Genomic DNA, 72089 nt, shown 5'->3' with positions numbered 1-72089 from the left:
TCTGATGATACAACACAAGTAAAAATAATATATTTATTTACAACGTTAAAAAAAATTGTTCAACTATATAAACTGTATGAAGTTATGTACCGAAGCTTAAACAAAGTCAAACAATTAAACTGGTAGTTACTTACAGACTTACAGATTAATACTAAATTGCTAAAGTTAAATATCATATTGTAATATTGTCGTCTACATCAGGGTTTGAGCTGACCATGTTGTAGTCAGCTGAAAAGCAGGCGAGCAGAACAGTTACACAGACGGGCAGTTCTAGGAAAAAAATCTTTGTTCATGGAATCTGCATTTAGATTTAGGCACAGATAGAAAATGGGGAAAATTCTAGTGATTGTAGCTAGACGCAGTGACGGACAGAGGATTTTTCAGAACAGGTGGTCTAGTGAAAAAAAAAATGATGTCTCAGTGGAGCACAAGCCTATACTACATTCCTCTGGAAAAGGCACTTTAAAAATAGTAAAACTACACGCCCCTGGTTAGAGGAGTGTTTTTGTGAAAGTTTGGCAAGAGGAGACCATAGATTGGGGCTTAGATGAGTACCTCACGATGAAAATAATGAGAGCAGAGACAGGCTCACAACATCTCTTTTGTGGAAAAGAATTTGTAGGGAAGAGAAAATGGTAGCACCTACTAGATATCAAAGCAGGCTTTGAACTTTGTCAAGGCAGGATAGAGTGCTCCAAGTATCTCCTGCCCAGGTGTTGCAACAGTACTCCATCCTAGGACGTACTTGGCTCTTAATATTTTATAATGTCATTGACAGAGACAAAACTACAAACAATAACTGAAGTGTTTGAGACTGTTCATCATGTTATCAAATCAAAGCAAATTTATTGGCAACACAAGCCATGTAAAAACAGATATTTACTCTATATATTTGTATATGAATAGGTAGAGATCATTACAGGATCCTCTGTCAAATTATTCCACTGAATGAAAACTGGAGACACGGACAGAGAATGCATCTTTCTTCTGTTAAGATGGAAATGATGATGGTTTATCTTCTTTAAATGTTGATTGAGACAAAAATTTGACAGTTGGGTGATAAACATGAACTGTAGATTTAAATGTCTGTTGATTAATTTATATGCGAGAATCAGGTTTCCCTCCTTCATCCTCCACGTTCAAATAAAACAGATTAGATCTCTGAAGCTGCTATTTGTAGATAAGGCCGCTGTTGCCAAGGCCGCTGGAAAAATGGTGGGATCTTTCTATCGATCCAGTAGATATCTCACTGCTGATGCAATTCTCTATCTATATAAGAACCAGGTACGTTCAAGGATGGAATACTGTTGCCACATCTGGGCAGGAGCTGCTAGAAAGGACTTGTCCTGCCTTGATAGAGTTCAAAATAGACTTCGTAGCCTCGTAGGAGATGTCCTTTTCTCTTCCTTGCAACCTCTATCTCACAGAAGAGATGTTGCGAGTTTGTCTCTGATGTATCGTTATTTTCATGGAAAGTGTTCGACTGAGCTTCAATCTATGGTCCCCCCTCGCAAAACTTTCACAAGAAACACTCGTCTAGCTGTAAACACCATCAATAATTTCCCCCACTCTTTATCTGTGCCTAAACCTAAACGTAGATTCCATGAACAAAGCTTCTTTCTTAGAACTGCACGCCTGTGGAATTGTCTTCCGTTTTCCTGCTTTCCGGCTGACTACAATATGGTTGTCTTCAAGTCTAACGTAAATAAGTTCTTGATGAGCCGTTCCATATAAGTTATCAAATTTACCAAATTTTCATTACTAATTATTATTATTATATTGTCCAAGTTCTACTGTACACTCTTTAAACCTTATCCTTGAGTGGCCTCTTGGCCTTGATAATGTGTTGATACCTATGAAAAAAAAAGAAAAAAGAAAAAGTCCAATGTGAACAAGTTCTAATTGAATCGTCCCCCTAAGTAATCCAAGTTACAAAATTCCAACTGTTTACTATGCTAAAATCACAATGACTAATGTATACCTATTAACCCTTATCCTCGAATGGCCTCTGGGCCTTGATAAGTGGTGACACCCATGTAAAAAAAAAAAAAAGTGCGGAGAGTTTGGTCAACATCCACTATACAACATCAATTTGAATGTATGATAAACATATATTCTACTGTGGAATTTTTGAGATGAGGATACATAAGCTGGATTATTTGGACTGCTATTCTCATCTAGATGCTATTCCCACCGGGTTTTAGCCAATCTAATCTTTACCCTTCTTCAGGTGCTTTTTTTAATCTATACAAAATTTAAAATTTAAAAGCCAAACATGTCCTAAAATGGAGTACTATTTCCACATCCAGGAAGGAGGTAGTCAGAGTGTTGCATAGGGGTGTTATTTTCGATGTATCAAATCTGAGACGGTTTTGTTGTTCTTATTTGTGAGAGTCTTAGTGAGAGATTAGAGACAGTCTTAGGAGCGTCTTGTGTGTTGAGTCTTCATATGTCTTAAGATGTTCATGTTGTAAGAGATAGCATATTGGAGACATAAACAGGTATATATAAAGAGAGAGACAGTTCTGTATATATATAATAGACAGTGTACATGTTACTACAAGAGAACCAATTCAATGAGAGGAGATTTATGAATATCTTGATAGATAGACCGAGAGATAGTGCATTTGACATTTACGTTTTGATAATTGTACATATAATATAAACACGTTACCTTTCTCGTTGTAATGATGAACACAGAAGACGCAGATACACAAAGATGATGGTGTCCTTTATTTCATGACCAGTCCATGATTTCGCTTGAAAAATTCAAAGTTTCTTTACATGGTTATTTCTAAAACCCTCTCACTTCTAGAGGGTGTCTTGATTCTAACAGAGAATCGGTCTGAACCTCTCTGCTTCTCTCTGACTCTTCTCCCAGACTTTTTCGACTGCATCTAAAAACTCTACCTATATTGAGAACTCGTCACGTCATCGCATGATAAAACATGTGCTCATCAAGCACGTTAGATAACATGCGTCAGGTTGCCAAACTTGACATGACCCCGAGTTCAGTAACCTATTTTTCAAATAACATTTTTACAAAATATGTTTACAATTTCAATTGACGATTAAATTCATTAACAGAAACAAATTTCATTATTACATTCCTTTTCCATATACAGATATGTAAGCTAAACAATTGCAATTCCTTATTTCAATAACATTCTGTATTTATTTTAACTTATGATTGGAATTTTCAATTCCAAAGCTAGCTTCGCAAGTTCAAATCCTTGACTATCCTATTTCATATTTACAGTTAACTAATTCCCTATTTTTTTTACTTACAGCCCTTTTATCATGTAGCAAGAGCACCTCTTCCCCTACCTTTACAGAGTACAAGGCCAGCTTCGAAATCTAGTGGGTAATGTCCTGTTCTTCTCTCTACTAACTCTGTCTCATGGAAAAGATATTGTAAGTCTAGCTCTGCTCTATTATTATTTTTATGGCAGGTGCTCAACTGAGCTTTAATCTTTGCCTCCCCCGTAAACCATTCTCAAGAAACAATCTAATCTATGGTCTCCGCTTGCCAAACTTTCACAAAAATCACTCGACTAGCTAATACCACTATATATGATTTTCCCTATTCTCTATCTGTGCCTAAATGTAGACGCAGATTCCATGAACAGAGCTCCTTTCCCAGAACTGCCCGCCTTTGGAACATTGTTCCGCTGGCATGCTTCCCAGTTGAATACAACATGGTAGCCTTCAAATCTAATGTAAACAAGTTCCTGTTAGGTCGTCCTCATAAATAAACAAATTCCACCCAATTTACATCATTAAGGATTACTACACTACCACCTTACATTTATTAACCCCTATCCTCGAGTAGCCTTCGGGCCTTGATAAGCGGTGATCCCAAGTAAAAAAACCCCAAAAACACTCGTTTACATACAATCATTGTCAATCATTTGTCTTACTCTCTATCCATACCTAAAACTAGAAAATTTAATGAGTAATTTTTTTCCTAGAACTGGCAGTCTATGGAACACAATACTGCAGAGCTGCTTTCCAGTTGAATATAACGTGGTCATTTTCAAGTCTAATATAAACAAGTTCTTAGTAAGCTGCCCACTAAAATAATCAAATCTTCCCAATTTCCACCATTACTGATCATCAAAATGTTGTCCCACCTACTTCCTATACTCATTAACCCTTGACCTTGATAAGTGGTGATTCACTTATAAAAACAAATACAAACAAGCATTACTTATTGCACGCCCCTCGAAGCATATTGAATAGTGGATAAACATGTCAACAGAAGAATAGAAATAAAAACACAAACATATCATTGAACGTGAACTGATATTTCCGTCGATTCAAATGACCTTAATCATTAAGTGTATGATTGTAAATGAATAATGGAATCAAATGGTCTATATATTTTTTTTAGTTTGTTTTCCTTGCCATCACGTTAGTGGAACAAATATATTTTATTTTGGGTCCTGAAAATATTTGTTTCGGCTAAGACAACAGTTACGATGGACATTTTTCCCTTACGAGGGGCGTGTAATAAGTAATGCCTCTGACCCACTTCCCATAGCAGTAGAGCAATGAAACTTGGCACAGTTATTAGTCTTTCTCTAGATAGGAACCACCCAGAGTTATGCATTTCTCCCATCGTTTGATGCAGCGCTGGAGACCGTTTTTGTAGAACACCCCAGGTTGGTCCTCTAACCACAATGTGACTTCAGAAATCAAGGCTACATCATCTTGGGAATGCTTTCCTTTCAAAAACAACCTCAGGGCTGGGAAGAGGTGAAAGTCAGAGGGCGCAAGGTCAGGAAAGTAGGGAGGATGGGGCAGAATTTCATAACCACACGCCCGCGCTTCTGATTTGGCAACATGCGAGTTGTGGACCGGAGCGTTGTCCTGTAGGAGGAGGGTACCTTTGCTGATTTTGCCCTGCTTCTTGATTTTGATAGCTTCCTTTTATTTCCTCAAAAGTGAAGCATAATAGGCTCCTGTAATTGTGGTACCCTTTGCCAGGAAATCTGTCATCACTACTCAGTCCTGGCTCCAGAAGACTGTGAGTATGACCTTGCCAGTGGAGGGCTGCACCCTTGCCTTCTTTGGAGGTGATGAGTCCAAGTGCTTCCACTGCATTGACTGGACTTTGGTCTCTGGGTCATAGTGATCGACCCAGGTTTCATCCTGTGTAATCAGTCTTTTAAAAAACTTTGACTCATCTTCTTGGCACATCAAATTCATCCTCGAGCACTCGACGCGTTCTCACTTCTGGAATGGTGTGAGCAACCTGGGAATCCATCTGGCAGACACCTTATGCATATGCAAATGGTCATGAATGATAGTTTTCACAGACCCTGTAATAATCTTGACATCTTGGGCTATTTGGCGAATAGTAATGCGCCGATCTTCCAAAATGGCAGCCTAAACTTGACGGACAGATGTCTCATCAATGGCAGAAGGGGGGGCAACCAGGTCTGGGAGCTGTTTCCACAGACTTTCGGACATGTTTGAATTCACGATGCCAGCATTTTACAAGGTCATATGATGGGGCATTATCACCATAAGTTGTTTTCATTTAATCAAAAGTCTCCTGTCGTGTGCGTCCTTTCAAATATAAACACCGGGGATCACTTCTCGAAATTGAACAGGCTCCATTTCATACCTGACCCAGTTTAAACACCTGTAAAACAGAAACCACAATTAGTTCAGAGCTGTAATTTGCCACATAACCCGTAGAGATGTAAATCATTGCACATGCAAAATTTCAGCTAGATCAGACAACTGGAAGTGGGCCAGGGGCATTACTTATTGCACGCCCCTCGTACTTATCGAATATCCTTTACATTAATGGAAAGTAGTTATTTTCTAAGTTATTAAATTTGTTTAAATAAATATCTACAAATGATTTATATTTTTAAACATTAAAAAAAATGTTTTCGAATCCACTGCACATTTTTATTTATTCTTAACTTAATAGATTAACATAAATACTCATATATACGTTAAAGGGAAGATATAGCGCGCAATTATTCTGAGTTGTCTCCCTTGAATGCTTCAAACAATATAAATTAATAAAATCATGTAGTTCCAAGTGTGTGTAGTTGTTTGTACGCATGTGTGTGCGTTTCTTACGTCCATTCTAATTACACGTAATCATATTTTTTTTTACTATTACTCGATTAAATCCAAGTTTTTAAAAATTCATATTTCATAAAATGATTTGATTTTATATGAAATTAAAGTCACCAAAATTAATTTCTGTATCTTCAAAAACAAGACAGTCATTTTTTTTGTTTACTCCCAGGTGGGTATAGCTGGGATTATTTATTTTATTATAAAGATCAATGTGTAGTTATTTGTATATATGAATATATATCTTGTCCTGTCACATAGATGTTAGCAAGTAAAGAAAGAGCCATACGAAACCATTTCTATCGTTTAGGGAAAAGCAGAAAGCAAATAGCAAGTCAGACAAACCTCGAAGTCTCAAATGACTTGGGAAAGAAATCCCGCACACTATTTCCGTAATGAGATGTTTCCATTTTCCTTTATTTTTCTACACTGATTGATACATTCTTTTGGAAATTTACCCGTTTTGCATGCTTTTTCTTTCTTTTTAACTTTATCGATTGAGGCGTTATTTTATATGGATAAGAATATTAGTGCGAACACTAGCAAAGCATACTTTGCTATTTGTACTTTTTGACAGAAAGTGTAGTCTCGTGCTAAATCGCCATATGCTGAATATTACTGATGCTTATTTAGATGGATACTAATGGCGGCATCAAAAGTAAAAAAAATACAGAAAAGTCTGTATGATGTATGTACCAGTTACGGAACGAAGATGAAATATTAAAAACATCATGTTATGTGATCAAGTAGTTTCTTTGTTTTTATTCAAAGGATGGGGGGGGGAGCAGCGTCAATGAAGGAATCAAAGACAGAAAACCGATTTTCATTACAATTTTTTTTTTGTGGATAATGTCGGAAAGAAAGCCGAAACGTACAATTTAAAACAAACAATAATTTAATAACATAATGTGTATTTCATTATTACTTTTTTTATTTTAAAAGGATCATTTTGATGAAAACATTTTTATTAGAAAGATCATTTTAATGAAAACAATTTTTAGAAGCATCATTTTAATGAAAACATTTTTTAGAAGCATCATTTTAATGAAAACATTTTTTTTAGAAAGATCATTTTAATGAAAACATTTTTTAGAAGCATCATTTTAATGAAAACATTTTTTTTAGAAAGATCATTTTAATGAAAACAATTTTTAGAAGCATCATTTTAATGAAAACATTTTTTAGAAGCATCATTTTAATGAAAACATTTTTTTTAGAAAGATCATTTTAATGAAAACAATTTTTAGAAGCATCATTTTAATGAAAACATTTTTTTAGTAGGGTCATTTTAATGAAAAAAATGTTTTGTAGTATGATTATTTTAATGGAAACCTTTTTTAGAAGAATCATTTCAATGAAAACATATTTTAGAAGTATCATTTTAATGAAAACATTATTTTAGAACGATCATTTTAATGAAAACATTATTTTAGAAGAATCATCTATATAAATTAAAGGCAAAATGTGTGTGTGTGTGTGTGTGTGTGTGTGTGTGTGTGTGTGTGTGTGTGTGTGTGTGTGTGTGTGTGTGTGTGTGTGTGTGTGTGTGTGTGTGTGTGTGTGTGTCGCAAAACCTTTCGCAGAGGCGCCGGATTTTCACGAGATCGGTATCATTTTGACGTTCGCTCCTTCAGACGACAAATATCGAAAATTTGGCTAAAAACATTAATTCCTTCATTCTCAACGGGACACTTTTCTACAGGCAAGGGTAGCAAAAAATCGTTCCTTCATGATAATTTAGCCATACACGTATGCGCAAAAAAAGGTTCTTTCTTGAATTAGTTTAAAGTTTATAAACATCAAACCAATGGCACTGCTGCAGCCATAGCTCAATCGATTAAGCTGTACCTTCGTTATCTAAAAATTGCACGTTCGAGCCACAATGTAAGATTTATTTTAAAGTTTTAATATTCAAACAGTGTTATTTATGCTATTGTTTTAAATTCTTTTTTTTTCTATCACGTTCGCTGTTTTTTTTGTTTTTGTTTTTCCGAGGTTTTAAAGAAGTTTTAACATCGTTTTTTTAAATACAAAATTTAAACAGGGTTATTACTTCGTTTGTTCTTTATTTTCCATTTTGTTTTGATTTACCTCCCCATCCTCCCCCACACCTCCGTACACCCGGGCAACGCCGGGTACACCCACTAGTTTCATATAAGTTCAAAACAAAATTTGAAGAATATTAAAAAGGCTTCGGCCTTCACTAATCGGTAGAAAACGGCAACTTTTTTTTTCGAAAATGAAAAAAACAAACTACTTGATCAATTTTTATGATTTTTTGGCATATGCTAGCTTTATTCCGAAACAAATAAGTACATGATAAAAGTATTTATTTTTTCTTATTTATTGCCATAAGTGCTAATCCAAATATGCATCATATTATCTTATTCAATTAAACACAATAACACTTGTGTAAAATACATGATTAGTCTATAAATCATCATTGTTTTAGGGTTCCTTTAACGCTGACTATTGAACACAAGTTGTTATTTGAAACGTAAATAGGTGAAAGGAAATTGATGAATTTTTATTGTGTTATTCACTAGCAGTTAAGCCCGGCTTTGCTCGGGCCCATGTGCTGATAATAACTTTATGTGCATATATATATATATATATATATATATATATATATATATATATATATATATATATATTATTACAAGTTTCACTCATGTTCAGGTAACCTCTAAAATCTCTAGTCTTTAGACCAAAAATTGGCCGAGGAGTTTGCTAGAGTCGGCAAAAGTCAGCTCTTTTTACTTTGACCTTTTGGCAGCCAAATTGTTGCCCAAAAACGGATTAAAAAGTTTTCTGCATGTCTGAATACCCTTTATGTAAAATTTCAAATGTTTACACCCAAAGCTGGCTGAATAGTTTGCTAGAGACTGCAAAGGTCAAATCTCTTGAGCTTTGATCCCTTGGCAGCCAAATTCTCGGCCAAAATCCGATTAAAAATGTTGCCCTGTGTCTGAATACACTTTATGTAAAATTTCGAATGTTTAGACCAAAAATTGGCTGAGTAATTTGGTAGCGACTGCAGATGTAAATTTTTTAAAACTTTGACCCCAATTTTGACCCCTTAACATTTATTGTTTGGAGCTTAAATAAAATTACTACGTTTGATCTATGTCCAAGTAACCTACATCTACAATTTCAAGTTTTTCGACCCAAAATTGGCGAAGGAGTTTGGTAGAGTTTTCAAAGGTCAAATCGTTGAACGTTGACCTTTTGACAGCCATATTTCTGTCCAAAACTAATTAAAAAGATTTTTCGAAATGTCAACACCCCTTATGTCAAATCCCGAGACTGTAGACTGAAAATTGAGGGAGTAGTTTGGTAGGGAAATGTACACAGACAGACATACACACAGAATTCCATTTTTATAGATATATAGATTGTATGGACGAAGCATAAAAAAGAAGTTATGAACAAAACTCGTTCCAAATTTTTTTTTTTTTTTTTGTCTCCGGATACAATTACAAAGATATCGATTATGCATTAATCGTGTTTGCTTATTGTGAAAATTAATGGAACAGTGTTGGGGGAGGGGGGATAATCAAGAATTGATTGTTGCTGAAAACACAAATAAAACATAATGCTCGATGCTGAGAACCATTGCTCCCCTCCCGCCTGTCCATCTCTCACGCATTCTAAGCAACCGACCTTTAGGCTTTTATGATATTCTCAATATTGTCTATCATTCGTAGCTTTCAAAAGCCTTTGTTTCTATTTTCTCTCTCTTTTTTATTTTATGTCCATTTATTTGTTTTTATATATATATATATATATATATATATATATATATATATAAACATATATATAGATAGATATATGTAAACATTTATATGTATATATGTATATATGTATATATGTATATATATATACATGCACTACTAAATATATATATATATATATATATATATATATATATATATATATATATATACTAGCAAAGATACCCGCGCTTAGCGCATTAATTTGCTGTACACTCGGATACCCGCTTTGCGGGCACCTTTACAACCTTTGCAGTAAGTAGATGTTGTAAGAACCGCACCAAACAGTACTTTAACCTTTGACTTTGACCTTGAATAATGGTGTGCACTATCCCTGGGTCGGAGAGCAGCATCTTGTTAGGTGTGGTCATTACTGGTCCAGTAATGTGGGCTGTAGGAGAGTATATAGACATAGGCTATGACCTTGCTCTTTGATCTTTACCTTGGAAAATTATGTGCACCATCCCTAGGTGGGAGACCATTATCATAACAGGTTTGGTCATGATCGGTGTGAGTTGTAGAAGAGTATATATACATAGACTATGACCTTCAGCTTTGACCTTACGTTAAAAAATGATATGCACCACCCCTAGGTTGAAGACCATCATCATATCAGGTTTGGTCATGACTAGTCCACTGGTGTGGGTTATAGGAGAGTTGTACACACAGACATGCACACATACATACTCACACGGGCGTTACTACTTTAGATGTATATATGCATGCTATCGTGTGTGTGTGTGTGTGCAAGCATACAATGCATTAAGTTTCTTTCTTATTGATGCAGTTGTTTTTTTTACTACAAAAAAGTTTATTCATCTGCGAGGTTGTGAATAAACAAAGAAAACCACAAAGTGACAAATGGATACATGCAGGATTTCAATGAGGAACCGACTAATGCACATGTCATCTTGGACCATCTGACTAATGAGGCCAGAGAAAACCCAAATTGTACAAATAACATCTTCTATAAAAGATGTTTTTGAAGGTTTACAATGCAGTAATAAACAGTCGTTGTGGGCAGATAAATAAATAATAAAAAAAAAACAATTCAATAATATTTTTATTTACCTGATTGGTTTGTTTTTTTCTTTTTTCTTTTTTCAACTGTGGAAGGTCTTTATTCCATAGGTCATTTCGAGTGCATCACTCATCGTCAGTGGAGAAACGTATATCTGCTCTCTAGGCTGTCAATTGTAAAGTGGCCGTTGTGTTTAAATTTATTATAAAATTCAAACGCTTTTAAAGTTTAAATTAATTACGTTAACTGCTAAGGGGAGGTAATTCTATTTTTTTTTACTTATCTGTAGATTTTCTGATCAAGGGAAAGTAATTCTAAATTCCTGTTTAAATATGATTGAATCAAAGGAAAAACTATATCTATTTATTTATTAATTTGTTTAGATTATGTTAGGTGGTAATTCTATGTATTTTTTTCTGTACGAATTACCACTGAGACCGTATAAGGCAAGTAATTAGTCTGTTTGTGTCTTTATTAGAAATATGCTAGATTTTTCTGTTTTGCTCTTAATTTCTGATTTTAATTTTTCAATCAGTATTGATTCTTTTAATATGAGATTTCCCTGATTTCTACCATTTGCTAAAATTTTAACGGTTATGCTTTTATCAGGATTATGTTTTCCAAACACGTTTTGTAGAAGGACGATGTTTTCATGTTAATCTGCTCATTAATATGCAACGGTCTTATTGAACTTCCGATGTATGCTTTATTGCAGATTTTACGTTTAATTTGATATATTTAATATGTGCGTTCGCATAATCCTCTGTTTTTTTATGGAGCATAGCTTGTTCTTAGGTGTAGTTTTGGTTTTAGATAGATGCTGTCTTAATGTTGGGCCGGGGTGTGTGGTATATGTCTAGTTGTTCTTTGCGAATGGGCTTACGTATGGCTGTAGTTATCCTATTATGTTATGTTATGTTATCCTATATGTTAGAAAGCATGTTATTGTGTGTGTTTGTTTTCTCTTAAATGTCTTAATGTGTTGTATGGTTTTAGTGGGGTATCCATTTTGCCGGAGGATTTGTTGGAATTTTCCAATGGAGGTGATCATGTCCGTTTCATTCGTGTATCTGTTGCGAATGCGGTTTGTTTCATTTGTAGCATAACATTTTTGCTTGCGTAGGGAGTGTCGACGTATAATTCACGAAATGTCAAGGCAGGTGGATTTTTATAGAAATGTATTTATGAAATGTATATAACCTATGGAATAAATATCATCCACAGTTTTAAAAAAAGGAAAGAAAGAAAAAACAAACAAATAAAGTAAATAAAAAATATTATTGAATTATTTATTATTTGTTTATTTATTTGCTCACACCGACTGCACATTCCTGCATTGTAAGTCTTCAAAAACACCTTTTATCCATTAAACAATGCTTCAAGCTAACCACGACATACTTCTTAACATCTTCCATGTTTAAGGAGTTTTGAGGTTTATTTTTTAGGGTAACAGGTTCAAATCCTGTACGAGTTTCATTTTTCATTTGTCATATTCGTTTATTTATTCCTAGCCCCAAGGACGAAATAAATGGTTTCTCTTACAAAATTATTTGCACGAACAGATGATAAATTAAATACATGTCATACTGTCAGAAATAAATTTCCAATACTAAAACAATATGCCTTTTATTTTGTTAACAGCTTTAAATAATAGGGGAAAAATCGAAATAATCATCCTTTATCATTTATTGAATCAAACGGATCGTATTAAAATATATGTAGAATGTCCGTAGTATATATACTTATTTTTCATAGGCCATCATCAGTGAGCATACATATCAACAAAACAAAAACAAATAGCAACTTTTACAGGGAAAAACCTTGATGCATTCTGCCCTTTCAAATTTACAATGCATATTAGAGGACTTCTCTTCTTAGCATAAATAACACGCGAGCTATCTCATACAAAACATAACTTGCGTGTGACATGCGGTAAAAAGATATGACTTATATGGAGTTAAAAACGAGAATGAAGTGCCTTCTTGTAAATTCAAAAGATTTTCCCTGTAGAGGTTTCGATTCGTTTTCGTTTTGCTGATATATGAGCACTGATGCTGGCTAAACTAAGACGAAAAAGCACATGGTGAACTGAATATATATATATATATATATATATATATATATATATATATATATATATATATATATATATATATATATATATATATATTATAAAGAAGTGAACCATCGCGTAAATTCAATCAACTAAAAAAATGGAAAACGGGGTGAGGAAAAGAAAAAAATATATATAATGAGGCAAGTTATATGTACAATTCAATAAAATAAATAAGTCGATTAAAAACAAGATCGTTAAAATGCACCCGAAGCGCTTTTTTCTTTTCCTCACCCCGTTTTCCATTTTTTTAGTTGATTTAATTTACGCGATGGTTCACTTCTTTATAATAATTCTAAAATTTTGCCAATCGAATAAAGTTATATATATATATATATATATATATATATATATATATATATATATATATATATATATATATATATATATATATATATATTATTATTATTATTATTATTATTATTATTATTATTATTATTATTATTAAAAACAACAGAGATACCTTGCTTAATGATTCTTTTTTCGATCTTTCGTAATATTTTTTTAACTTCAAGATGGAAGGTATTTACAAATGTTCCATGGTTCACACGAGCGCTTTCGATTCTTTCTTGAATCATCATCAGGTGGAGATAAAATATTAAAAATAGAAGTGAAATATATAGTTACGAATGATAAAAAGAGTCAATGAAAAGTCGATTAAAATATACATTTACGAGTGATAAAAAACTCGATTAAAAATTAGGATGATAAAAGGCAATGTTAGTAAAACAAGTTGTATACTAACATACTAACATTGCCTTTTATCATCCTAATTTTTAATCGAGTTTTTTATCACTCGTAAATGTATATTTTAATCGACTTTTCATTGACTCTTTTTATCATTCGTAACTATATACTACACTTCTATTTTTAATATTTTATCTCCACCTGATGATGATTCAAGAAAGAATCGAAAGCGCTCGTGTGAACCATGGAACATTTGTAAATACTTTCCATCTTGAAGTTAAAAAATCTTACGAAAGATCGAAAAAATGAAAAACAGAATCATTAAGCAAGGTATCTGTTGTTTTTAATAATGTTTGCCTAAATGAAGGAATGCTGCCTATATACACTTATATATATATATATATATATATATATATATATATATATATATATATATATATATATTTTAAATTGTAATTCAATGAATTTCAAAAAACTCTCATTGAAATGAAATGAAGTGGTTGAGTTTCATATCAAAGAATTTTTATTATTCTAAGCAAGACAAAGAATGTTTTAGAAAGTTTATCTCCTTAACCTATAGGGTTTCGATGTCTACCATCTCATCAGAGGAGTGAAAATATTAGCAAATAGTTATAAAGGTATGCACCCTATTTGCTAAAGTCAGTGAGACATGTCTCACTGACTTTAGCAAATAGGGTGCATACCTTTATAACTATTTGCTAATATTTTCACTCCTCTGATGAGATGGTAGACATCGAAACCCTATAGGTTAAGGAGATAAACTTTCTAAAACATTCTTTGTCTTGCTTAGAATAATAAAAATTCTTTGATATGAAACTCAACCACTTCATTTCATTTCAATGAGAGTTTTTTTGAAATTCATTGAATTACAATTTAATTTATTTGCTCTATCTTGCATATCGAGCAATTCTTGTTTAGATGGGATAACTTATAGAATATTACTGCCAGTAATATTTTGTAAACCAACAATCTCATGTTTACATAACCACTGATTGTTAAATAAAAACTATTTCGAAGAGTATATATATATATATATATATATATATATTAGTATAGGCTGAAACAATAGCTTGATCTATAGAATAATAAAGTATGATGAATTCATAACGAATGTTGTGTCCTATATTCAAAACAGTTAACAAAATTTAAAACAAGTATTTAGAACTATAGTCATGCACTATTGAGTTATTAATAAAACTTTGTGTTTTTTTTAATATTTGAAATGGAAAGAAAAATATATCTTAGCCAATAATTGGCGCATTTTCAAAATCCAAAGTGAATCTCTTAAAGGATCTGTTGTTAGCTATAGCTGATTTGATGGAGCAATTCTGAGACTTTACTACAGCCTCTAGGGAAGAAATGAATCTAGAGCTCCTTGTCTTCATGATTCCTTTTTAGATATAGTTGAACATCAATATGATCCTAGCACAGTTCTTTCTTCATATTGCGTATCATTCTAAACTGCGTTACATGAGGTTGTAATCAAATGAGTTCGGGGCACAGATGTTCATAATGCTGTTGTCTTTGCCAAGTCATTGGTTAACACTCCAACGATTGACGGGGCCGTGATATCAAATGCACAGCCAGCCAGCCGTGCAAATAAAATAAAATTTAAAAAATAATGTAAAAAATAAAAGTTCTAGTGGTTCCCAAACCTTCTCTTTGTGAAAATGCAACGGATTCACTCAACGGTCCGATGTGTCGTCAATCAGAAGGAATTAACAGCAAGACGAGAAAGAGGAAGAAACCAAGCAAACAGAAACCACGCTCGCCATCGTAACAAAGGACGTAAGCTGTGGTTTTTATTTCAAAGTATTTAAAAGCAAGGTCAATAGTACATATTAGTATACAATTAAGACGATAACGAAAAAATATGAGAGTAAAAAAGCAATAGTCGACAAAAAGAAAAAAAAAAACGTGTGTACCTTCCAAAAGGTTGTAATCAAGCGAGTTTAAGGCAAAATGTTTGAGATTGGCGAAGTTCTCAGACAGCGACTTATTGGTTTTCCTACTGCAATATGTATGGCCTTCCTGTAATAACGTTGTTATTCTATCTAACGAACCCAAACGTTGCATGTAGAGACAGTCGCAAAAGAAATGAGAACTTCGTCACAGACTTTTCAGGTACAAGAAAACGTTATTTATTTTCTTTGTTTACTACGCTAGTAGCCGACACATATTTAACACCAGTAATATTTTCCATTAGTCAGTTATGACAAATATTTGTTCATATTCTTAAACTCCTGAAAGATTAACTTTCAATCAATTTAATTGATTTTAATATTTAATCCTGATCATTATTTTATTTTTGATTAATCATAAAAAAGAAGAATGAAATGTGTGAGGGCAAACCACTAACTGTATTGTTCAATTAAATAACCAGGCTATCTGTGTAAACTAAAGGTGTACTGGGGCCTATAATATACTAAGCCACTATACTATGTTTTAATTGGATGTTCGATACAAAGAGTGTGGACCCAAGTTTTACATTGGATTAACAATCAAAAAATAGAAAACATACTCATCGATCTGTGATTGGTTTGCAAATAAGAAATGGTTGCTTCAATTAGTTAGCATTCTCTGTCAAAATTATTGACGCTTTTGGCGGTTCAAATCAAATAGATATCGGCAGTGGATTGAAAACAAATGCAAGGACTATGAAAAAAATATTTCTCTCTAAATCATCATTTTCGCAAGAATAAAATACCAACAACGAAAGTTTTCAAACTAGAAATAGCAACAATCGACTTTTTAAACAAGGGCAAGATAACGTTGTGGGAGTGACGCTGGCTAAATGGTTAACGATACGGACTGAAAACTTAGGTGTACCAAGTTTGAATCCAATTCATTCCACGTAAACACTTTCATAAGAAGAAAACAGCATCTGATATCGTGTCTAACCAGCTCGAAAGAGGGTAAATAAAACAAAGTTTTTGTCTATATAAATTTCTCTTTTTTTTACCGTATTTCAATGTATATTTGTTATTGTTCATGACGACATTTTTCTTGAGAAATAATTAGGAATCCGTTACAAAGAAAAGCTGTTTTTTGTTCTTCACTTTTATGAAAAGTATAACTTTGTTCCTAGAAAAACGTTTTTTTTTAAATCCAGATTTATGAAACCAGCTTAATCTGAGATTTTACGTTACTTGCATAAATATGCTCGTTTTTTCGTTGGCAAAAGTGTTTGATTATGAACAAGCAAAAGTGTGCTTATTTCGATAAATAAGTTTTTGCTTTGACCGAGATATGCTCATCTGAATTTAAAATTTGAAAACCGCAAGAACTTTCTTGTCAACCTAATAGAAGTCAAACAGTTCCCTGCTGATTTTATCTTTTTCTTTCTTTCTGCTATATTGAACCAGTTACCAGAGTCCTAGAGCCACAATTTTGCATCCTTGCGCAGGTTTTATAAATACTTGAATGAAATGTGCTCTGATGAACTCGTAGCTCTTGTACCTCCCCGACGTACATACTGCTAACGAACTCGACAAGAAGCAAAATTCCACCCCTTTAATGCTGTGGTTCCTGGATGCTAGAAAGTCTTTTATTCTGATAGTTTATTCTCTCGGACTGCTAGACTTTACAATTCCCCCGACTGTTTCCTGCTTTTCTGGCTGTAATAACTTGCAGAAGTTTAAGTGTCGTGTGAACAGACATCTTGCTGCTCAACTCCCTACATAGTCCCCCTCCCTGTAGATATAATTTAAAATAGTAGTCACTTACGTGCAAGTGGCAGTACACCTTGTTTTGGGATGAAAAAGAGTTAAAAACAAAATAAATAAAGGAAAAGGGTGGGAAAAGAGACGTCAGGCAGTTGGAGAGAGGTTTATTCAAAAGGTAACGTGACTGAGGAAATGAGTTTATGTGTGTGTGTGTGTGTGTGTGTGAGAGAGAGAGAGAGAGAGAGAGAGAGAGAGAGAGAGAGAGAGAGAGAGAGAGAGGGAGGATTTCAAAACAGATGTTAAACACATTTTTTTATAATCCTTCTATTATTTCATCTCTACTCCTTGGACAATACTGGGTAGCTTTTATTCTACTTCGTAATAAACAAAAAAAGCAAAAAAAAAAAATAATAAAAAAAATAAATCTAATATATAAAAGGCTATATGTCTGTCTGTCTGTTTCCATATTTTCAAACTCTATCTCTTTCGAAACTAAAAGTCGCAGACCGGCGCTGGGTGCATCAAATGATTGGATTTTTTTAATGAACCGTTCTTATATGATTCTTTGGCCGGTTTAAATAGTTTTTAAGGGACCAAAAATAGGTCAAATTTGAAAATTCATCCTTATTTATTTTTTATTTTAAATTTTTAATCAGTTCATATCCGTTGGTACAGTGGTGACGTCACTAGCTTTGAATGCTACAGTTTTGCTTTTAGTTTCAATTCTAGCTGATAGCACCCCAATACATTGTTTTTTACTTTTGAAATCACGACTCTATAATAACACTAGACTACCCGTGACCCGTTGGGTCAGTATGTTATAGCTAGCCATGGAATAGTGAGTATACAGAATTAATGTATAAAAGTGCAAATGAGTATACAGAATTAATGTATAAACGCAAAAAATTTGAATGCACGCGCATGCAAAAACAAACCTGACGACCAGTGAAAACAACATGTAATTTCGCGCGCACGCAAGAAATTGAATGCACGCGCGCACAAAAACAAATATGACGACCAGTGGAAACGATACGGAATACATTGGATAATAAAGACCTTAATATCATTGCCCTTAGATTAAATGAATAATCCTTTATATAAGAGGGGTGTAATCCGTTGAAAAAAATTGAAAAATATAAAACGAAAAGAAAAAAAAATACAAGGAGGGAGTGTACATTGTCACCCTAGTTTTTTTTGTGTGTGTATGTTAACAACCTTGAAATATCAGGAACCAATAATTAACTGATTAAGTAATATTTAATGGTGAGACATTTTCGAAGCAAATCTTTTAAAAAAATGAGAAGTCCCCCCCATACACGTTTTAAATGGTTCTACGTATTTTTAAAATGTTTGGAACTTATGGCCCCACCTCACCCCATTCCCCTTTCTGCTTCCCTCCCGCCACCAAACTTGAGAAGTATGCCCACGATTACATGTCTCGCTATGTCACCAAAAAGTGGGGTCTCAATTTATGTTTAATTTATATAGGAAAGTGATCCCCCATGCTAGAAGTTCAATTTTAATTATTCAAAAAATCCTTTTTCTATATTATCTTAAAAGGCCGTTGAAACGTATTAGCCAAAAAAAGTAGATATTGATTTCTTTTTAGGAGGTAAACTACGCTGGGTTAGGTCATAAAAACACAAATATTTTTTTTAATATGTAAATTGATCAAGTAATTTTGTTTTTGTTTTTTTTACATCGGAAAAATATATTTGCTTTCTTTTTTTTCGTTTGAAAACAATTCTTGCAATGAAGAATACAAATAAAATAATCGTAAATGATTTTGGACACGAAAAACGTATTTTTTTTATAAATCAAGTTCTAGTTTTTATCACGCACAACTTTAGTAAAGAAAATATTTTTAAATATGTAGGTGCACCTGAACAATCGGCACCCCTTACAATTTTTCCTTTTCTTTTTTTTTTCAACTATTTCTGCGGATAAGCCACCAGATTATAAAAATATATTGAAAAAAATCAATATTTAAAGATTTGGATTAGGCTTCTGTTTAACTTACGATATTTTAGTAAATCGATCCCCCATTTTCAGAACTGGTTTACAGCCCCGATTTGACGTTGGCTTCTTCAGTCCGCGCCCATTGTTATTTTGTTTTCTTTTTTATTTTGAGAAAAGTTTGGTCGGCCCCCCCCCGTCATTACTTTTTTTTTATTTACGACTTTTTAAAAGGTGTTTTTTGGCATTACAAGACCTTATGCTATTTTTAAATAGTACTAGTTGTATGTTGGCTCTTAAAGGATAAGATGAAAAATATTCAAAATTAAAAGTGATTTGGAGATTATACTGTTTTTTATTTTTTAAGTGATGAGTGAAAAGTAAAGCTCAGAAAGCCTCCAGAGCACTACTGCAAGCACTAATTAAAATTAAGGCAGCCCTACTAAAAGCAATACTTCCCGCTTCTTTGAAAAGAAAATATTTTTTAAGTAAGGCCTGAAAAAATAAATCGTCAGAATCCACAGAGGCGCTACTAAAAGCAGTAAATATGGTTATAAATATAATTATAGTTATATATTGTATATTTATATTTAAACCATTTTTTTCAACTTAACGAGGTTTAATTACGCTTATTTGTTATGTAAACACGTTAAAATAGGTTAAAATAAAAATATTGTTGACCTTGTGTATGCTTTGAATAGCAACAGTGGCTTTTAATATCGGACTTAAGACAGGCGGCCATAAAATAGGTAAGAAGATGAATTTTTTGAAACCGGAAGTTAAAAACCAGATGGACTGTTTAAATATCCAAGCAAGCAAGTTGATCTGAGTTTTATAATTCTATAAATATACGAAATCTGTGCAAATTAAAATATTATATGTAAGCATATTTTACGCCCGAGCAAAGCCGGCTAGTTAATGATAAAAATGCTAAAGGACGAAAATCCAAAGTGAAAATAAAATTATTGTTTCATATCTGAGAATTAACTCCCGGTTAAGATCAAGACCAACGAAGATACACGTGAGAAAATACAAGTTTGTTAAACGTGTCTTCTCTATCAACAATAATTTTTTTTAGACAAACAGAACATGCATCTGATGCTGTTTCTGCTGTTGTTGATGAGGATAAATGTATGTGATTTGGGGAAAGGTGATGATGTTTCCAAAAGATAAATAACAGAATTTCGAATTTTACAAATATAAGTTTTGGACAGCTGAGGATTATACTGATGCGAACGCATGTAAAATGGAAGTTAAATCGAATATGAAGATGATGATGATGATGATGATGATGATGATGATGATGAATGTGGATTTAGGGAAAAGGAACAATCTTCCTATTTACTTGCCTCTCCACGAGGGCAGAGTTAGATACAAGTTTGGTTTTTCATGTGGGGAAAATCCAGTTCCCAAAAAAGGGGCACTCTGGATAAGAACAAAACCAAAAATGGTTTCAGTCATGAAGGATTTCTCCTCCACTAACAAGGGACATAAAACGTGAAGTGTAGCATCAGAACAGATACTACACTGTGATCTTGGCCCGAAGAGGAATAACCAAATTTCGAATTTTGAAAATATGTATTACTCCATTTCCACGCAGATGGTTTCATCCTATTTACTGCCATGTTGAAACGAGAGCAAAAAAAAAAAAAAAAAATGAAATAAAAATAAAAAGATAACCACACGAGTAAATAAAAAGATAATGGAGGCAAAAATTTGCTGATGAATCTTCTTAATTAATAGTTTTATTTTTTTAAAAAGAACAAAAATAAAATAAAGAATGCACTCATTAATTATTTGCCAACGAAAGAAACATTAAACATTTTGTTTGGGTTTAAAGCGTAGATTCTCGTTTCTTCCTCTTCCTTTTGTAGAAATTAAATAATGAATCTCTTAATGAGATATTTGCAGGATGAGTTCCGGCGGTTCAATAATATGACAGTGGTGAGTACGAAAACTCAGGCTTTGTTCGACTTTTGTCTTTAACCCTTTCGCTGTTGAATTTTTATTACGTCATAGCTGAATAACTTTGCTCCCCATCTCTCTCTCTCTCTTTCTGTCTTTCTCTATCTCTCTCTTTCTGACTCTGTCTGTCTGTCTGTCTGTCTGTCTGTCTGTCTGTCTGTCTGTCTCTCTCTCTCTCTCTCTCTCTCTCTCTCTCTCTCTCTCTCTCTCTCTCTCTCTGCCCGGTCGTAAAAACGCTTAAATATGATATTTTAATTCGTCCAGATTTCAACTTATTCCATAAAAGATGGAGATACATCAACCTGACACGCAAAGAAGACCAAGATTACCCCACATTTGCTTCAGTCATAAATAGACACTGTGGCGACTTCGGACTATCCTCGTTGATGGCCGACAACTTTAAAGTCTTGATTTTCATTCAAGGTTTAGTGTTAACCAAGGACGCTAAAACCAGACGCCAGGCACTAAAGAGATTGGAAAAGGAACCAAATATAACCCTTCAACAATTGGCTGAGTAATACCAAAGGATCATCTCAGAGAAGCAAAACTCAAAAATTATAGAAGAAGCAGGTGTAGTACACATCAGAAAGGTACAAAGTAACAAATTTTACTCTACAAACAATCAAGTGAAAGCCAATCATAACCCTCCAGTAAAATCCCCAAAGAAGCCGGAGTTTCCCCATTACCCATGCCAAGGATGTGGAGAACTCCGCTGGCAGAAGGATTGTCCATACCGGTCCTGGAAAAGTGACCGGTGCAGACGCAATGGACACAAAGCCTCACGTTGCAGAGCAAAAGGACTCCACAGGAGATACATAAAAACAATGACTCAAGCGGTGGACGAAAATATACGGAAGTACGTGGCAGTAAAAATCGGTAAAAAAATGTTAGACTTCAAATTAACAGCGATTCGGATTTGTCAATCATGAACCACCATATTTGGTGCAAAATCGGAAAACCGAAGATGATGAGAACCAGGAAAGTTGCTCATTTAATAACTAGAGAAAGAATAAGATTTGAAGGTGAGGTTACCAATAACATAGCGCTGAAGGGAAAAACACCAAATCTCAAGATTTTTGTATTAAAAAAGAACTTTTTGAGACGGACTGGATTAAAAATTTAAATTCTGGAACTCGTCCATTAGTGATTGTTATTAAAAAGTAGACAGCCTTACAGCTAAAATGGAAAAACTAAGAAAAGACCTGAATGATTCGTTCCCCAATGTTTTTTTTTCGGACAAACTAGGCCACTGTACAAAAATGGAGACGAAGTTCTAGTTACAAGAAAATGCTACCCCAGTTTTCAAAAAGAAACGCAGCTTACCATTTGCCTCTCTACAAAAGATTGACATAGGATTGGACAGACTCATCAAAGCAGGAATTTTGACCCCAGTCAACAACAGTGAATAGGCTGCCTCACCATGTATGTAAAGAAAAAAATCGTACAATCGTCTGGACCAGGTTGAATGCAGCACATAAGGATCATCATCACCCGCTACCCAGCCTCGAGGAAGTGTTTACGTAACTAAATGGAGGGAAAATATTTTCAAAAAACAGATCTGAGCAAAGCGTACCTACATATTCCCGTTGAGAGAGAAAGCTCCAAACTTTTGTGCATTACCACTCGATCAAAGTCGCACCAGCTATCGTTCAACAGATAATCGATACAATGTTAAGCGGCCTTGATTTTTCCATCGGATATTTGGACGATATTCTCATGAAAAGCAAATCTATAGAGCAACATCGAAAACACGTTTTTCAGGTGTTTGAAAAGATAAATTACAGCTTAAAAACACCAAATGTGAATTTTTCTTCGACCAAATAAAACAACTAGGGCAGATAATACATAGGCCTGGTAGACGGCTGGACCCAGAAAGATTCATAGCAATAAAAAATATGTACAAGACACACGACATAACAACACTTCAAATTTTTTAAAAGCTTAGCTCATTACTATCAAGCCTTCATTCCTAATATGCACACATTGTGCACACCTTTAAATGAACTACTTAGGAAGGACAATGATTGGAACTGGACCATGGAATTCAAGATGGCGTTCGAAAAGCTAAAAGAGGTGCTCACATTGGAATTATTCCTGACTCATTATAATCCAAATTTAGATATTATCGCAGCAAGTGATTTGAGTGCATAAAAAACGATAGCAGACGCATCGAGAATCCTACTACCTGTGGAAATTAATTATTCTTAGAAAGAATACTTAAATATCATTTTCGCAGTAACAAGCTTTCATAGATTTCTCCATGGACAACATTTCAAACTTCAAACGGATCACAAGCCGCTGATCTCTATCTTTGGCTTAAAGAATGGGTTGCTTACACATACGACAAACAGGCTCTAAAGATGGGGAATAATTCTACTAAATTACGAATTTGATATGGAGTTCCTTTCGCATAAGAAGTTAGGACATGCAGACAGGCTATCCCAGTTAATATCTAGAAATGGTGAACCACTCGAAGACTCGGTCATCGCTCACTATGATCAGAGAGAGATTATAGTTTGATCCTATGTAAGACAGTGAAAGAACTCCCGGTTACTCTGGATGATATAAGGAAAGAAGCCGAAAGCAACGATTTTATAAAGGAAACCAAGGAAAAGCTGCAGACTGATGAACAAATAGTAGAGCTTTTCTCATTATTATTCTATCAGGAGAGAGTAGCGCATACATTTTGGCATTATTATTAACTTCCATACAAATATGATTTTTTGCATAATATATAGTTTTCAATTCATGTGCTAACAAGCAAACTTTATAGCCTGCCTACGAATATCATTTTGCTTACTAATTTCCTCCATGGATAAGAAGCCATTCTTTGAAACTCCTTGGAATAAAGAAAAATTTTAAATTTTTGTATTCCTTGTGAAATAATAAATTGTTATAATTTCTAATTTACAAAGTTTATGCTAATTGCCTTATATATATATGGGTCAGCGAGCGGTCGCGGTCACGGTTACACATCTGCGCACGTACACACATATATACTTAAAAGAAACGGTCACAGGTACACATACATGCCCGCCCTGGCGTGCAAATATATGTGCATATGTGCGCCTGCATGCATAGGCAACTGCGTTGACCCTCTCCAAACAATTAACAACAAAATAAAAACTAAAAATAAATAAACCGAATCATAGGCCCCCCGCCTCCAAACATAAGCGAACACCCAACAGATCAAGACATACTTACCAAGAAATCACCTCACCAACGAGACGCTAAAAGCCTTAACACTAAGACGAATCTTAAAGTAACCCCCCTCCTCCCGCCCCCACATATTCTCCTTCGCCTCATGTATCCCTATGCTCTCAGCCACACCAGAAATGAACCTCCCAGACCCTCCCCCACAAGTTCCAAACCCCAAAACTAAAACATTATCGACATACCAAACGCCCCCCACCTTCCCTCCTTGTTCCCTTCCTCTCTTCATCTTCCACCCTCCTCGCAACCTCCCCCCTGACCTCATTCACTCCTCATATCTTTCACTCCAAAATAGCGAACATTTCTGTAAAAGTCTGAGGACGCTACAGACGGCCAAAAAAAAAAACGGCCGTGTAGCCGAAACAATAATGTAACTTAACAGAAAGATACGGTAATAAAAAATAAAACGTATATATATATATATATATATATATATATATATATATATATATGTTCACACACACACATACACACACACACACACACAACCCTATGCACCCAGTTGACCAAGTACCAATGGGCCCCTCACCTCCACTATAGTAAGAGTAAAAAAAGAAAAAAATCAGAAAAAACAAAGAAAGACAAGTAAAAACACAAGAAGAGAGAAAGAGAAACATAGAAAGACAAGTAAAAACACAAGAAGAGAGAGAGAAACATAAGACAGCAGTGACCACAGTCAACTCCAACGAACCAGTAATAAAAATTGAACATACGAATGAAAAGTAGAATCATTTACACATGTTTTCACCGCTCGGAAACATTTCAAATGAACTACGAAAATGCTCTTTTACATTTTAAATACATTTTAAACACACCTTGAGTATATTCTAAATATCTTATATTTTTAATACTTTCTGAAGAGGACGCTTCACAGAACGTCTGAAACGCGTTAAAAACGATTTTAATGATTTAAAAATATTATTACAATTATCTAAACATAATTTTCAATGAAAAACCAAAACAGGGAATAAAATAATGTTAAAAAATACATTGTTGGTGACCCCCCTCATTTAAATATACATCTTTCTCTCGTTGGAATTTCTTAACCCATTTATATATATAAACATCAAACTTTATTATTACTAATAACACATCCCCGTTTACTACGGTTTTTGGATAAAACAAACGGTGTATGTGAGTTATCTATCTCTCTCTCTCTCTCTCTCTCTCTCTCTCTCTATATATATATATATATATATATATATATATATATATATATATATATATATATATAGTTTTAAGGGGATTAGAACAACAGCCGAAGAGCAGAGTATACTTTAATGCATTAGTAAATTAATACAATTAAAATAAAATAAAACAGTGCTCGTTGTAATGTAGATATATAATTAGCTCGATAGGCATATATATCCTAGAGCTATTTTAATATTCAGTTAGATGATTGATAATCTATAATTAAAAATCAAAATTAAAAATTAAAAATCGGTTTCATAAGGAAGAACAAACTAATCAATAAATTGTCCGATCGTTTCGGAAACGATGTTTTTATTGAGATAGACAAGTCTTGGACAATAATTTTATCATTTAGTTTTTTGAAACTTATTGTCTATCTCAATAAAAACATCGTTTCCGAAACGATCGGACAATTTATTGATTTGTTTGTTCTTCCTTATGAAACCGATTTTTAATTTTGATTTTTGATTATAAATTATCAATCATCTTCCTCTCTCTCTCTTTCTCTCTCTCTCTCTCTCTCTCTCTCTCTCTCTCTCTCTCTATATATATATATATATATATATATATATATATATATATATATATATGAATAATGGGAGACTGTGTCTCTGACAGTGAAGGAAAAAATAAATACATAGGCTTGACTACCACAAACTTGTTGACGAGGTTAATCATGCATCTTTCTGACAACAATATATATATATATATATATATATATATATATATATATATATATATATATATATATATATATGGAGACTCCTTCAGTCTTTGACAGACTGTGGATACCCACAAACGGGGTGCCTGCGTGTGAATGTTTTGTGGCAGGAGGTGGAGGTGCGCAATATCGAACCACACCTCTCCTGAGTTGACATTGTTAAATAGCAGTGGCAAGTGAAGTGTATGTACAGGAAAACTGGAAACAAATGCCGAGATAAGCAGAGAGCACATACACCGACTAGAATTTCCAAATGGTCACCAATTTGGTACTAATGAGTCTCAACGTTGCTTAGGTTTGATGATCTGACGAGAACCGGTGTGTCAACGCGATTAAGCCATATATATGTGTGTGTGTGTGTGTGTGTGTGTGTGTGTGTGTGTGTGTGTGTGTGTGTGTGTGTGTGTGCATATTTCTCAGACATTTTTGCTAATTTATCTCTCCAAATTGTTTGCATTTTTATACCACCCTTCTCCCTCTCTCGTCTTTCGTTATGTACAACCTCACACACTGCAATATACTTTTAACCTTCCCTCCCCAAGTAACCATAATACTGCTGCAGAAGAGATTCCAGTTCTTAATGGCCATTTCCTAGTAATTTTAAGTTTCCATAATAAATCAAGTATAAAAGTATAAAAGACTATATGTCATCATAAATTCTTGGCCTGTGACAAAATTCTGGAATTAGCCATCACGGAAGAACAGGAATAAGAAAATAAATGTCTTTAATATTAAGATAATATATTTGTAGTACTTATTCAGTTTGGCAAATCAACGATGCAAGATTTAAGACACTGCTTCTTCCTCTTCTTGCTGGGCAAAGTGTGGTTGCATAGTTTGATAATGCGGGGATAGGCGAGGGCTTTGGGGGCACGTGGGAGTTATGAATTACTGTGCCTTCATGTATTTCTATTAACCGATCGGAGAGCTCGCAAAAGAGAGACACTCATGAAATTCACACAATCTGTCAAAATTAACCTCATGTACACAAATTGTACTAAAAACGATAACAAGGGGATGAGTGGCAGAACCAGCACCACCACTACCCATCTCCATTCTGCAACCAATATATCAGCTCAAACTCGTGAGGGTAGTTTTAGAATGGATGTTTTCGACAGTGAAGACCTTTTAGTTTTCGTTTCTCTCTCCTTTACTTAAAATGTTGTCAGAAGATCTATAGTATTATGTAGAGTCACTTTTCTAATAGTGTTGTGATCTTGAAGCGACGATAATAATTTAAAAAAAAACACACTGGTATACTTATAAGAGAGTATTTATAAAAGTGCAGAAATAGTACATAACAAAGAGTCTACGTCTGATACGGTGGCTATGACTGCTACAATATATAATCGTAACTGTTCACAGTGTCTACACGACTCTACCTATTTCCAAAATAAGGTAAGGCAAACATCAGACCATAAAAACATATTTAAAACAACAACAAACATATATTTTAAACAACAACAAACAAATATTTAAAAACAACAACAAACACATATTTTAAAACCACAACAAACACATATTTGAAACAACAACAAACACATATTTGAAACAACAACAAACACATGTTTGAAACAACAACAAACACATTTTAAAACAACAACAAACACATATTTTAAAACAAACACATATTTTAAAACAACAACAAACACATATTTTAAACAACAACACATATTTGAAACAACAACAAACACATATTTTAAAACAAGAACACATATTTTAAAACAACAACAAACACATATTTAAAACAACAATAAACACGTATTTAAAACAAGAACACATATTTAAAACAACAACAAACACATATTTTAAAACAACAACAAACACATATTTTAAAACAACAACGAACACATATTTGAAACAACAACAAACACATATTTTAAAACAACAATACAAACATATTTTAAAACAACAACAACAAACACATATTTGAAACAACAACAAACACATATTTAAAACAACAACAAACACATATTTTAAAACAACAATAAACAGATATTTTAAAACAACAACAACAAACACATATTTGCAACAACAACAAACACATATTTGCAACAACAACAAACACATATTTGAAACAACAACAAACACATATTTGAAACAACAACGAACACATATTTGAAACAACGACAAACACATATTTTAAAACAACAACAACCACATATTTTAAAACAACAACAAACACATATTCGAAACATCAACAAACACATATTTGAAACAACAACAAACACATATTTGAAACAACAACAAATGTTATATAATATCAATTCGCTTATTATACTTAAGATGATGAATGTTCTTTTGTTGTTCATGTTATAAAGGATATGAGTCTTAAGAGAGATGAGAGTCTTAGGAGAGTTCATGTTGTAAGTGTCCATATTGTAAGACATTAACACATTAGTGAAATATATATAAATAGAGAGAGAGTTTATAATTGAGAGAGATTGCATGTAAATACATTTTGAGAAGTTGTTTTCATATCTAGATAGATAGACCGATAATTAAGAGGTTTGCATTTATGCCGATGGATTGGCAGGTTGGCATTTATGCTTTGACAGTTCGTATGAACGGGAGTGTTTGTATAACATAAATAGACACATATACTTTCTAACACATATTTTTTAGATGATGAATTTCAAATAGTTTGTACACATAAATAGACAATACCTTTTTCATGTAATGATGGACACAGGAGACGGCAGTTATAAAAACATGATGAACATTTATTCTTCCACTGACCGGCTGGTGGCTTTGAGTTCAAGAATTCAAAGCTTCACATATTAAGTTTCAAAGTGACCGTCTTGCTTCTCGACGTTTGAATTCCCATGTCTGGACCCAGACTATCGTCTGTCTCTCAGACTCCCCTCTTCTGACTTCACTGACTAACTAACTAACTAACTTTCTCTTCCTATATTGAGAAATCCATGCATGTCCGGCCAACGTGACCAAAATTCACGTGACATCAACATGCACGACCTGCACGTTTCCGAACATTCTGATTTTCCAATAACCTATTTTTCTTTGTTGTTTTCCCAAAGGAATTCAACCTATATATCTAATTCATTTAACCCATATTTTATTACCCACATTCTTTTAACAATGAATAGTTTATTTATTATTTATTTCATCAGAATTAACAATTTACTGGACATTCCATTTAAACCTATTGTTCTTTAAAACTTATTTTCAGGGTTCGATTTCTGCTTTCTCTCATTTTTTTTTTTCGTTTTAACTAAATCTCTCTACTTTTATACTTACATGAAAAGGGGACAGCCCTTATCATGTAAGACAAACACATATTTTAAAACAACAAAAAAACACATATTTTAAAACAACAACAAACACATATTTGAAACAACAACAAACACATATTTTAAACAACAACAAGCACATATTTTCAAGCAACAACAAAAAAATATTTGAAACAACAACAAACACATATTTGAAACAACAACAAACACATATTTTAAAACAACAACAAACACATATTTGAAAACAACAATAAACACATATTTAAAACAACAACAAACACATATTTGAAACAAAAACAAACACATATTTTCAAACAACAACAAACACATATTTTAAAACAGCAAACACATATTTTAAAACAACAACAAACACATATTTAAAACAACAACAAACACATATTTTAAAACTACAACAAACACATATTTTATAACCACAACAAACACATATTTAAAACAACAACTAACACATATTTTAAACAACAACAAACACATATTTTATAACCACAACAAACACATATTTTATAACCACAACAAACACATATTTAAAACAACAACAAACACATATTTTAAAACAACAACAAACACATATTTTAAAACAACAACAGACACATATTTTACAACAACAACAAACACATATTTAAAACAACAACAAACACATATTTTAACACAAAATTGTTACTGCACATATGCAGTATGTCAATAACATAAATTCTGTTTTGAGAACTGCCTAAAAGTTACATTTTAAAACCTTTATACTATACCTCTGTTCATATAAAGTTAGGTATGTTTATATATCTGTACATATAAGATTCACTCCTTAACTAAGTAACCGATCATTGTGAATTCTTTAACACTGCTGCTAAGTGTAAGAGTTGGTAATATGTGCTATATTTAGTTTAATTTAGTTTTATTCGATGGCGCTAAGAGGGGAGTGGAAGTTGTTTGTGAAAATTTAGATAGCCATGATATTTGTGAAATGTTAACAATACTTATTAGGCAGCATTTTATAAATATTCCTCAAATTTCAGTTTCTTTGAAATACTTTCAAAGGATTTAGAGAGCATATGAGCACAGCCTCCTATTTTAAACTTAATCTATTATATTTGTATTGAATTTCATCAGTAATAATTAAATGTCAATTAAGCAAGATTCCCTGAATTTCAATTAGTTCTGAAGATTCCTATAGCTTAAGTCTAATAATGTTAGACAATTTTTACAATCGAAATGCTGTAATAGATTTTAATGAAAATTGTAATAAAGAATATACACACAAGGTTAAGTATCGTTATTTCTTGACACGAATTTTCATAAGGGAAATAAAAGTGGTGCAATTTTCTTCAGGCAAATAATTTTTTATTAAAACAGATATGTTTCTAAATATATAAATTTTTGTAATGAATGCTGAAATTTGTATTCAAATTGCACATTCCTCTGATTTTTGTACTGTTTTTATATAGAATGAGGTGTCTCCTATCGAAGGCACTCTCATCACAGATTTGAGGCAAGCCAATAAGAACCCAATACTAACAAATGAGTACAGTGTTTACTCGATAAGTTTTTAAATTAGTCATCTTGAATTTTCCCCTAGTGCTTAACTTAAACAATGCATATGGGAAGTTCACAATGCGTAACATTCTATCCTAGTCATGACAGCAAATAAGAAGGTTATTAAATATTCTTTCCTAGTGATTATCTCAGTGATTTTATCTGGTATTTGAACTCTCCATATGGTTACATCTGGTATATAGATCCTCCACATGATGTCATCTTGTACATGAAATCTCAACATGGTTTCATCTGGCACGTAGATCTTCGACATTATCTCATCTGGTACATATATCTCTTATATATTATCATCTGGTACATAAATACCTCACACGGTCCATCTAGTACATAGATTTTCCATATGATTCCATCTTGTATCTAAACCTTCTATGCAATACAATATAAAAGAAATTTAGGTTTATAGGAGGCAGAACAATACAGAGATGTAACGAATAGGCTCAAAAAGAAGCAGCTTAAGATACAATGGTGGAACAGGCTATGCAGTTTAACTGTTATTGATTCAATGCATGTGTATATATATGTACAATTATACATACATAAATATATATTTAATATAATATTTTATATATAATATGTTCCTTACTTGTTTCACTTGGTCAGGTAACATACTTGTGTCGGAACAGTTTGGGAATTTCTTCCCTTACTTGCGTCAGTTGGTCAGGTGGCATATCCATATTGCAACAGCTATATGGTACCTGACCAACTGATACATATTACATATAAAGTATTATAATATATATATATATATATATATATATATATATATATATATATATATATATATATATTTCTGTGGAAATATACTTTATTTCCTTATAATATATACCAATCCTTATTTAAGAAGCTCGATGTAATTATAGAGCAATATAGTGAATGAATGACAAAAGTCTATATTTCTAAGTTCATGATGCTGACCTTCTTATAATTTATTCCTTTAATTCAATTGATATTTACAATTCTTGGCAGCACAAAATCAATCAGTGAATGTATTATGCCCTTTACTCATCAGAACAAATAGCAACAATCAATCCGTTAAAAGGAAATAAAGTGCGTTTTGACATGATTAAAATCCGAAAATTGAAAGAGAAGCTGTAAATACCTTATAATATGATTCCATTACGCCATTTTGAATTTTGAAAAGACAAAATGGCGCGATGGAAACAAAATATAATTAAGTGATTTATTTTGTGCTATGAAACAGATACTGTCCGGAATTGTTAATGTCAACTGATTTAAAGGAATAAATTATAAGATGGTCAACATCATGAAGTTTGGAATATAGACTTTTGTCCTTCATTCACTATATATTTATATATATATTTTATCAATTTGGGCTGATTTTATCAATTTTTTTCACACCAATATTATATTACCCCTTGGATTTTAAATTCTGACTATTAGATTCCTTTTAAAGAATATTTTTCCCTTTCCGGATTACCATTGGAAGAGTCTTTAAACACGTGAGAATGCTATTCCCGTTTTGTTTGGGTTTTTTTCCACATTTCCTACTTTTTTCCACATTTCTTCACCTGTTTCTTAACGGACATGAACATTTTACAATTTATGACTATCATAAATTATAGTTTCACCTAATGCTGCAGCAAGCAAATGCTATCATAGCTACAATTATAATTTGCTGATTTCTTTCTGTCCTCTGATGAGAAGAATAGCAGGAGCAGCATTTCTTTTCTCTTATATATATATATATATATATATATATATATATATATATATATATATATATATATATATATATATATATATATAAAACACTCATTATCCCCTCCAAAATAGACCTCATACAGACATTGTCCCACCATTTGTTGAACACTTTGAACAAAATTCAAACTATTTAACTAATACAAATCAGCAAATTAATATTAATACCAGACCTCGAGCTTTTAATAAAGTGCATACATATATTGGCGCTACTTCAACATTAATTAAGAAAAGAATATCAACCCACGTTTCTTCTTTTAACAACCATGATTCTAATAATAACCAAGGAACTTCTCTAACTACTTTAATTAAAAAACTTAGCTCTAACAATACCCCCTTCTCAATCAAATGGACTATCATGAAAAAGTTAAGTCTTATACTCCAGGTTCTAAGTCATGTCGCCTCTGCACAACCGAAGCTATAACTATAATTACTTCCCCTCAAAGTAACAATATAATAAATTCTAAAAATGAACTGATCTCTTTCTGTAAACATAAGTCCAAATTTACTTATGGCAATTTTGAAATTACATAGTTATTACTTTTACCCTTTATATAGATATAATTTTTTTTTCGTTAACTTTATCGTTTTTCTACATACTTCTTAATACTTTATAATTTAATAATCCTTTATTTTAATGCTTTATCTCTTCTTTGCATGGCCGGTTATTTATCAGCATTTTCTGCTTTATTCTTTAAACTTTCCTATCTATCTAATATATAAATCTACCCACACTTTCATATCTTGTATGTATATTTACTTATACTTAACTATATCCATTTACTTACCTTTTTTTCTTGCTTTTTCCTAAATTTGCAGATGCCGGCCATCCTCTCCCCTTAAATAATTTTTATTTTATTTTATTATTTTTTTATTTTTATTTTATTTTATATTTTATTTTTTATTTATTCTTTATTTATTATTTATTTTCTATTTATTTATTAATTAATTAATTTATTTATTTTCTATTTAGTGCCGTCTAATAACTCTTGCTGACATTTTTTAAGTGATGACCTGTACATTTCAGTGGACCTATATTATTTTGCCCTATATATTTTTTCGCGCCTTTAACATTTCCTGTCTGGGTCATTTTGACTTTTGTTTCCCTTTATTTTATTTTATTTTATATTTTATATTTAACTTTATCCTCATTTTTTTTCCTCTTTATCTTCCCTGATCTTTTTATATTTATGTCTCGGAAGTAGAGTGAAAAGCATATCTTATTTTTCTTTTATTAATATCATTGGAATCTTTTCTTTTTTCCTTGTAAGCATTTTTGTGAATTCTTCCATGGAGTTCTGCCTTTGGATTATTATGGACCATCTTCTTCTAATTACGGTATTTCCTTGGATTTTACTTGTACAAATGGAAATTCTTTTAACTTTTTTGAAGTTTTACATTTGGATTTTACCGTCACTGGATTTTTTTATCTTCCACCAGACTATCCATTCATGTGTAATCACCTTTTTCTTCACCATATTCCCTCTGCTTCACTTTTTTTGTTTTCAAGTAAGATCTTTGACTTAGTTATTGTTTCATCAAATACTTCTGCATGTAAAATCCGATCCCGCATTTTGCTAATTCCTACCCTCTGATGAGAAGGAAAGTATTTCTTCGAAACTCAGCGGATTAAGGACTATCCATTTATCTGGTGTTTCCTTTTCAGATTATATATGTTTTTAACTCATTTCAAAGTTTTTTTTAACATATTTTATTAACTGTTTGCTCATATATATATATATATATATATATATATATATATATATATATATATATATATATATATATATATATATATATATATATATATAATTGTACATATATACATGCATGTATTGAATCCATAAAGGTAAAACTGCATACCTTGTTCCATTATTATATCTAAGTTGCTTCATTGTTCTGCCTCCTATAACCCTAAATTTCTTCTATATATACATCAACAAATGCTTCAAGCAAACTGCATTACCACCTCTTATGCAATGTCAACATAAGGAGCACATATCTTCCATGCAAGGCGCCCACAGGAAAACTGTTCAACTTCAAAAATCAAAGAATTATTGTCTGTGAATGAAAATTTCAACATTCATTTTATAAAATACACACAAAGAAAAATGTCATCTCCAAAATTAAACTGCATAATCATTTTTGATTTGATATCTAAAACCTATCATGACATACCTTTCATATTGTTGTCTCTGTGGTAATTTTTTCCCCAATTTCGTTTAGTCTTTTTGAAGCCTATATGAGCAATAAATAAACAGAAAGACAAATGGAGCTAATTTTTATCAATCTAAATAACGTTTTTTTTTGTTTTTTTTTTACATGGAGTTCACCACTTATTAAGGCCCAATGGCCACTCGGGGATAAGGGTTATTGTGTGTAAAGTAATCAATGGGATAGTATAGTAATAGTATTGGAGAATTGGTAAGGTGTCATTACTTAGGGGGGCGGTTCATCAGGAATTTGTTTGTGTTGGACTTGACGACATCCAGGTTGAAGTCGGGAGGGAAACAGGCAAGCGGAACAGAGTTCCACAGGCGTGCAGTTCTAAGAAAGAAGCTTTGTTCATGGACTCTATGTTTTGATTTAGGCCCAGATAAGGAGTGGGGAAAATTACTGACGGTGGTTTCAGCTAGTCGGGTGTTTTTTGAAAACGATTGGCAGGGGGGGACCAGGGGGACGTATTCGATGGAAGGTCTTTCATCTAATATATAAAATTAAGTCAGGTTTAAGAATTTAAACTTGGATAGCATTGCATCTGACACATTTGATCCTGCCTGTCTCCTTGTATTCTTTATTCCTTCTGAGAAGTTGTTTACAATATAAAAATGTCTTTTGGTTCATTTTGTTTACAAAAAACATTCTAGTTAAGAAAAGTATTACGATGACAATAATTATATATAAGGTGTCAAATTATGTAATTGGGATAAGTCTTATAGCTTAAAATACGACATATTAACTTTATTTTTAATCTAACTTTTAATGAGATGATTAATGGAATAATCAAACAATAAAAGCTGAAATTGTACTTCTTTTATAATTTAAAAAATGTATAATTAAAAATTGAAACTAAAAATGATATTATGAATCTTGGGTTACACCAGGTAAAAACAGCTAGTTAAATCGTAATACTTTTAATGCTCTTTTAAGTTGGTTGATAATTAATTTAAGACGGTCAAAATATCTTTTCGTTCAGTTTGTTTTAACAAAATATTATTTCGGTTAGAAATATTTTTACGATGGAAAATTTTTTTAAATAATGACTCGAATAATTAGTGATGGAACGATTCCAATATTTTTCCCAATTCTGATGCAATTACCAAATCCATATAAAATTCCTGATTCCGATACAATTACCAATTCCGATTCCATATAAATCTATTAATATGTAACTGTAAAGTTGTTTATTTTTGCCAATTACTGTAAAAACACATGTTAAATGTGTACATAGTTTCCTAAGCTGAACGAGTTATAAATTATAGTTTTACTGGTAGTTTGAAATTTATAAATAGTTATTATTTTAATATTACTACCAGCACTGTTTATTTTGTTTTAAACAAAATCTAATAAGAAAAGACAATTAAAAGAATCGTCACAGAATTTTCTAATTCTGGTACCGATTCTGATACACCAGAAATTTCCGATTTTTCTGATTCTAATTCCATTAATGGCCACAGCACTACAAATAATATAAATACATATTCGCTACTTAAAATGCGCTTTATATCTCTTACATTATTTGAGTTATTATGTAACCATGTTTCTTACCTATATGTGACTTACACATCATTTTTATTTTATCTATTTTTTAGGATAATTACCGAAATAATAAAACCATGAAATCATAAAAACTAAAATTGTACTTTTTTCATCTTTTCGGCCAGGGTTTCATTTGATGTATTGATCCACGTCTCAGTTTAAGTAATGATAGAAAAACGTTCTTTTGAGCAAGGAAACATGGTTAATCTTTTAAGTTTCTTAGTTTGTTTGTATGTTTTTTATTTTATTTTATTTTTTTTGCTATAAATATTTGAGATAAGGGCTCAGGACCTTTTTCATTAGGACCTGATGGCTGACCTTATTTGGCTTCTGTCTTGCTTGGATTGCCACTTTCAGAGATAGGAAGGTTTAAACTATTATTTATCTCAACTTGCCTGGTATATAAATGAGTTAAGGGGCCCTTTTTATCCTATGTGCTGGCCTTCCAGTATGTCTTTTTCTTTTTATTCATATTTTAATATGTGTTCTAAGTTGTCTACACTTTTTATTTTTATTTTCATTAAAAGCTGCTATCCATTAATAAAAGGGGCACTGTCGTCTGTAATTCAGGAGATGTACTAAATGACTTAAGGAGACAGCACAGCATTTTTAAAAAATATTTGGCCAGGGTATTTTTTTTATTGCATTTTCACCCCAAAGTGCCACTTTGATGTAGGGGGCTACTATCTAGGACATAATTTTCAGGGATACTATGTAGGGAATTTACATTATACTTAAACTTCTGCATGTCAGTACAGTCCGGGAAGCAGGAACACATTAGGAATTCCAAAGTGTAGCAGTCCTAGGGAAGAAATTATTAGAGTAGAAGGCGTATGGATTTCTACTGTGTAGGGGCGGGATTTTGTGGCTTGTGGGGTTTGTCAGGAGTATTTACGTTGAGGAGGAAGAAGGGTTTGTAATTTGGAGAACCTACCATGATAATACTTGTAAAACAGGCAGAGGGATGCAACATTTCATCGATGGAAGCTGATAGTGCAGGACCTATTCGGTTGGCGACTATTTTTTGAAACCTGTCTAAGCGGGAGAGACTGGTAGCAGATGCACCAGGCCATTTTAATGAGAATTATTCACATATCAGGGTCTCTGAAACAAAATTATACAGAGGGATCAAATAGGTTTAGTAGGTATTCAAGTTCTATTTTCCTGTATTACTTAAAAAAAAAAAAAAGTATACAACCAATAACCAATAAAGCGACATTCATCAATCCTAGTAAAACCTATTACTTTTTATACACTTTTATTCTGTTTCGGTCCGTCAACTAATAGAACCGTTTTTGTTTTAGTCAACAAATCTAATTTCTGAACGTTTTCTTGAGATTTAAAATTGCTGATGGACTAAAAAACAAATAATTAAAAAACATGGCATTTTTTGCAGATTAATTTTATTTTAACTTGAAAGCAAACAACTTTTCAAGACGGTTATTTCACAATTGTGAAGCTTTTTTTTTTTTTTTTTACAAAATTTGCAACCCTAAATTGTGAAATTAAAATTAATTATTCAATTTTCAAATGTAGGAAAAAAAATTTTTTTTATTAATTTTCTACTTCAGATTTCTTGTGTCTTGATTTTTAAAAAAATTTTTTTATTTTGCTAATTGTTGAAATATTTTTGAATTTACGGATAATTTCAATGAATTTCAAGCATCATTTGTTTAAGTAGCAGTGATAAAAAATTGTTTCCCCTTTCTTGCTCTCCGTCATCATCCTGCTAAGAAAAAAGATGTGCATAAAATAAGGCTGAAAAAAAAATGGTCGATTAAGTGTTACAATCAAAGATGATGGGCATGCATATTCGTCAGACCATTAGTTGTTTTTTAGACATGTACTTTTCATCGCAAAGCATACAGATTGAATGGACGCATCTTACTTTAAATGTGTCCATATATAACTATTAGAGGCTTTGTCCGTCATTCTATCTCTCAGGCTTAAGGTTGTAATAGCATTTATTACAGTGATAGTATTATCTTCAAACATTCAGGTAGGTTGATTTGGATGTTTTATGGCATGTTATTTGATGCTTAATCCAGTAATTTTGGTAAAATATTTCATATTCCAAGTTCTTTATATTTTCACATATTGTTTTGTATAATTTCTTTGTTTTATGGCATATCAACATTTTTGGGGTCATTTGATGCCAAATTTAGTAATTTTGATAAATGGTTTTATGCTTCAAGTTCTTTATATCTTCAAATATTTATTCATGAGGTTTGGTCTAAGTGTTTAATAGAGGAAAACTAGCGTTTTTGTTTTGGACTTGCAAAACATCATTGACTTTTTGAAAGAGAAAAGAAACAATAACATCCATGTTTGGTGCATTTTAGGTCCGGAGCCAGTATCTTCAGACAGCCTGATCTGGTAGCACCAGGTCAAACATACTGAATGAGCATATTTTATATGACTATACACAAATTATATAAAAAATGACGAAAAAATGCTTCGCCAGTGTTTGCACAAATATTCATATTTACGTGAAATAACGTCTCAATTTGTGAAGTATCCAAATGCCAGGGTCTCTGAAACAAGACTAGAAGAAAAAAGAAAATGTTTGAAATTGAAAAGTTAAAAAAAAAATATCTTATCAATTGGCATAAAGTGTCGGAATGTGTTGGAAAAAAAAAAACAATAAAGTGCTCGATCGATTGCAAACATAAGAGCTAAAATACAGAGATTTTGTTTAAAAAACTAAATCTGTATATATAAAGTAGTAGCGTTCGTGTGTGTGTGTGTGTACAACTCTCCTACAGCCCACTCCACAGGACCGATCATGACCAATAATGATAATCCCCCACCTAGGGTTACGCACCATTTTTCAAGGTTAAGGTCAAAGGTCAAGGTCATAGCCTATGTACATATACTCTCCTACAACCCACACCACTGGACCGAGCATAACCAAACGTGGCATGATGATGCCCCCCCCCCACCTAGGAATAGTACACACCATTTTCCTTAAGCCATTTTCCAAAGTAAAGGTCGAAGATCAAGGTGATAGCCTATGTATATATGCTTCCTCAGCCCAGACCACTCTACCGATCATGACCAAACTTGACATAATGATGGTCTCCGACCTAGGAATGGTACACATTATTTTTCAATATTAAGGTCAAAGATTAAGGTCGGGACTTTACTAGTGTTATATATTTCAGAGACTTATAATGATTTCATTGACGTGGATTGATATTTAACATTTGAAAGGCTGTTAAAAATCTGTTCAAATTATCAGCAAGTTCTGATTTAGTTTCATTTCATGGATTGCTGACGGATTTGAATATAATTTTAACTGTTTTATTTTTAAAGAAATAATCTGCATCAATCAGTATAACAAGAAGAAAGGAATTAAAGTAGGACTTAATTTCAAATGAGGAAAAGTGGTCTGAATCGCTATTTGTTTTCGCCTATCTCCAAAACTTTTGAAATGTTTTTTTTCCAACATATTTTTTTACCTATTATATTTTGTAAGATGGGATGAATTTATATTTATTTAAACACACACACACACACACACACACACACACACACACACACACACACACACACACACACACACACACACAAAAGAAATACACATTGATCTTTATTATAGATTGGTTGATGTTTAAAAGCATCTTTATAAAAGTGTCAGTCTGTCATACTTAAGTTTGAAATAGCATTTACAATACAACAGGTGCAGATTGAATGGACGCATATTGTCGCTTAAATCGATTACTGATCTTTTTAAACAGAGGGAGCTGTAATTATTGATCGTATATTACTAACCTGCTCTTACGTATTAATACTCAGATACGCGTGTATGAAAACAATGTAAAGAACAGTATTGATATTAGTTTGTGTTTTTTCCAGTTTTTATTGGTCATGCTTCCTGTATTTCAAGTTTTCGTTTATTATTAGTCTGTTCAAGTACAGATGTGTTGTCAACTAAAATGTTCCTAAAATGGGGTAAGGGACAGGAATGTTCATTAGGTAGGTGGTTAAATATAACACGGTTTTGGAATGATGCATGGTTAATCTCCTCGAAAATGTCGTGGTACTCAAACCTATGTATATGTTTTCTCCTTTACTGTCGGAAACACAGTCTCCCAAAAGGCGTTTGAATTAATGTTCATTCAAATACTAGAAGCATTACTAGTAAAAATTAAAAAAAAAACTTAATATTAATAAAATAAACTTTACCAATAGTTATAAGATCCTGAAATTTGTGTATAGTTATTAAAATAATTAGCCGATGAAATAAATATACTTATTAAAATTAAAAATAAATCAATAAATTGTCCAAAAACAGTTAGGTTAATCTATCCCTGACAATGAGTCTAGAAAGATTGGAAAGTACCCCGACTTTCAACAAATATGGCGACTACATCAGCCAATTTCTAGCAGAAGTGAAAACAGTTATTTGGAAGAGGGAATAAATCCAAAACAGAATTAATAGACAAAAAACGTCTATTTTTATTTAATTATATATATATATATATATATATATATATATATATATATATATATATATATATATGCATATATTTGTTATTGTTGTTTTTTTCAAGCGAAAAATACGGTTAATATTGGCTCCGCCTCGAAGCTCATTTTTCTTTTTTATTTACTTAGAAAGTCGCCCTTTAATTTGTTTGGACGTATATAACATTTTTATTTATTTATTATTTTTAAAACAGTAATCTACATACATGCGCGTTTCGAGGTAATTACCTCCCGTCAGCATAGCTCAACTGTTTCTAGGGATCGAACATCAGACCATGTTTACCACAGTCGGGTGCCTTAACCGTTAGGCCACGAACCCTAGATGACTTTACTGTTTAGTTTTATCGGTTATGAATTTAGATTTGTTATTGTTGTTTTTTCAAGCAATAAATACGGTTAATATTGGCTCGACCTCGAAGCTCATTTTTCTTTTTTATTTACTTAGAAAGTCGCCCTTTAATTTGTTTGGACGTATATAACATTTTTATTTATTATTTTTAAAAGAGTAATATATATATATATATATATATATATATATATATATATATATATATATATATATATATATATATATAGTAGTGAAAGTAGAGAAAAGTTTGATTCTTTTTTCAAGAGAATGTACAAATTATTTATTTTTTTAACAGATGTTCAGAAAATAAACAGAAAAATACTTCCATCATTAATTATGCAAAAAAAGAAATAAAATGTTGATTTAGTGTTTCAACATTATGCTTATAAATTACGATAAAACTTGCTGAATATGCGCTGTTTTACGGTTGTTGTAAAAATGGAACGGAAACTTAAATTTCGCTCCGTTTTAATCTTTCTTAATTTTTTAATTGTGCCCCCAAACGAATATAATCAAAACAGTAACATTCAACAATTGTACTTTATGTATATAAAACACAAAATATTTAAAAAAAAAAAAAAAAAAAAGTTAATAACGAAAGGGAAATAATTCCATTTTTAAACGAAAAAGTCAGTTTGGTATATCTTTTTGTTATTTTTTTACATAAGTTCAGCTTACCATTCACATTGGAAATGTCGATATTTATAGGTTGTCGGGTACGTTTACAACGAATAAACACTCCAATCTACCCATGTTAAGAACGGCTTTCGGAATAGACACACCTAACCTTGTCAGCATACCCGAAAAGCTATAAAAGTTGACGTGTCGAATGTGAACGATGAGTTGGACGTAATGTAAAAATGTACCGAATTTAAAAGGGAAAAAAATTCAAATTTCCGTTCCTTTTTTACAACAACCGTAAAGCAGAGCGTTCTATGCAAATTTTACCTAACTTACTGTATTAATGCTATTTTTTTAAGCCAAAAAAAACATATTTAGGTTTGGCTATAAATTACTAAACTCATTTCACCCTAAATAATTTAGGTGACTGAAATAGGAATCTAATTGAATCTTTAATTTCCTGAATAGTATGCGAAAAATTCATTTTTCTTCGAGTTATATCGAATTCATTAATACGGACTTTAGGGGCTTTTTTCGTAATATTCCTGTAAAAATTATTTTTTATTTTTACAAATTACGATGCTTTATTTATATAAAAAAAGCAAAAATGAATTCTTGCGCTTTTTATTTACTACTGAAAACCATAACTTTAGTAAAGGTATTTTTGTTTAAACAAAATAAAACATTTTCACTAAGAGTTATGTAAAAATAATTAGGTCATTATATTCTGCGATCATTATTTGATAAATACTGAAATTTTGATTAAAATTGGTTAATTTCCTGATTTTTGGTGAATGTTTAAGTAAAGGGAGGGGTCAAAATGTTTATACACTTTGAGCGTCGGCATTCATTTTGTCTGTACCTACTATTTTTTGATGAATATTTGATAGGAAAGCGACCACGTGTGGTTAATTTTAATTAAATTTCAATCACATGGTTACATTATCAATAATCCTGTGATTAAACCCATTGAAAATTTACCGATATTGTAAACACATTATGTTTACATTAAGCCTGTAGTGCTGAGACCAAAATACCCTTTTAGTGATGCAGTGTTTGCAACTGAGATTTAAAAAAAAACCCGCGAGATCAGGAGAAAGAAGTGTCCAGAAAATCGCTAGATTTTTAACTTTTATCGTCTGAAATTTTTCGCCCCCCCCCAACTCCATATTTTAACTTCCTACCATAAAAAAATGTATAAATATAGTATATTCAATATATAAAATGTTCTGCGTTTTCTCACTATATGTTTCTAGAATTATATTGAAGCGGTGAGCTCCCAGAAGGCTTACATATTTTATCAGCTAGTTTTACCTGTTTTTTCAGAGAGGGTATTTTTTTTTTTTTGCAAGAAACAAATCATAAACTCAAACATGTTATAATAAAAGTTAAATTGAAATATACTGTAAATTAAACATCACAATAATGGGGCAACATATTTTGAAATTAGAAAAATAAAAAAACAAAAAAACTTTGTTTTAGCATGTTAAAAGTATTTAGGTTGGTAGATAATTAAATTCTACTGTATTGGTATACGTTTTTCTTTTTTTTTTGCTGTTGTTTCTTGCTTTTTACAATTTTCGACTAAATACTTCTAAATTAAGCGGGGTTGCTTGGATCGTAAACTAAACTTCGGAGGTTGGAATGCCCCCCCCCACCTAAAATGTACTTGGAAAAATCGATTTTATAGCGAGATCTAAGAACGGTTAGCCGAAGAAAAAAAAGGTGAAACACAAAACAAATAATCAATAAATAATTGTTACCAAAGGCAATAAATGCTACTTTTTATTTTACTTACATGAATGAGTTTATTTTATGTTTTAAAGTATTTTCAAGCGCTTTTCTTTATATTTTAATCTAAAATTGCGGGTGTGTGGGTGCCAAATATCTCCAGATTTTCTAGAATTTCCCGCTAGATTGCAAACGAAATCTTCAGATCTGAAGGAAAACCGCTAAATTGGAAACACTGGTCACGTGACGGGAAGCGGTAATACATAATTGTCCCTAAATAAAAAAATGGCCTATCGGTACAAAGAAAACCACCTATTTATTATAGAAAAATTAAGTATAATGTTATAATTAAAAAGAAATATATAAAAACGCACATCGATATAGTAAACATATTATACCAAAACGTGGAAGCCATCCATCCAGTGATAATTTAGATTATTAATTGCGAACGAACCAAGAGTTACGTTTATATATATATATATATATATATATATATATATATATATATATATATATATATATATATATATATATATATATATATATATATATATATGCATACTTCTTTTTTAAATGACACTATACATTTCTTATATTTGACCGGACAAATAACTAAAACAAAAAGTTTGGGAAATACTGGATTATATATATATATATATATATATATATATATATATATATATATATATATATATATATATGTGTGTGTGTGTGTGTGTGTGTGTGTGTGTGTGTGTGTGTGTGTGTATGTAATCTAAATGCTGGATGATATATATCATAACGTTCTTGCGGAAGTTTTAATTTTTATTTCAAATGATGTATTTGCAAATACGTTTTCTTTGTAATAACTTTATTTATATATCATTTTAAAGACCGTTTTTCCGCTCTATCTAATAATTTAAATTACAAGCGTTTTAAAAAACGATGTCTTTTTTCAGAACGTTGTATAAAAGATGGAAAAAAAGCAAAATTGTACAATTTTCTTATTTCAATTCAAGGTAGGCCAGAAAATCTACTGAAGCAGCTCGCGATATCAACGAAGCGTTTAGCCCACAAACCACTACTCACGCACAACACAATGGTGATTTAAAAAGTTTCATGGCGACGACGAGAGTCTTGAAGATAATGAGCGTAATGGTCGGCCATCTGATGTTGACAACAATGAATCAAGAACCTTAACTGAAGCCAACAGTTGTAATTTGATATTTCAGGAACAGTACGTTGGCAACGCAAGATTAATGTCAGTGGTGTGAGTTTCGTTATAGAAGCGTTGACTTTACTTGAATAAAAGAAAATATACATCAGGTGTGCTTAAAAGCCAAATTACAATGCGAAAATAAACAAATATTTTACTTGTTTGAAATTTCTCATTTAAATATATTTCAGAGTTAAACTCCATCCTCGGTATTTTGTTGTTCTTTTTTTCTTCTTTCTTGCCATGTTGTAAAATTATAGAGGTGTTACATGAAAGAGGAATGTTAGAAATTAAGTCTATTGTTAATTCTATTAGAAATAGTTAAATATTGCTTATGTCTGAAAAAGAGTCGATTGTCCATTCTTTCAGAAATCTGAATATTCAATATGTCAGTTAAAAGAATGGACAATGCAAATTAAAAATATATTGCTTAAAAATAGGTTAGATATTAGAATTGAAGATTCTTTTGTCTGCGAAAACTGTGTTTGGACAAACATATGTAAAGCCACGTGAAAATTATTCACGTTTGAAAACCACACTTTTGACGTCACATAAACAAAGGAGATTTCTCAATATAGGGATCTAAGGGTTCGAAGTTAGAAGTCAGTTGTCAGTTGATGAGTTGGTGAGTTGGTCAATCAAGAGTTGGTCAGTTGATTAGTTGGTGAGGTGGTCAGTCAAGAGTTAGTCAGTTGATTAGTGTCAGTTGGAGAGGAGAGCCCCTTAGGAGCGAAGGGAGGAAAATAGACTATGTAAATCAAAGTTTGAATTCCTGACGTCACTGATCGGTCGATTGAATAAAGGACCAAACATATTTGTTCGTCTCGTCATTCCTTACAATAAAAAGGTAAATTTGTTTTATCATCATCTATAACGAAGTTTGTGTAAACCCTTTCAAGTTATGTGTCCTCCCCTCCATCATAAGTGAAGTATCGCCTCCCTCTCCTTTGTGTTGAGAACTATTGCATCATATCTCTCAGTCTGTATTAATATGTGTTACCAAGAATGATCCCAGTCTGATATAAATGTCTCCCTCCATATTTATCATCACAATCGTCATGATGTGTTAAAAGACTGTAATATTATGAATGTTTCTCTCCTTCATCATCACTATCGTTATGTCTGCCCCCTTCTCATGTAAGTAAGAAGACATACTAGATAAGCGAAAACGATGTTAGAATCGAACCCTGTAGGCAAGTGTTAAAGATAATGGAAATTGAAATCTTAAGGATTTCAGTCCATTGTTAATTCTATTAAATAGTTTATGTTGAAAAAAAAGTTAACTGTCCATTCTTTTAGAAATCTGGATATAAAATATGTCAGTTAACAGAATGGACAATGCGGGTGAAAAAAATATTGTTTAAAAGTAGGTTAGATATTAAACAATTAGAATTGAGGATTCTTTGTTTGCTAAAAGTGTGTTTGGACAAACTTATGTAAATCCGCGTGAAAGTTAGATCACGTTGGAACACACTTTTGCCATCATAAACAAAGGAGATTTCTCAATATAGGATCAAGGGTTCGCAGTTAGTGGAGTCAGTCAGTAGAGAAGTTGATTGATAAGTGAGTCAGAGAGAGGATCAGGAGAGATCGAGAGGAGAGCCCTTAGAAGTGAAGGGAGGAAAGTAGACCATGTAGTTGAAAAGGTTTGAGGTCCTGACATCACCAATCGGCCGATTGAAGAATAAAGAAAGCAACTATATTTGTAACTGTTTGTGTCGTGTCGTCATTCCTTACAACAGAAAAGATAAGTGATTTTATCATCATCTTGCAACGAACATTGTGTAACCCATTCCAAGTAATGTACCTCCTTCATCATAATAAGGCATCTCTCCTTTCAGGTGTATGTAGCTTTCTAGCATAGTAGAGAGAGCCCACCTTCTTCGCAGCAACCCTGGCAATGCTCTCAATGTATCTGTTGCAACTCATGTTCTCTGTGAACGTAAGGCCGAGGAGTTAAAAAGTAGTACTTTCAAGTAATGTACCTTTGGTCATTGCTATTGCTGGTTGAGAAGGTTATCCATACAAAAATTGCAAATAATAACGTTATTTAACCTTTAAATGTATATATGCATATCCATAAAAGAGCACTTTAAGTCGATTGCGCCTGCCAAGGGACAATTTTTTTTTTTTTTTTTTTTTTGCAAATTTTAACCTCCTTAGCAGCTATTTTTATAGACTAAAGATCAAATTGAATTTGTTCCACAGGTCCGAATCTCCTATATGTCAAGTTTCAAGTGTGTGGACCAAAAATTGACAGAAGGGTTTGTTAGAGAGCATTCCTCACACAGACAGCCAAGAGACAAGGTTACATACATATATATATATATATATATATATATATATATATATATATATATATATATATATATATATATATATATATATATGGAGAGAGTGGGAAGAAAAGTACCTTCGAATAAATAGTACAAGGTAGTGACTGGATGCAAACAGGAGTTTTATAGAATTCCATCCTACAGTCATGACCTTTTTCATTTGTAATGATTTAATACCCCCCCCCCCAAATGAATTGATTTTAGCTGTAATAAAAAACGAGCATTGTGTGTTTGAATTATGCTCATAAAACCAATTTGCAAAGCTTTTCATTTGTTAACGGGAACCACCATTTTTTTATGATGGCTTTTTTCGTTTTCTTTCTTTTTATTGTTTTTTTTTTTGTTGTTGTTGTTGAGTCCTGTTTCCATTTATGTGGGTTCATTTTTTTTCCTTGAACAGTTTTTTTTTTTTTTTTTGATTGAGAAAAATAGAAATGAAAATATTTCTTTTATAGCAGAGTTTTTTTTGGGGGGAAGGGAGGGGGGAGGTATAGATGGTGACAGGAGGCCAAGGTAAAAATGCCATGGCCATTATTTACTTAATTTCTTTTTTATCTGTAGGTTTTTATTTGTACCAATCATGTTTTTTCTTTCATGTTTCATTACGAAGTTGCTGTCTCTTAGTTTTTGACACTTTATCGGCAATATTCAACAGCAGGAAGAAAATAGACTCTTTTATTAAACGTATGGAGATATTGTCAGGTAAAAGGTTAAAACAGAGTTAACCCCCTTTGATTCTATTATTCCACACAAATTAAAAGCAATCTTTTGGCATCCAGTAATATTATTATCTGTCTATATAAAAGGGAAATTGTTTATTTGTTTGTATACGTGTGTTCATCCAAAAGTCATAAACTACATAAGACACACACACACACAAACCTGATACATTGCATTTTAGTATTACTTTGGATAGAATATGAAAACCTTTCTTTCTTTCTTTCTTTTTCTTTTTGGGGTAACGGGAATACAATTAGCTAGTATTGACATGTAAAGCAATTTCTTTTTCATTGATCTTTGATAAGAAACGATACTTGTAATAGAGAGAGAAAGCGAAAAAGAGAGAGAGGGTGAGGATAATAGAAACAGGAAGTATAGGTAAGGAAAGGGGGGCACAGATAAATAGAATAGAAAAGTTTAAAAAGAAAGATGTTACACACACTTTTAAACTCTTCAATTTTGTTGTTCATACCCCTGAACAACGCTAGGTAACCATGCTAGTCAATCTATCTACTAGATGGATCTTGCTTGTATGTTCCTGTGCACACTGGATGACATCATGGTTTCCTGACATCATTGATTAAAAAAGAGGTGGATATAACGGTGCACACTGGATGATGTCATTAAAGTATGACATCATTCATTAAAAAGTGATGAGGATAGCCGTGCACACTGGCTGACATAAAAAAATTGTGACGTCATCTATCAAGCAAAAGAGAAAAAGATAGAAGAGAATCTTTTCAACGTTTTATCTAGATGATCCGTTTAGTACAATTATAATTCTATTAATCTTTTTGTAATTGTATACATTAAAATGGCAAATCCGATGACATCTTTGCTGACACGTTTTTTTTTTACAAAGAAGACCCACTTATGAAGGCCTGGAGGCCACTCGACTATAAGGGTTAATGAGTGTAAGGTAGTTAGTGAGACAAACATTCAGTGATTTTTTTTTTGTGAGGATTGGACAGAATTTGACTATTTAAGTGGGCGGGATAGCAAGAACTTTTTTATTTCTGACTTGAAGACAACCATGTTGTAGTCCGCTAGGAAGCAGGCCAGTGGAACAGTGTTCCACAGGTGGGCGGTACTAGGAAAGAAGATTTGTTCATGAAATTTGCGTTTAGATCTAGGCACTGATAGAGAGTATCTATTTACTTTGCCTCCCCATGCAACAGAGTTAGAGACTAGGGTTGTTTTTTAATGTGGAGAAAGAAACAAAAATTTAAAATCGTCTCAGTTGTGAAGGATTTCTCCTCCATTGACAGAAAACAAGAAATTGAAGTGTAGCACCTGAAGAACAGATACTACACTTTTATCTTGGCCTGAAGGACAGGTATTTACTTGCTCCCCACCCGAGCAAATTAGGCACAAGGCCGATTTTTAATGTGAGGAGTGAAGGGGAAATGGGGACCAACTCCCCTGGGAGTAGGGGAGCTGGATAGTGACAATTGGTATGAAGGATTGTCCCTACATTGACCAAGGTCTTATATGTGGGGTTTCCCCCACATATGGTCTTTGCTTGCAGACGATATTTATTTGCTTCCCCACCAAGAAAATTAGGCACAAGGCCGATTTTTAATGTGGAGATAGGGGGAGGGAAAGGGGGGACCAGCTCCCGAGAGGTGGGAAATGGGAGCTGGATAGTGATTTGCCAGCTGGCCCAAATAGGGTTGCCCCTACAAGGACCAGAAGATTGCCACAAGGGCAATGGTCTTTACTTGCAGCATCTGCCGGAACAGACACCACGCTTTGATCTTGTCCTGAAGGCCAAGGAGTAGTAGAAATTGTGGGATTTATTTGCTTCCCCACTGAGCAAATTAGGCACAAGGCCGTTTTTTAATGTGGAGATAGGGGGAGGGAAAGGGGGGACCAGCTCCCGAGAGGTGGGAAATGGGAGCTGGATTAGTAACTGTTGGTATGAAGGGTTGCCCCTTCAGTGACCAAGGTGAGATATGTGGGGTTACCCCCACATATGGTCTTTGCTAGTCATAGCTTACAGCATCTGTCGGAACAGATGTTATTTATTTGCTCCCCCACCGAGCAAATTAGGCACAAGGCCGATTTTTAATGTGAGGAGTGAAGGGGAAATGGGGACCAACTCCCCGGGGAGTAGGGGAGTTGGATAGTGACAATTGGTATGAAGGGTTGCCCCTACATTTACCAAGGTCTTATATGTGGGGTCACCCTCACATATGGTCTTTGCTAGTCATAGCTTGCAGCATCTGAAGAACAGATGGTATTTATTTGCTCCCCCACCGAGCAAATTAGGCACAAGGCCGATTTTTAATGTGAGGAGTGAAGGGAGGGGGAAGGGAAAAAGGGGACCAGCTCCCGAGAGGTGGGAAATGGGAGCTGGTTAATGGTCAGGCATGTGGGGTTGCCCCCACATCTGGTCTTTGCTAGTCATAGCTTGCAGTATCTGCCGGAACAGATGGTATTTATTTGCTCCCCCACTGAGCAAATTAGGCACAAGGCCGTTTTTAATGTGAGGTAAAAACCAGCTCCCCTAAAAGTAGGCAAAAAGGGGGCACTCTGGTTACCAAAAATAATAATTGTCCCAGTATAGAGGGTTTCCCCTCCATTGACTGGTACAAATTGTCTTGTGCAGCATCTGCCGGAACAGATGGTGTTTATTTGCTCCCCCACTGAGCAAATTAGGCACAAGGCCGTTTTTAATGTGAGGTAAAAACCAGCTCCCCTAAAAGTAGGCAAAAAGGGGGCACTCTGGTTACCAAAAATAATAATTGTCCCAGTATAGAGGGTTTCCCCTCCATTGACTGGTACAAATTATCTTAAGTACAGCATCTGCCGGAACAGATACTACACTTTCATCTTGTCCCGAAGGCCAAGGTGTAGTAGAAATTGTTGGTCGTGGTTGAAGCTTGATGAGTTGTTCAACGCTTTCTTCTTTTATTCGTTTAATGTCACCTTTACCTTGTTCAGGGGTAAGACATTTTCTGATATTATACTAGCTCACTCTCCAGTTCTCAAGATTCCGCATATCAGCTGTCTCGAAATTTCACTGCGTGGTCTTGTCTATTATATGCTTCTTTGGCCAGCCAACCTTTCTACGATTTAAAACATTTATGCTTCTGTGATGGTTTATCAAAAAAGATGGACGTTCCACATAACCTTACATGCTGTTGTGTTCCGTTAAGTGTCCGAAAGAAAGACGGAACTCCGTAATTAGAGAAAAGAGAATACAACAACTGAAGAGTGGGTATGTATAAGTCCAACTGCCACGGGTGCAAGACTCGAGCATAACTTGTACTAATGACAAAAATCTCAAATTGAATAGGTTCTGCTTTATCGACCAAGCTCCAAACTGTCCCACCACCGCAATGTTGCATCCCTGTGTGTGTTTCGCAGGCACTTTGATGGAATATGATGTGATGAACTCATAGCACTTGTCCCCCCCCCCTTCGAAGTACAGACTTTTGACTAACCCGAAAAGCAGAGAAGTCATATTATGATAAGTGGAAGAGTTCATTATGACCTTAACTCCACAGAGGTCTAAGCATTGTTTACTCCTAGGGTTTATCACGATAAGGTCTGGAGACTTTCATTTTGGGCTATGAATTACATAAACCATATCTTTAATCCATTACAATTAGATTTAAGGCCTGCATTTTTCTAGTAATACCATCCATTAGTTTCTGGATGCTTTCCGAATTCCGTTTCGCAAGTTCATTCAATTTGGTATTTCTACGTTCATAGAAGGGAATCGAAATGTTAGGAGCTGGTATAATCGAACAAACTTCGTATTTGTCAATGCCACTTGCAGCTCAAGTTGATATTAGTTTTTGTATTTTCGTTAAAGCTTTAACCTTTTTGTTTTTTTGCATTTCAAAATAACTTCCTTTTGATGCTTCGATGTTTGTAATGCTTTTAATTCCTTTTAATTGTTCTCGTTGCAGCTGCGTGATTTCTCGGCGTCGTTTCGAATTATGCTTTATTCTTTTTAGCGCCTTTCTTTGTATATACTTGATTTGATAAGTCTTTGGTTGTTTTGCAGATAGTATGGTTGATTCATTCAACTTTTTCCATGTATACAAATTGATTATAGACATATCAGATCCAGTCTAATCGAAACTTGACATTTTTATTCAGGAGTTTTACTTTAATATATTTCTACCATACTGATCATCTGCTCTTGTGGATTTAACCCGAGTTTTATTTTCTTTATTCGTTCTGCAATGGATTTGTATTAAAAATGCACACAAAAAAAAAAACGGGCCCTACATGAAAAAATCAATTTTGGTTGCGAAAATCTGCAAAACATTCGCGAACATCCAAACAAGTCAGTTATTTTATATTTGTTTCTGCTCTTAATATCTTTGGTTTAAATAGTTTTATTTAAAAGACTTTAAATTTTCAATTATTATTATTATTATTATTATTTTTTTTAATTTTTTATTATTATTTTATTATTTGTTTTTTTTTTTGTAAATACATAAACATATTATTTTTAAACTATTTGCCAGCAACAATTTTAAATGTGATATTAATTCAGAACATGGTCAAAATATCAATCCAAATTTTGGTTTAAATAATTTTATTTAAAAAATTATTATTATTATTATTTACATATTCTTATGTATTTTTTTTTACATAAAAATATCCATACAAAGATTAATTAAAGTTATGTAAATATATAACAAAAGCACACTTGGTCAAACGTACCAAGGTAAAGGTTAAAGCGATGTCACTCGAAATCTGTCCTTAAATGTGTGTGAAAATTTTTCCACAATTTTCATTACGGGCTCTACTTTTGTATAAGCAATATCGTCTAAAGAGGTCTCTGGTTAGTTGTAACTGGCTAATCGAAACATGCTCATGAATGTGTAACGACATATGTTTATGTAAAACAAATAAAAAGTATAATATATATATATATATATATATATTTTTTTTTTTTTTTTTTCAAATAATAATTATGAATTCTATTTTGCTTCCTTACGTGTTTATTTGCTTCAGCATTTAATTCAGCATTTAATTCAGCATTTAATTCAGCATTTAATTCAGCATTGACCAATACGAGTAGTTGTATGTCGACTTAATAAATGGTTGCTTTCCACAGAATAAACTTATCAAATATGATTTGAGGACTGATTTCTTATGTGGAAAGCAACCATTTATTAAGTCGCCTGATGAGGACTTCTGGTTTTAACCGACTATTTGTCCAAGACATTAGCATGTCCAGTATTGCGACCATGTAAATTTGTTTATATTAATACAAATATATCTTGCTCTTCCTTTATTAAGCACTCTTCATAATCTCGGTAAATTCATTAGTTATCACTCTTGAATACCTTTAACCCGGTATATATATACAGAGAGAGAGAGAGAGAGAGAGAGAGTAAATTATGAAAATAAATAATAAATAATAATAGTCAATAAATATATTTAAACCCTTGATGGCTAAAAAGACGTTTTAGTTTGACAATTACCCACTGGCATGAAACGTGGGAGTCTCTGTGTAGCTTAGTTGCCATAAATATATTTTTATAACTTAATTTCTAGCTCTGTTTACGCATTGAGCACTGTTGAAGTAATATTCTGAAAATCGATACATAAAATACCATATATTCTTATAAAATTTTATGTGGATATATGAAATAATATAACTAGATGTACATACCGGCGTTGTCCAGGAGTCCTTTTATTTTCATTTTGGTTCTGCGTTTTTTTTTTTTTTGATTAACTGACGTTTATATTTTAACCAAATTATTTTAAATAGTATTTCGAAAATTTAATTTAATTGTTACAGAATTGATTGGTAATTAATTGAACTAAATTGTTATTCAGATATAATTAATATTGACATGGTTACATTATTTCAATCTGTTTATATAAAATTAGTGTAAATTGTTTCCAAAACATTTTAATATATGAGAATTTACTAAATATTTTAAAATCAGAAATGACGTTTTATTCGAGAGTTTGAATGCTTCTAAATCTCTTTCAAATTTTGAAGGCTCTATGTAACACTATTTTAATAAAATACAGATTTGTTATAGACCCTTGCTGCTATCGTCATATTTTCAAAGTGTAAAATAAAAAATAGGGGAATATTTGCTCTATTAGCTTAACACTATAATGATTATTCAAACATATAAAGTTGTCCTGTGAGAAATTTTCAGAATCCAATAACATTTAAGCTGACAAACAGAACTTTTATTCTGTTAAGCCAATTTTCATTTGTTATTATTGTCACGTGTTATTAGCAATATAAAAGCATGCTTTATTGCAATTTTATTTCTAAAATAGCAGTTCGGTTCAGATGACTGTTGCTATGATATTTTTTGTAAATAATCCCTCAATTTTTTCTTTAATTAATCAGATTTTATATTGAAGAATATAATAATTACCTCCCTTAAAACTAAAACTTTCTTATTTTGTATTTGCTGGGGATGGGGCATTATGCTGGATGCCAGACATTCACCTGCTATAACAGACCAAGACACCTTTTTAAGATTCCAACTGTCCAATTTTTAAAAAATATCTCTCTTATACTTAGTTCACTGGGTATATTTGCCAGGTAGTTTTTGAAATTCTTTGTCATGAGTGCAGTTGCTCCTATATTTACTGGAACGATAGAGATATTTCTAAGATACTTGTTTCTGTTCTTGTTGTACATAAGAACTTGATATTTCGGTTAATCTTGCATTACTGGGAACACTAACTTATTTCTCCTTCTTACCAAGTAGTTTAACAATCAAAATGGATAACGCATGCTTTATTTCCAACCATCTTTTTTTCTTTAGTATATGTTCCCAGGACTTGCTACTACATTCGATATTTAACCTTTAACATACTGTCCATTACAGGTTTTTAAACACTCCGTTATATCGCATTGTATAGTACCTGTCCTATAGCAAAACCTTACAACTGGATGTCAGGCGACTCACACGTTTCAGTTTTTCGTGGCAGACCTTGCACTTGTCATCATTGCGACCACTCATCATCTTAAAAGAATCGGTTATCAAGCCTTCATTTTGGGCAGCCATTATCATCCTCTCTTGATTATAGTGCAACAATCCCTTTTAGCCAGCCTACGGAGGCTTATATTGAAAGACAGTTGTCTCGTTTAGAATTTAATTATTTTTTCTTTTCCTGTATTAGTTTTAAAATGTGCAAAAAAACAATTACTTCTCGGACACCGCCAGATAGGTACAGATAGTTATGCATTTTTTTTTTCTCTTAGCCTAAATATTTTCTTTCTTTTTTTTTGTTGTTGTAGTTTTTAGAATATGAACATCACGTTCTGTAATAAATAATTTGGTGATATTTTGTTTTGCAGATAGTATAGTTGTATGGTTGATTCATTCAACCTTTTCCATGTATACAAATTGATCATAGACATATCAGATCCAGTCTAATCGAAACTTGACATTTTTATTCAGGAGTTTTGCTTTATTATATTTGTGCGAGAGCCTTGTATTGAAATATATAATAGCTGTCTCCTTTAGAATTTAATTATTTTTTTATGTATAAATTTTAAAATGTACAAACAAACAAACGAACAAACAAACAAACAAAAAACAAAAACTAAAATTACTTCCATGATGTCGGACATCGCCAGATAGGTAAAGCTAGTTATATACATTTTTTTCTCTTAGCCTAAATATTTTCTTTCTTTTTTTTTTTTTTTGTAGTTTTTAAAATATGAACATCAAGGCTTGGTGTTTCTCAATAAATAATTTGGTGATATTAAGAGATTATTTATCGGCTGCCATAATTGAATAGTTTTTAGCCTATCTGTCCGATTGCTTTGATTCGACATCTTTTTGAAGTGTCTTGCAAACGCCGTACTCTCATATGTACATCATCGGTCACTGTCGTAATTGGTGCGATTTCTCGTCATGTTTTTACTTTGATTTTATGCAATTGGTTCCTCGATCCTAATCCGCCGTACCTTCTTTCAGAAAATCTTTGATGTTTCTCCACTTCATTTTGGCCAGTTTTGTTTGTTCGTACGAGAAATGTCTATTTTGTGCGTCTCTAGGAGACACCTTTTTCTGTTCATTGATTGGTCACATTTTAGTCTGTAAGAATTCGTGGTATTTTTTAAAGTCTGTTATGTTGAAGTTTGAAATAGCATATTTTGCTTATATGTCATTCTAAAAACGGAAATAACATCTTGCCTGTTTGTCATACTAAAGTTTGAAATGACATATTTGGCAGGCTATCGTGCTAAATTTTACAACAGCATTTTTATCTATCGTTCATATTTTAGTGTAATAAATATTTTTGTCAATCTGTCATACTAACGCGGGAAATAGTATTTTTATTAGTCTGTCATACTAAAGTTTAAATTGGCATTTTTATTAGTCTGTCATACTAAAGTTTAAATTGGCATTTTTATTAGTCTGTCACACTAATGTTTTAAATAGCATTTTTACTTGTCTGTCATACTAAAGTTTAAATTGGCATTTTTATTAATCTGTCACACTAATGTTTTAAATAGCATTTTTATTTGTCTGTCATATTAAGTTTGAAATGGTATTTTTATTAGTCTGTCACACTAATGTTTTAAATAGCATTTTTATTAGTCTGTCATACTAAAGTTTAAATTGGCATTTTTATTAGTCTGTCTTACATGTTTTAATTAATCTTTCATATTAAAGTTTTAGAAAGCAGTTTTATTAGTTTGCTATACTAATGTATAGTGGAGAGTAGATAATACAGTGGATGTGTTATCGGCAGCTCCAGTAACTCTCGCTTCTCCTATTTTGTCATCCAGTCCTCATTCAATGAGTGATGTTTCTGACAAAGGATGAAGAAAAAGCTGCTTAAAGGTCGGTAGTACTTGGTGACCAGTAGTCTGAGATGTCGGAAATTTTTTTGTCTCTATCTGTCCTTGTGGCCATGTCACTAGTAAGGGTGCTGGAGGTAAACGTTTGTCTGGGCTAACGTTATCCGCCTGATAGTCAGGGACCCGAACCTTGAATTAACCACTAAGGAGGATGTCCTATCAGCAGGCGCAAAGTACTGGGACTGCTGTATTGCCATTTGGTGAGTGGATCTGGACCATGCAGTAGTCTCTGGTGGGGCCTCTCGATGCCATACTAGTGGGTAATTGTTGCGGCTTTACCTTTTCGTGTGCTACAGAAAATAAATTTCCTGTCTTTTTCTCTCTTACTTTCCCTCTCTGTACTGCTCTAACCAAGTATGCCGACCTATTCCACAAATCCCCAAACCTCAACATGAAATATCTCCAGAATAAAAACTCGATTAAACCTAGAACCCCATCTTCCAACGTAGACCCCGACTACCAGGTCTCCTTCTCCAACATCAGGGGTCTACGTTCCAACCTTCCAGAGGTTGAAACCCAATTACAGGAGACGAAACCGGACATATTCTTTCTAAGTGAAACTGGAATAGGGCCGACCACTTCCCTAGATGAGTTCATAATTAACGGATACTCAAATTTTACAGCTAAATCTGACCCCCAAGATCGCCATGGCTTCCCGTGTGGCAGGGATATCTCTAGAGAAGATCCTAATTTACCCTATATGTGCTTCAGGGTTGCACTTGCTAACACCACTGCATTTATATTTGCCCTCTATAGGCCCCACAACAGCGGAGTTACTATCTTTAAGAGCATATCTGAGAAAATAGACCACATACTGTCTTCACATCCCTCGGCTAACATCCACATATGTGGTGACTTCAACGTCCATAACGTGGAATGGCTGACCCATTCAAATAAGACAGACGATGAGGGGAGGTTTTGTCATGATTTTGCTATTGCTTATGACCTCACTCAGATTGTTCGCGAACCCACCCGTGTGCCCGATACACCCGGTCAATATGCAAGCCTCTTAGACCTTTTTCTCTCAACTTCCCCTGAGCTATGTTCATATTCCGTTCATTCTCCTCTAGGATCCTCCGACCACTCCGTCGTATCAGTTAAGATAAAAACGAAATGTAAGAAGCCCCCAGACGTACCCCTCCACCGTACTGTGTACCGATACTCTATGGCCGACTGGGATAGCTTCCGTACATTCATATCTGATTTACCTCTGCACTCCATGTTTAAAAAGTATGTGTCCTCTATAGTATCAGATCTGACCGAATGGTTAATTATAGGCATAGACCAATTCATACCATCTAAAAAATTCCAACAAAAACCTAACAGCCAGCCATGGTTCTCCCCAGAATGTGCTGCTGCTATCGCGCACAGAAATCACTTTTTCCATAGCTACCAACGTAATAGATGCACTGAGACTAAAGCTGCTTTTAGGTCTGCCAACAACCACTGTAAAAGAGTAATAAAAAATGCAAGAGAGCTATATGCCCAGTCTGTTAAATCCAAGGTAGCTGATCAGCGGCTTGTATCCCACCAGTTTTTGGCAAATAACAAATAGGATCCTGAACAGAAGTGTGCGCTCTATCCCAACCATTATCAATGGACCAGAGGTCATCTCGTCAGCGTCAGACAAGGCAACTGGCCCTGATGGCATCCCAATTATAGTGTTAAAAAAGCTTCAACCAGAACTTGCTCCCATACTTACGAAACTATTTAAACGCTGCCTTAAGGAGAAGTGCTTTCCGACTCCCTGGAAGACCTCATCAGTTTGCCCTGTATTTAAGAATTCAGGTGATAAGCCATCTCCCTCTCAATACAGACCAATAAGTCTCCTGTGTGTTATGAGTAAGTTGCTGGAATCCATATTAAATAGAGAAATAGTCAACTACCTCAGCAGGAATAACCTTCTTAGTGACACACAATATGGTTTCCGCTCTGCAAGATCTACCGCAGATGTGCTGACGGTTATATCCCACAGAATTAGTGAATCTCTTGACAAAGGCTTCCTTTCTAGGGCAATTGCTCTTGACATATCAAAGGCCTTCGACAAGGTATGGCATAAGGGTCTACTTCACAAGATTTCCAGCTACGGTATAACTGGAAATGTTTTCTCAATCATTAAATCATTTCTCTCCGATAGGCTCATAAGTGTAGTGGACAAAAATCGGAGGCCTGCAATATAAATGCTGGAGTCCCTCAGGGGTCAATCCTGGGCCCAACTCTCTTCCTGATCTACATCAATGACCTCCCTAAACACATACTTAAATCATTCGTTGACATCTATGCTGATGACACGACCATCTACGGCAACACATCAAAGGCTGTAAATGACAAAGTTCTCTCGGATTCTCTCTCCTCTGATCTCGAGCACGTGGTTCAGTGGGGGAAGATGTGGCTGGTTACCTTTAATGCATCCAAAACCAAACTGCTATCCTTACATCATCAACGCTCTGATCCCCATCTGGCATCAATTGTGATGGATGGCTCTCGTCTGGGTGAGGCCCCGTGTTTTGACAAGCTTCTGGGTTTGACCTTTACTCCTGATCTGAAATGGAACACGTACATCAAGTCTGTTGCCAAGGTCGCTGGAAAGATGGTGGGATCCTTCTACCACTCCAGAAGATATCTCACTACTGATGCAATTCTCTATCTATATAAAAGCCAAGTACGTCCAAGGATGGAATACTGTTGCCATATCTGGGCAGGAGCTGCTAAAAGTAGCCTATCCTGCCTTGACAGAGTACAAAATAGACTTCGTGGCTTAGTGGGGGATGCCCTTTTCTCTACCCTGCAACCTCTCTCCCACAGAAGAGACGTTGCGAGCCTGTCCTTGTTTTATCGTTATTTCCATGGCAGATGCTCGTCTGAACTCCAATCTCTGGTCCCCCCTCGCCAATCTTTCACAAAAAACACCCGTCTAGCTGAATCCACTGTGAAAAATTTCCCCCACTCTATATCTGTGCCTAAATCAAAACGCAGATTCCATGAACAAAGCTTCTTTCTTAGAACTGCACGCCTGTGGAACTCTGTTCCGTCTGCCTGCTTCCCTCCGGACTACAACTTGGATGTCTTCAAGTCCAATGTTAACAAATTCCTAATGAACCGCCCCCTTAAGTAGACATTTCATCAAATCTCCTCACTAACGTAATGTACTTGCAATAACCCTTATCCCTGAGTGGCTTCCGGGCCTTGATAAGTGGTGATCACTGTGTAAAAAAAAAAAAAAAAAATGTTCTAAATATCATTTTTCTTAGTTTGTAATACTAAACTTTTAATAGCGTTTTTATTAGTCTGTCATATTAAGGTTGTAAATGGCATTTTTTAAGTTTATAATGGAATTTTTATTAGTCTATCATAATAAAGTTTGAAATTACATTTTATTAGTTTGTCATGCTAATGTTTCAAATAGCATTTTCATTACTCTGTCATGCTAATGTTTTACATAGCATTTTTATTGGTCTGTCATATTAATGTAATAAATAGCGTTTTTATTAGTCTGTCATACTAATGTTTCTAATGATATCAACAACTATGGAAGGCAGTAATTACTGGGGATACGGTTACTTATGACTCAGCATTTCTATCCTGTCACGGTTAAACACCTGAAGAAGGCCAGAGGATACCTTGGCCGAAACCTGGTGAAACAAAAACGAACAACAACTATGAAGATGAGGATAATTTTGCACAAAAATAAATGCTCACATTGTAAAGCCTCATCTCAAATGATTCCAAAAAAGATTTAAAAATAAATAATAAATTAAACTTTAGTATGACAGACTAATAAAAATGCTATTTAAAACATTAGTGTGACAGACTAATAAAAATGCCAATTTAAACTTTAGTATGACAGACTAATGAAAATGCTATTTAAAACATTAGTGTGACAGACTAATAAAAATGCCAATTTAAACTTTAGTATGACAGACTAATAAAAATGCTATTTAAAACATTAGTGTGACAGACTAATAAAAATGCCAATTTAAACTTTAGTATGACAGACTAATAAAAATGCTATTTAAAACATTAGTATGACAGACTAATAAAAATGCCAATTTAAATTTTAGTATGACAGGCTAATAAAAATGCTATTTAAAACATTAGTGTGACAGACTAATAAAAAATATATATAACATTTCGTTTTGAATCAATTTTGGCTAATTTCAGATAAAATGCTGTGGGTGACAACTGGCAGAAAAATATATCTAGCACCCTATGCTACTAGAGCTATAAAATTCTCGAGGCAACTCATGTTTGTGTTTAAATGGTGTAGCAAGCTAGAAAAAAACATATCGTGTTATCAGTATTTTGACGAAATATTTTTTTTACAGAAAAACAAAAACCAAAATATGAGATACCTCAGGAAATCTAAAAAGTTTTTGTAAACTCATAAGACATCATTTATCAAGGCAAAAGCCACACGAGGATAAGTACGAACTGGACTCTTAATTGGACGATGAACAATACTATGAGGGGATTAGAAACGATGGTAAAGGTAGAATCTGACTATTTAAGAATATCTGTGTACATCGTATTTGTTGAGAAGTATTTGTTGACATCGGACTTGAAAATTACAATGTTGTAATCAATAGATTGATATAATTGTACGTGGCAAAATAATTTTTGTTGATTTTCTCATGAAAGAATGGATTCCTTCTAAAAGGGCACATGGGATGAGGTTCTTGTGGTGGAGCATGGGTTGCACAATCCCTAAACCTATTTCACTTGATACAAACTTAATTAAGTCGAGTGTCAATTTACACCTGAAAGTCGGTTTTAGTTAAATTTAATGGGATTGAAATATCCAAAACAACTGGTAACAATGAGAGAGCCTATTCAATTATTTATAAATAGATTAACTAAAAATAAATTTACTGTTCATAATATATCCTGAGGAAGGTCGTATGCCCAAAAAACCGGATATAGAGTCAGTGAAGTAGTTTTAACAATGTAACTATTATGTTTTTGAATTAATCATTTGACAATCAAATTTTACATATAGTGTCTTCGACTATGTAAGGGTGGTTCCAAACTGCAAGCCTCCTATTTTTTTAACTCAAAAACCGTATATTGTGCAGAGCTACAAAGATAGGATTGGTACCATAAAAACAAGCTACCTTTCTGCTCTAGAATTTATTTTTCTACATAGTCACCACTATTATGAATGCACTTTTGCCAGCGATAAACAATGGCTGTACATGGGGCTCTGCTGTGCACTTTGTCATAAGAAGATCGTTCCAGAAGTAAAGCCTCCTATTTTTTTTTAACTTGAACATTTGTAGAACTATATATATATATATATAACAAACACACACACACACACACACACACACACACACACACACACACACACACACACATATATATATATACATTAGCAGCAGTCAAATAGAAGCGCCAACTGTTGCTTAGGCGGTCAAGTTTCAATCCTGGCTTGACGTAGTTGCATGTCTAGCCGCACTGAAGAGCTGTGATACCGCAAAACAGTCTGTCTGTGGGCGACTATACATTCATAATGCTCCCTTTCAGGTTGAGCATTTGGGAAGTGATATACAAATTACCATTAGCATATGAAGCGATGCTCTTTGTGTAAACAAATTGAGCTTATGTACATTTGACAATGTCAAAACATTGTTAATTCACTGCCCGCATAGCAGCAGCCATATAGCACAACGGTTAGAAGCTCTGTCATTTGGGCGATCAGGTTCTGATCCAGGCTTGAGGTAGTTGCTTGTCTAGATGCACTGAATGAGCTGTGAAACAGCGAAACAGTACTGTATGCGGACGAGTATTCATATACATTATTCATATATATTTATATATATTTATATATATATATATATATATATATATATATATATATATATATATATATATATAAATAAACGTCCAAACGATTGTTAACCTTATGAGAATGAAAAGGAAAAGAATTCAGAAAAGTACATTTCATGAGCAAGAAGGAACATAAAGTTCATTCTCTCTTCATTCGCATGTGGTCTGTAACCTGCTTCTTTTGGCATTTTTTAACTCTATTCTGATGATGTCCCCTGAAATAGGGACGAAACGTTGATTACCATTTATTTATTTTAGGTTTACCTTTTCATTCTTATATATATAAATATACGAGGGGCGCGCAATAAGTAATGCCCCTGACCCACTTCCCATAGCAGTAGAGCAACGAAACTTGGCGCAGTTATTAGTCTTTCTCTATGTAGGAACCACCCAGATTTATGCATTTCTCCCATCGTTTGATGCAGCTCTGGAGACCGTCTTTGTAGAACACCCCGGGTTGGTTCTCCAACCATGACATGATTTCAGAAATCAAGGCTGGATCATCTGGGAAACGCTTTCCTTTCAAAAATAACTTCATGGCTGGGAAGAGGTTAAAGTCAGAGGGTACAAGGTCAGGAGAGTAGGGGGGATGGGGGATGGGAGGATTTCATAACCACACATCCGTGCTTCTGATCTGGCGACATATGAGTTGTGGACCGGAGCGTTGTCCTGCAGGAGGAGGGTACCTTTGCTGATCTTGCCCTGCCTCTTGATTTTCATAGCTTCCCTTAATTTCTTCAAAAGTTAAGCATAATAGACTCCTGTAATTGTGGTACCCTTTGCCAGGAAATCTGTCATCACTACTCCATCCTGGTCCCAGAAGACTGTGAGCATGACCTTGCCAGTGGAGGGCTGCACCCTTGCCTTCTTTGGAGGTGGTGAGTCCAAGTGCTTCCACTGCATTGACTGGACTTTGGTCTCTGGATCATAGTGATGGACCAAGTTTCATCCTGCGTAATCGGTCTTTTGAAAATCTTTGACTCATTTTCTTGGCACACCTCCAAATTTATCCTCAAGCACTCGACACGTTCTCGCTTCTGGAATGGTGTGAGCAACCTGGGAATCCATCTGGCAGACACCTTATGCATATGCAAATGGTCATGAATGATAGTTTCCACAGACCCTGTACTAATCTTGACATCTTGGGCTATTTCGTGAATAGTAATGCGCCGATCTTCCGAAATGGCAGCCTCAAATTGACGGACAGATGCTTCATCAATGGCAGAAGGGGGGCGACCAGGTCTGGGAGCTGTTTCCACAGACTTCCGGCCATATTTGAATTCACAATGCCAGCGTTTTACAAGGTCATATGATGGGGCATTACACAATAAGTTTCTTTCATTTCATCAAAAGTCTCCTGTGGTGTGCGTCCTTTCAAATACAAAAACCGGATCACTGCTCGACATTCAACAGGCTCCATTTCACACCTGACTCAGTTCAAACACCTGTAAAACAGAAACCACAATCAGTTCAGAGCTGTAATTTGCCACATAACCTGTAGAGATATAAATCATTGCACATGCAAAATTTCAGCTAGATTAGACAACTGGAAGTGGGTTAGGGGAATTACTGATTGCACGCCCCTCATATATATATATATATATATATATATATATATATATATATATATATATATATATATATATATATATATATATCTTATGCAACTTGACAATGAAGAACCTGCATAGATATTTAAACGCTCAAGGTTTAAATAATTTTTAAATTCCACACCCAGCGTATCTATAAATGTAAAAACACGAAAGTTAGTGTGAGAGTGATGGCGAGAGTCATTATTTTGCTGTCACCAATGATTCAACCGATATCAATCGATTAATTAGGCATACTTACATGCGCAACCATTTGCCACTGTTCCAGTATTATCTCTCTCATCGTGACCAAAGATTAAGTGCAGTAAAGAAACCCTTCATTAATTTCACTGCTTTCTGAAAGCAAAACTAGCAAATAACGCAAATTAATACAAGCGAATTGGCGTTGCCATAGTTACCACTAAAATTCAAGTAATTAAAAAAAACTTTTGATTTAGTGAAAGTTTTGTTTTTGGTTTTTTTCGTAAAGTACAAAATTTTCAAATTTTCGAATTATGTACTTGTTTTTATTTTAGTGTGGAAGGAAACACACACGTGAACAGATAAAATAATAGTGGTACTTAGGTTATATAACATATAACACGAGATGATTGATGGCATGTTTTAATGGATCACTTTTAGTTTTTCTTGAATTCTGGTAAGATTTAAATCTCAAATCTAAACCACAGCCAACCATAACCTACACACATCCAAATAGACGGTGATCGTGTCTAAGTTAACACCATGGACTGACAACCTGGTGTGCCAAGTTTGAATGAAGTTCATTTCACAGAAACACTTTCATTTAGGGATGTTGGCAATCTTCGCGTGCCCCACCCCGTTATGCCTTTCTAGAAAGACTTCTAACGAGAAAGATACACAGGAAACGAATGCCAATAAAAAGCATTTGATTTACACAAAAATGTACGAATGATACTCAACAATACACACATTACCATTTATATTTAAGAACTTATAACATTCCCGCTAATATATTAATTGTTAGTAACTACTAGCAGGCTGACTGTAGTTGCTCGGTCGTAAAATACGCATAAATATTATATTTTAGTTCATACAGAAACTGAGACATGTGCGTGCGAGTATTATGTTTTTTTCTAAACAGTTCACTTCTTGTAAGTAAAAAAAAAAAAAAATGAAAATACTTGGGCTGAGATCGAAACCAAAACCTAAAAAGCAGTGATCCAAATACGATTACAATTAGGCCAGCTTGACACGATCTTTACAGGGTGTTTTGAAACCGACTTATTTTTAACATAATGAATCTGTGATATGAACCATTCACTCATGCACACTCGTGGAACAGTTAACAAACAGATAAAAATCTGACGACCCACACGTACCAATTTTTCAATTTTGACCCGTTAGCAGCCTGTTTTTTTTTCGGATGAAAACCGATCGAAATTTTTCCATGTGTCTGAATATCCTATATACCAAATTTCAATTCTGTAGATCAAACATCGTTTTATTATAAAGGTTGAGAAGTGTTCTCACACACACATTCCCACTTTTATAGATATACAGATTTGAGGCATTATTTCCTTTTTTTGTAATGGATGATTCAAATCTGTTTATAATAGATTATTCCACTCTTTTTATCCTTTCTGGTAGAAGCGAGAGTGATAGAAACGGTATCAAATAAGAGATAATAGTTCCATCGTAATATGCAGTAAGAAAGGGAGAATGTGATAGACAGAAACTTAGATGTGTCACAAATGTGTTGCAAATTAAGACTCATTACAACAATTAAAATGGACTACTTCTAAATATAACTTTATTTCAAAACCAAGGAATATTTTAGTAGATACTTCGTGTGATTAAAATATTGTGTTGGCAACTAAGTTTTTGATGTTTTTTTTTTTTTTAAATATATTGTGTTTCTTTGAAAATTTATTTGTTATATTTTATTTTTCGAGTCAAAACCAAATAATTTCTACCAAAAAGGTATTGAGAATCTTGTTGAACGTTGGGAACACGAAGAGAGAATACACCATTGATTAAATAGTTGTTAGTTCTTTTTTTAGTTTTAAAACGTATAAATTAAAAAAAACGGAAGGAACTTAGTTGCCAATCTAATATATAAGAAAAAAACGCTGATTAAAAGAGTTCAGTCCTCTTCACTTTAGTATTAATCAGATGATTCTATTGTTGACATTTGTTTCTCTGATATCTTTCTAATTAGAATTCTTTCTAGAAAGAAATCAGGTACTTACAGGGTGGGACCACCTGAAGGTTGTCAATATTCTAAATGAAAGTGGTTTTGTGAAACGAACTGGATTCGAACTTGGCACACCCAGATTATTGGTCCCTGTCCTTAACCACTTAGCAATCGTATTACTATTATTACATATGCATCAATATCCTATATATTATTGCGTATTGTTTTCATTAGTGTTTAATAAACTCTAAACACTATAATTACTTTGTATTATTTGGGGTTACTATTTTTATATTTATTGTCATCTTCGCAAATTTCATACGTTCAACTTTCAGCCTTATCTTATCAAACATGCAAATCTTTATATCAAAGTCAGGAACGTATATTTAAACTGAGATGTTTATTTAATCCACATTCCATCAGCCACAACCAGGTAGAAATGTCAACTACTTATGAAAATAACACTCAAGATGAGATCAGCAGTCCAAAGAATCAAAATAATACGAATAACTAATTCTCATCTCAAAAATTCACAAAATTTATTCCTCTTTATTATCGCCTTTAGTAAGAATTGGACCGTAAAATCCAGATGACTGTCACTTAATCAACGTCTTTATCCTTTGCGCCATGCGTTCACTTCTAATTAAGTCTTCTGAAGGTTGAAGGTTTAATTCTTACTAGAGGCGATAATAACAAAGAATAACTTAATAATTAACACATCTGTCCGGTGATAGACGATAGAACGAGAAAAGTCATACAAATTGAGTTTGAAACTTCGTATCGATTCTTCAGTTTGACATAAAGATTCCGAACTTTAAAATAAGATGAAAATAGTAGTTTGAATCATAGAAATAATACAAAGAATAAATCCCCATCTCAAAAATATCTAAACATAAGTACATATAATGTGCTGATTATCTCCCTTGCTTACTCTCTATAAAAAGAAGTGCAAGATTGCCATAAATATGTTGGCATAATGTTAATTGATGCTGGTAATAATTTACATTTTAAATGTAGATTTTAGTTACCGGATGCTGTTATCATGAGACACGATTGATGAAGTATGATATTTGGGTTTAACTGTTATCCTATATGAAAAAAACAAAACAAAAGCCCAAATGTGGCATTCTGCGTAAGTAGGTTGAACCAAAGGAGGAACATTCACAATTTCACAAGCAGTCCCCAGTCGCATGTATATCCTGATCTAAGGAGATGATGATGTTAGGTTTTTGCAGTTATTGCATAGTGGACAGGTTCAGCGTTGCTTATCTTCAGTGATCTAAAAAAAATGGTATTGTTAATGTGATTATGCTGTATATCTGAAAATGGTTTTGATTGATGTACTGGATTATCTATTATATAAATCTCACCTGTCGGTTAATGGATATGTATGTATGTATGTATGTATGCATGTATGTATGTCAGGTCATGCCATATGCTACTGGTACCATGCAACCCAGTACTACCTGCCTCATGGTCGCATTACCGGTGACTAAACTGGTTCCCCCACCAGACTTGTTTGGTGAGGAGGGCCGCTAGTCTCCCTGAAGGATTAAAAACAAGATCTTCCAAAGGGCGAATGAACCCTTTTTCAGGGTCAACAGCCAACTAGCACGGTGTATATTTGTATGTATATATATATGTGTGTGTTGGGGTAGAGAGGGCTCCGTAAGCCGTGGTGAAGGCAACCTTTCTAGGAGAAGCAAATCTCTGATTTAAAAAACCATAAAGCGGGAGACCAGTACCCGCATTAAGCTGGTTTGCAGTTTAACTTGTTGCTGGCTATCTTGCTCTTGCTTGTTGCTGGATCTCAACATTTTGAACCGAGAGAGAGAGACTTAGCTATTGTACACAGCTAAAACTTTGTAACATCATCTTTGTATAGATACTCCCTCAGGCATTTGGGCTCATGGACTTTAAGTGTCTGAGGGAGTCGCACTCGTCTGACAAGACGTTGCAATCATCATGTATTTAAAGTCAAAGTTGGCTACATTACCACCTTAAGTCACACAAAACTCTTGTTCAGGTCAACTTTGCACCTATTAGTCCGAACCAAATGATCTATTTGATATGCAGCAAAGTTTGCAAGTCTACTGCTGGTTTGAGAAGACATGTGATTGTTCATAGGAATATCCTTCAACCTCCAAAGGAACTCAACTCAGTGGAAATTGCTCCATTTGTATGTCACATCTGCTTCAAGATGTGCAAATCTGCGGCGGGAGTGCAGAGTCATCTGAGATGGCATGGATGACGAGATTGGGAGAACTCAATGTGATGGCGAACATCTGGAAAGATGCAGCAATCATCATGTCTTGCTAAAACAATTGCACTTTAAAAGAGACGATTTGTATTTTAAAAAAGATCTCTCGGTTGGAGTATATAAAATAGTGGGTGAATGCCGGCAAAAAACAAGATAACAAAATTGAAAAGAAAAAGGTAAATATGTCTCAGCAAAGCCGAGTATGGTTGACGCCATGTTCTGAGCAAAGACAAGCAGACGCTTAAATAAGTCCGATTCATAATCTGCACAAGTACTGAATTTTCAAACAAGTGATTTTTGCCCATATTATGACCCCTAAAAACTCTAAAACACTAAAAACAAAAATGAAATTTGAGCAATATTTATTTATTCATGCCTAAGAGATATTGTCAAAGTTCCAACTCCTCTTTGCCTCCTTTGCTTAAAAGCAAATTAAACTAAATATAGCCCACCCTTATGTCTATCAGATGTGTATTAAAATTCATATATTTGTTTAGGAATACTTCCTGTATATAGAAATATGCATATAAACTTTATCCAAATAGAGCTTAATCAACAACTATGCATGCAAAGCAGTATTTTTTAATGCAGATGAAATCAAATTAAACAATATTGTGCTCCAAGCCCTTTTATCAAGTTGCACAACAACTGTATAACCCTGTGTCCTTTAGGTTGCATTCGTTGCAATCCTGGTTCACAGGATCATATTTGCGATATCTGGCCCTGTTCACTCTTAATTGTCTAGTGGTGGACTCCTCAAAATGTAACCAGACTACTGCTCTGATAGTCTGGACATACAAAGCATGCACAACCCTAAGTCTATGTGACAATTCTTATCTTCAGCTGGCCATTCGTCGTCATATGCTACAGTTGAGTTCATCCTTCGTGGATGCTCTGGTGAATGGCTTGTATGCTGCTCTTCCCAGCTGCAACTTGGCGTCGGTGCTGTAATAAACCGTGTTTCAAGTCAACAATTCAAAAATAAGTCTGAGATCATTTCTTATAAACAAAAATAATTACTTAAAAGATCTTCACAGTAAACTTCATACAAGGAAAACTAAGTTCTTTGGGTTCTCAACGGCTTTGTAATGCAGGCTGTTACAACTTAAATTCATTTAATTAATTTCCCAGATAGAAACAAGAACCCGTCAACTTAGATTTTACGGGGGGGGGGCAAGAGTGCAGAGGCGATACGATGCTTTCACTTCAATACCAGCCAGTCAAATCCATGTTTCTTAGAACAGAATAGTTTTTATCCAACATTAATTCCAACCTCGCACCTCTTGAGATCATTCTGTTTAACTCTCTAGAGATTACTCTTTCCTTTCTCTATCTCATTATTTTATATTCTTTTTCTTTTCTCTTTTCTTGTGAATCACTTCCTTCGCTTTTGTGACCATATCTCTCTTTAATTTTCTTTTTCCCCTTTTTATTTCTTTTTCTTCAACTCAATTTATTTTCCACTTAAAGAAACTGTATTATTTGTCAGGGTTCAGTTCCCATCAATTACTTGGTGGTCTGGCACTTAAATATAACAGGTGAACCGATGGTAATATTTCCTAGATACCAAGGCAGACTTGTTGTCGCCATGTCAACTTTACTGTTCTTTTCTGTTTATCATATCGGCAATAAAAACATATTCCAGACTTTGGAGAAAAGATAAATTTCTTAAACCCCATGTCGAAAACCCCACCCAACTCTTAGCCTGTAAGTAAGGCGAATTGTTATTATCCGGGAATGCAACATCGTTGCATCTGTCCAAAAGTAAAAAAATATTATAAATATTGGAATGGACATGAACCAATGATCCAACGATTGAAATCAAGAAGAATTTTCCTCAGACATGTCAAACCCTTAACATCTTAGGAAGAAACCAGAGTACAGACATGAATTAGACGGCTAGAGAATGACCCCCCCCCTCCTTCATATTGACATGGAAATCTCTTTCTGAGGTTCTCCTTTCTGGTTCACAAGTATCCTGGTTTCAATAGAAGACAGTAAAGGGCACGAAAACAGGACTAGGGCGATCAAAAGCTACTTATTACTAGTTGTGAATGTGGAGAGGAGGACCATATGCAACGTTGACTTGTCTGTACTCTACTACCAAGCCAGTACAGCTTGAAATATCTTACAGAATACAACAATAATGAAAGTAATAAAGTTGCCATATCTACTACTATCAGGGAGAAACATCTACGATTTGCCAATCACTGCCAGAGGAGCAAGCAAGAGCTGGGCAGAAATGTATTGCTGCGGAATCCATGGCTCAGGCGCACGAGTATAGGACGACCTAGTCCCACATACATCCAGCAAATTACACATGATGCCAACTGTGATCCAAATAGCTAATAAAGTTGGAAACTATTGTATGCCCACATGCTTGACAGACATAGAAAGAAGGAAATATTTGAATAAAAATAATAATAATAATAATAATAATAATAATAATAATAATAATAATAATGGAAAAACGTTTTTAGCAGTTTTTAGTTTCGATAATTTACACTAAGAGTAAAGCAAAAGCTGTTACGCTTTGGAATTTTTTCAGATGAGGATCATGCGTGCTTTTTAGATTATTCGGACTTCTGTTCTCATCTTGGTTTTTATTCTCACAATGTGACCTGGTACACATGGAACAATGAGGAAAAAAAGGTAACCTACTGCTATCACATACAGGAAAGTGTTGATCGACGCACTCTTTATTTCCTAGAGTTCAAAATCGACTTCGAAATCTAGTGGGCATGATCTCTTCTGTCTTTATGGCTACTTTCCTCACATAAAAAATGTTGAGTCTCTCCTAACTCTATGGTTACTTTTTTTTTTTTTAATTCTATTTTCATCCCAAACAGTGCCACTTTGAAGTAGGGGCATATTATCGAGGACATAATTTGCGGTGGTATTATGAAGGGAGATGAGCAGCAAGATGTCTGTTCACATTGCACTTGAACCTCTGCATGTCAGTACAGTTGGGAAAGCAGAATCCCGGAAGGGAGTTCCAAAGTATAGCAGTTCTGGGGAAGAAACTATTGAAGTAGAAGGCTTTCTTACACCTAGGAATCTCTAATGTGCATGGGTAGGATTTAGCTGCTTGTCGGGTTTGTTGGGGGCATTCACGTCGAGGGGGCACAAGTGTTTGTAGTTCGTCAGAGCATTCACCATTAAAATACTTGTAGAACAGGCAGAGGGATGCAACATTTCGTTGATGGGCCAGAGGTTGAAGCTTAGATGACAGTTCAGGACCTATCAGGTTGGCG

This window comes from Euprymna scolopes, chromosome 6, assembly GCF_053919585.1.
Source record: "Euprymna scolopes isolate OS-2025 chromosome 6, ASM5391958v1, whole genome shotgun sequence".
Taxonomy (NCBI): Eukaryota; Metazoa; Mollusca; class Cephalopoda; order Sepiida; family Sepiolidae; genus Euprymna; species Euprymna scolopes.
This window is presented reverse-complemented; position numbering follows the sequence as displayed.